This window comes from Adiantum capillus-veneris, chromosome 23, assembly GCF_014529385.1.
Source record: "Adiantum capillus-veneris isolate H3 chromosome 23, ASM1452938v2, whole genome shotgun sequence".
NCBI lineage: Eukaryota > Viridiplantae > Streptophyta > Polypodiopsida > Polypodiales > Pteridaceae > Adiantum > Adiantum capillus-veneris.
In genome coordinates this window covers 48,984,968-49,057,056 of record NC_140953.1, presented here as the reverse complement: position 1 = coordinate 49,057,056, position 72,089 = coordinate 48,984,968, and the positions used below count along the sequence as shown (strand labels likewise).

The window sequence follows — 72,089 nt, the reverse complement described above, 5'->3', positions numbered from 1 at the left end:
ACAAGCCAACATTCATTGCGTCTCTTGCAATACCGTGTACAACCAGTCATCAACCACAAGTCAAAGCAAAACACATTGTGTCTCGTCCATGACCATGGTATTAAAGCTTTAGCCAGTGAGTTCATCGAAACTAGCTTATATTGCCAAAACTATTACACCAAGCTTGTGTATTATGAACAATTCTCTATCTTCAAGAGGACAGGGCATGGCCATTATGAGAATTAGGGAGACTGTTGAATTCAAATATTTTGCTGAAGCGGGCTGCAGATAGTGCATGCACCCAAGATTTTTTTTTTGGAAAAAGCAGAGGCGCTCCTGCTCTCTTTCTCTCTCACTGCGCCACCTTGCAACTCGGACTGTTTTTCCTCTCTTTCTCTCTCACTGCTCCGCCATGCAGTCCCTTTTAACCGCCACTACCTCACAGAATTGCACTATTTTTTTCCCCTCTCTCTCTCTCTCTCTCTCTCATGCTATGGCGAACCGCCAGCAAACTCCCTCTCTTTCTCACTTTCCCCCTCTACTCTCACTTAACGAGCGACTCTAGCTCTGCGATTCCAGCTCTCTCTACAGTCCGAATCACCCTCTCACTCTCTCTTTCTTCCTACCCCCACCAACCCAATGATCTCCTTCTCCGACGGCCAGTTGCTCACCATGCAGGCCCTCGTCACTTACGTGCGGCAGTATATATATATATATATATATATATATATATATATATCTCTGTCAGTTACATGCATGGCGTCACCCACCCAGAAAATCAGTGGCACCCATAATTCTGAGGTGCAACCAATCCATCTCATGGTGTCCACCACCACTCTCTCACCTTGTGGAGCCCAAACCCCTCACTGGATATGCAGCCCTCGTTATCTCCCAGCTCTCGACCACTTGCACAAGCAATAGGCTTGGAATCGGTTGCTCTCCACTACACAACTCACCAACTGCCATGCAAGTATCTTAAGTAGTGTCGCTCGTGCTCATAGTTGCTACAGGTCAATGAGTTGTCTCCTCACTGCATCCCACGCTCTACAAGACTTGCATGACCACCCATTGGAAACAACCACAGAAAACAGGGTTGTAGCACGCGCCCTCCCACCCCTCGCATGGCGCGATGCACACCACCACATCATCCTCTCTGTTGCCCACACCATGCATTGGGCGACAATCAATATCCCTCTCTCTATCTCATTTGATGATCGCCCACATACCCTCACCACCCGCCAATCTCTCTCTCTACAGCTCCACCAAACAGAGTTTCTCCTCTCTCTCTCTCTCTCTCTCTCTCTCTCTCTCTCTCTCAGCTGTGATCTCCATGCTTGATGCCTTGCCCTTTGCAATAGAGAATCATAGAACCCATCTTCTACGATTGTGAGGCAAATGAGCCACAACTCTGTAGAGCACCACATTGGCAGCGTGGCAGTTCATGTCGCGCTCGTAGCACCTCCCCATGGCTTGTTTATTCCTTCCAGCCGTGGTGCTGCCATTGATATCCTGGATGATGAAGAGGACCTAGCTTTGCCCTCACCTTCTACGAGGGAGATAGTTTCAAAAGAAGCTGCCGGTCTTGCTAAGCTTCATAGGCGCTTCTCTCTTCGTGATATTGCCGAAATGTTTGAGAAAGGGCAGGCTGTAGCACAGGCAGCTGTAGAAAAGATCTGTGATGAAGTAATGATAAGAGAGGCTGCCCTGCTTGATCCGCAAGTTCTTCTTCAGAAAATCCATGAGGTTCTAGAGGCGTTGCTATGAAGATTTGCTGGGCCCAACAAAGATGATGTGGAAGAAGCTCTTACCTCAGTGGATGCATTGTCCTCGCAGTTGACCCAAAGAGATTCGGAGTTGGTTCAAGAAAAGCTTGAAGTCAGAAAGCTTGCAGCTATATTTAAACAATGAAGCATCTGCGCTCGGTGTAGGCAACTGTGGTGCTCAAATGAGGGCATATTCTCCCTCCCATAACTACATGCAGAATCGAATATTGAGGAAGGTCCTCAGTGACGGCTGTCAAGCCTCCTAGGGCAGCGACGATGATGACGATGATGATCTCAACCTGATGCATTTTTGTTCCCCTAGGCCTTTTGAAGCCGGATAATAAAACATTTCATTTCATTTCTCGCGCTCTCTCTCTCTCTTCATCCTCCCAATATGACTACTTACAACGATGGACATTGATGAAGCTCTTCCATGACTAATGCTTACCTTTTGCGACGCCGCCCAATGTCGGGCATCCATGGGACTTGACGACGATGACGCTGACTTTAGTTTATTTTTCTATACAGACATTGTATTAGATCCTTAAGGACTGTATTAGTTTGCTCTTATAGGTAATTTGTATAAGTTGCAGACTCTCATACTACATACCTAGTACAAGTTTAGAAGAGAAGCTTAAGTTTTTGGTCTTGCCAGACATTTTCTTGATGCATATTCTTTTACATATTTTGACGTCTGATTGGCAATGTCCGAAAGAGCAACTAAGGTTAAATCAATTTTGCATTGTTTTGTTTTTCCGTGGACCAATCTACTATTTATAGTATGGCCTTTACCTGATGTATGCTCGTGATATCATGACTAGACACAAGTATGATCGTGATATCATAATTAAACACTAGTCAGTGCCCTTTAACAATTATAAATAACAAATTTTACAATGTTAAGCACTTTAGAGACAACAACTTGCGATATCAAGGGGACTACTCCATTTATTCAAACAACAACAATCTACAATATATTGATTCCATCTCACTTTTCGATTAATCCAAGGCTCATCATTGTAAATGACTTTTGCTAATTACTGTTCTCTCCTACTTGTATCTCTCTCTCCACGCACAGACTAGTACATATTTCAGATGCAGTACATCATCTAGAGTCTAATGATTTATAGAGAGCAACCAGGTAAGTTCTTAGTGCTACACATATTTCTTAATACCATTCCACAGAGAACAACAACGTTACATAAATTCAACACATCTAGCTTACTTATCAGCTTGATAACCATTTATTTCTTGAAAGAAGGCATGGCTCTTTTAATTACCTGCATTCTCTAACATTGTGCCAATACTTGTATTAAACGAAATTGCTATTGCGATCATTTCACATTGAGATATACAGCTACTCACGTGAGTCGCGGTGCTTTCATTTAAATACCAATTTGACAGTACTTTGTTACTCAATCTTACTCCAATGTGGTGTGAGCCAGGTAGTATATTTTATTTTTATTTTTTTTATATTTTTATGCCCTGCCTAGTCCATTGGTCACATGCACACAGATCCGCCGATTTAGGCAGTGTGTAAATGCTCGTCTTGGTGTAGATTTGCCGATTTAGGCAACACCAATTATCTGTGCCGATCCGTCGACTTAGGCAACACATTAACAAATTGCAGATCTATTCACAATGGTAAATGAAGATCCACCGATATAGGCAGCATTAGTGCAGATTCACCGGTCTAGGCAGCACGTCTTCTTGGTGTAGATTCGCCGGTTGAGGCAACACCAATCACAAAATCATGCTACAGTGGCTGGCCACCATTGCAACTGGTATGATTTTGTTACCCGGGTACATAATGAAAGTGATTTGGATTTGGACTTATATTGTGGCATTGGAATTGGATTGGGATTTGGTATCCGATGATTATTTTATCATGGTAGTGTTTATGTGATGCGACTTGCCATTATGAGATTGATGATGAGTGTGACCAATGATATCCTGCTTCATCAGGGTATGACATATACTGATTATTCTAGTGGTATGGGACACTAGAATAGGTAGTATGTGGATGACGGCAGGCATAAGCAATGTTGTCTAATTTTATGGATTTTTTTTTACTATTTGATACAGATTTCTAATCGTTGTTTTTGACAAGTATTGTTTGCAGATTTTTATCTTCGCAACTGAGGACAATTGCTTTCCAACGGAGAGGTATGTTATAGAATTGATATTTTATTATCTATTGCAGATGACAAGTGGCAAAAGCATCAACAGATAATGGATTATGTAGAAGGATGTTACATGTTATGTATATTTGGTTATTCAAGTGCTCTTTATGAGCTTTGGCCAATTATGTCCGACCGGCCAGTTTGTACTCACAATTGACCATTTAAGAAATCTATAAAACAAATACGTGCAAGAGGGAAATGGTCACTCTTGGGCGGGGGGAGATTGCACCCAGTGTCTGTGTATTCTTCTCTCCTCTCCTCTCTTCTCTCTCGCCGTGCTGGCGTAGCACTCCACTCTAGGAGGTGCGTCTACAGGTGCTCTTTTGCTTTGTCTTGCTCTCAGTCTCTCTCTGCTCGCATATGTCGCGGTTTATGTGCTATGGGAATTGTCAGTTATGCAAAATTGTCAGTTTATGCTAGATATTGTTTTATCTTGGGTATTTTGCAGGGCAACCATGTTTTCGTCTATAGCAGTCGAACTCTGACACTGGCCAACATGCAGCAATCTTGCAACCCAATAGACGTGTTCGCAGACGCTTTGATTAAGCAGCATACGTGAGGCCACAAGATGTAGCTTCTGATAGCTCGAAGGATGATCATGCAGACCACATTTCCAACAAGGCAATGTTTGATCCCGAGATCGATGAAATGATCGAGACGATCATGGATTCAGAAAGGCTTATCTATGATGATATGAAAAGCGAAGCCGATACGCCATTGTATGATGGAGCACGTTTGTTTAGATTGAAGGCGCTCCTAGTTCTTCTCAACATGCGGGCAAAGTTTGGATGGAGTGACACTAGCATCACAACCCTTTTCAAGTGATCTATTACAATGTGTTTACTTTAATAAAAAACTCTAGATGTATAATGATCCGGTAGATTACTTGCACAAGCGTACCGCATTTTTTTCGCTGTATAGATAGCTCAAAGAGCACATACTATCAGCTGATAATGTGATGCCAGATTCCAGAGAGGAAGAAAGAAAGATCTTGCAAAACTTGGGAATGGATTACAATTGGATTCACGCTTGTCCTAACGACTGCATTCTTTTTAGAGGGGAAAACATAGACATGGACAAGTGTCTGAAATGTGATTCCGAGAGATATCGAGTAGATCTCCACCGAACAATCATTTCTTTGAATGTAAGTCCATGGCCACCCTAGATTCATGGCAAGAGGAGAATAAATCTTCGGATGGTGTGCTACGGATTCCTGCAGATTGCGCAGCCTGGAAACATATAGACGAAACATGGCCGGATTTTGCCAGGAAGCTCAAAATTTGCACCTAGGCATGGCTATAGATGGAGTAAATTCATTTGTTCAGAGATCAACATCTTACACTGTATGGCCCGTTGTCATCGCCAACTACAACATTCCCCCGTGGTTGACTACCAAGAAGGGGCACTTGTGGCTAAGCTTGATTGTGCCGGGGCGGTATAAAGTGAAGAATATGGATGTGTATCTTCGTCCACTATTGGAAGAGCTACAACAATTGTGGATTGGCATAGAAGTGGTGGATATGAGCCGACACACAGGTCGACGGAATGATTTGAGAAGAGGCATTCTAATGTGGACCATGCATGACTATCCCGGACTAACAGAATGCTCAGGTGATTTACACTCAAACTCAAACATTGTAAATCTTGGTTTTTCTCAAGCTTATCTATTGTCATGTGTATACATACATGGCTTCAAACAAGCGGATACAGAGCATGTGTCACATGTGGATCTAAACTTAATGCACGTCGGGCGCCCTCATGGAAGAAGCAAATCTACAAGGGTCATCAAGCGTATCTTCCAGAGAATCATGTGTTATGTGATGGCTTTTTGGGAGGAGAGACACCGAGGATGTTTGCACAAGCATGGTTAGAGAAGAAGAAGACGTGTGATGATGGTTTGCCCCCAGGGATGAAGAGACTCTCTCTATGGTACAAGTTACCATATTGGCCCAGACTCATGATCAATCACTTTCTCGATCCAATGCACATATTCAAGACTGTGGGTAATCTGTTGTGGGACCATCTGACCGGCAAAAAAATACTTTGGGAGCCAGGGTTGAGCTTAGAAATGTGGATTGTATGGAGAAATATTGGTCGCAGACAGCATCCGATGGATTGATAAAACTCCCTAAAATGCCATGGACTTTGACAGGAGCCCAAGAATGCAAAGTAAAAGAGACCATTCGATTTGTGTGGACCCCCACTCGCGTAATGCACTCGCTCTGAACGTGTTTCACTAAAGAAGGAAAGCTTACCGGTTTGAAGTCACACGACTAGCATAAAATCGTCAGGTATGTTTGAAGTGGAATATATCATAGTGGGAATTGTGTAACAAATTCGTGTGTGGACTTTAATATCATTGCTAGACGTGTTTTGCAGTTTATTTTACCAATGGCCATTGAGGGATGTTTGTCTCCTGACGTCCATAACACAATCTAAAAACTTGCGAAGTTGGTGCAATGGATCTCACTAAAGGAGATCAATGTAGACTCCATACCATTCGCCAAACTAAACATTGTGGAGGTTGTGTGCATGTTTGAGAAACACTTTCCTACTACCATGCTAACCATTCAGGTGCATCTTCTTGTTCACATAGTTGAAGAGGTGGAAATAGCTGGCACAATACATTCTAGATGGATGTTCTTTTTAGAACGTTTCATGATAATACTCAAGGGATATGTGCGTCAGAAGGCACATCCAGAGGGTAGCATGGGAGAAGGTTGGCTGGTATCAGAGTCCCTAGTTTACATTGGAGAGTGGCTAGACGGATTTGATAAAGCCCGGGACACGCTATGGCGAACCATAGATGATGAGCGCATATCTGGGATTTTCATGCGCAATCTCAGTGTTGAGAAGACAATGATGGAAGATCTAGAGGCTAAAATCAATCAATTTTGCATGCTCACAATCCAGTGATGCAAAAGTGGATTTCACAATACGAGGATGCAAAGCAAGAGCGACAAAGGACACGGATTGAGTGGAGACGAGGAAGACGACCACCGATGCATTATCCGACAGGTCTGGAGAGCCTACCAACATTCATGAGCTTAAGATGGTTTCACAACCAATTGAAAAGTGCACGCAGTGCGATGAAGAAGTGACCAAGGAGGAGTGGGAGTACTCTCAGGGTTGCACGGCCAAGATAAGGTTGCAATGTACCACTAGTGACTTTCTAGATGTTTGAACGGCCACTCATAATCTTTGTTGGTTGTAGTATAAGTTATACACAACAGGATGGTGTAAAGGTTGACATTTTAGGGTGGAACGGATCGACAAAAAGCGTTTTACTCAAGAATGTGGAATCATGAAAAATTTAAACAGTCTAGTCAACGACGGTCCTCTGATGCAGATCCTATGGTGGTGGAACTCACTTACTTTGGCATGCTACAAGAGATTTTGAGAATCGATTATATAGGATTTTTTGTCGACTTGTTCGACGTGCAACGGTTCAAGATAACATGGAGGGTCGCAATGCTACTATGCGCAGAGGAGATTCTAGTTTCCTTGAGGTGGATTCAACTAAAAGATGGACCGACCTAAGAGACACTTTCGTACTACCCAAGAATTGTCAACAAGTAAGTATGTAAATAGTTAACATCCAAGTTTAGAAGTTATGTATTTGGAAGCTCTCATGTAAGTTATGTGGCTCTGGCAGGTGATATTTCATCCTACACAGTCTGCATCAAACTGGTGGTACGTAATAGAGGTAGCCCCTCATAGTGCATGGACATATGAGGGCTACCATGTGCCAATCACAGTGGCATCAATGGAGGAGATTAGAGAAGATGCTCAGTCCGTTGAGGTGGTGCCAGACGAGCATCAAGCTGCTACTCTCTATGGGGTGCATGCAGAGGATCTACAAAATGAAATGGAGGACATCTGCCTAAACGGAGAGCTCTATATAGATATAGGGAGTTATGTTGAGCTATGCGAGGATGAGAGAGAGACCTCTTAAAGCCATAAACATTGTATTTGAACAATTTTGCTCCGTTTTATAATATATATTCTATTCACGTGGCTTTTTGTCCATTCCTGTCTATATGCTATACTTGCGAAATTTAAATTGTGTTTAATCGTCATTACATCCACTCCAAGTGTGTATGCTCCAGGTATGTTCTCACAAGCAGGGACACTCCTCAGTGTGTCGTGAAAGTCTGATATGCCGACAAGCACTGCGCTCTGAGTGCGATGGAGACTGAGGCTGCAATCGCAAAGGAGGCGATCCGTCTCTGCTCATAGATGCTGCTCGTCCCTCCACTAGATCTAGTTGATCGGAAGAAAGAGATGCTAAGAAGCACTACTACTGCTTCTTAGAGTCTCTTTCACCCAATCAACTAGATCTAGTGGAGGGGCGAGCAGTATCTATGAGCAAAGACGGATCACCTCCTTCGCGATTGTAGCCTCAGTCTCCATGGCACTCAGAGCGCAGTCCTTTTACAAGATACGTAGAATCCACACGGGAGACAAATTCACAAGAATCTCTCTACACAGGAATCCCTCCCCCTTTATGAGTCCCCTCTCTCTCTCTCTCTACTTGTCCATATTTTTTTCTCCATTCAATATTAAGATTAAATATTCGTGTGTTTAATGCAGGTATGAATGATGACGAGTTTCTTTCTTCTTTGTCACCCCAGCAGAGGAGGTGGTACGAGGATCATCATCGCTCTGTAGCACCATCACGTTGTTCTACTCCTTCAGCGTCTCCCTCTGTTTCAGAGCATTCAGCGTGCTCCAAAGCTTCGATGTTGACGAGACGATCTTCACACTCGTCTAGGCACCGACGCTCTAGCGGTGGCGGTGGCGGTTGTTGTGGGGATGCCGCTGCTGATGCCTCGACACCGCCTCGTGTTCGACAAGGCTCCTTACCTTCCCCTTCTTTGCCTGCCTCCACACCAGCGATGACATCGCCATCTACGCCAGGTTTTGCGCGACTATCGGCCATTCCTGGCTACACACCACTACCTACTCCTCCGAGAGTCACCCCAGTCGACACTCCTCGCTTTGGGGCCCAGACTCCAGTGGAGACACCTGACGTCCGTACTCCCATCGACATGCCGCTAGAGGCCCCTGTCTAGACACCTAGGTTCACGCGTCACAGGTGAGAGGGCTTGTCGTACTCCGTCGACATCAGTGGCAACATCATCTTGGGGGATGAAGGCAAGAAGGTGATCTCGCGCATGCACGGTCTTTGCTCTCAGGTGTTTAGACACTACATACTAAACACCTGGAATGAAGTGCCAAGTGAATTAAAAGACAGAGTCATCAGCATGTTGCATGACGAGTTTCCCGTGTCAAGTCGGGATGAGCGCTCAATGAAGACCTGATGAAGGTTCGAATGCGCAAATACTGCAAGCACAAGTGTTCTGAAGTACAAAAAGCAATAAAGCATGGGTGGAACAGACCAGATTGGCCGGCCAAAGAAGATTGGAAGAATGCGAAGCGAGCAGTGCATGAGAATCCTGACAAGTGGAAGCAACAAAAGGAGACAACCAAAGCGCGAGTAGAGGCAGGGAGCTCGCACCACTTGGGGAGCGGCGGGTGGACATCATTTGAGGCCAATTTTGTAAGTGTTTTTGCATTGCTCTTTAGGTTTGGTAGTTACGTCTATTTGTACTTTTAAATTCTAACATAATGGATTCTTTGTATATTTTGAACAGTGGTAGATGACAAGACGTGACCCCACATCATACGAGCGCGAGCATGCAGGCCGAAATGGCTTAAACGCCCTGATGGACATTCTGAGTTCTCGCGGCGGAATGGTTAGTATTATGGTTTACTCTTTTCCATTTGTTGTATTGTTTTGTAAATTATATGTTTATACTTACAGAAAGTCTTATTGTTTTTTTCTGCAGAATCCGACAAATACATCGCTTGGACACGATGAGACGTCTGATTAGAAGATGTCAGTCTAGCCGTAGCTAGATAACATTAGTTTCCTTTTGTCATAGCATGTATAATGAGATGACGTGTATACGTCTTTTTGTAACTATTGGAAAACCATGTATATTTTCTCAATAATGACAATGGTGTTGTAACTATTACATTTGCAAAGCTTAACAATCAAGTGATTTTTCCTATGATGTGTACAATTTTCATTGATTTACTTTCATCAATTTACTTTTGTCAGTTTTTGTTTCTTTATTCTGCAAACAATACGATGGATGATGGAGTTAATGGTTATATTGTCTTGTGGGTGACTACTTTGGGTCTATACCTTGCACTTTCTTTCAAAGGTGAATCTGGGCTTATCTTGGATTCATTTAGGTTTACTCTATTATTGAAACATTCAATATGGTTGATGGGAATGCCCTGCCACCCAAAATTTTTTACTCTCGGGCGTCGCTATAAGTGTCACTATATAAGGCTCTGCAACGTCGCTATGAGCGTCGCTATAGGAAGCCTGCAAACCGTCGCTATTTGCATCGCTATATAGTGATGCAAATAGCGACGCATATAGCAACGTTCCCGTAGCGACGCTATTAGCGACGGTCTTAGTGATGCCGAGGAGTATAAAAACCCAATGTATTTTCGTCGCTAAAAATGTCCCAAGTGCACACAACCTCTTGTAGTGGGTGCACACCTCGGGAGATTTGGTCTTAATAATGGGGTCTTTTTAGACTTGCCTACGGATTTACCATTATTGAGCCATAAGAAGTCTGAAAAGAGCTATCCCTTGGCAATTCTGCTATGTTAGACCCACCCTACTACTCTCTATAATTAACCAATTTGAGCCGTGGGTGTAGATACTTAAGTGCTTATTTTCAAAGGCTAAGACAAGTAGCAACTAAGGTATTGAATTGCCAAAGAATACACTAAGTAAACACATAAGTATAATTAGCATGGCCGACAATAAGTAGGATGAACATTGATAACTTTGGTTTTACACATGAAGGTTCTAATAATGTTGCCCCCATGTTTATCACTTATCTTGTTACTAGGTTGCATCAAGCTATGGGCAACCCTACTTCGCAAGCTGAAGTTACTCAACAGCTTCGTGCTTATGGGATTTCCCTTCCTCTCCAAGAGGAGAGAGATCTTAGGAGGCCTCTTGATGAGACCCCCAAAATAAGACTCTCTCCCATACGAGAGGAGGAATCAAAAGAGCAAGAAAGCAAAGAATCCCTAAGTTCCTCTGAAAATGTGGCTCCATGAAGACGGTGGTCTAGATGATCGCCAACTCCTCCCATGAGAAAACGGTCAACACACAGTCCTTCTCCTCGTCACTCCGAAAGGGAAGAGAGGAAACAAAGGAAGAAAAGGTCAAGAAAGAGGTCACCCTCTTCTCCTTCTTCTTCATCTTCCTCCTCTCCTGACAAAAGCTATGGCTATTCTCCTAGATAATACAAGAGGGGAGGACATTGAAAATCATACACTGCATGGCAAAGATCACAAAAGCTCAAGAAGTTCAAAGAGGGAGGAAAGAGTATCTCTTTTCTTACCTATGATGGCACCTTTGGTGCCACCGACAAAGTATTGGCCTTCATCCAACAATTTGATGCGGCCTTTGGAGACAAGGGCTTCACGGGGTCCTCCAAGCTACACCATGTAGCTATGCACTTCTAGAAATTGACTCGTCAATGGTGGGCTAGCCTTCATGGCAACGGTGAATCCCCAAAGACATGGAAAACTCTACAAGTTTCCATCATGAAGCAATTCCTTGCAAGCGATGCAAAGGACAAAGTAATTACCAAATGGTGCAGTTTGAAGCTTCTCTCACATGAGTCTATTTACAAATATGTGGACAAGTTTTGGTATTTACATCTCAAGGCTACTGTCTTCCAAAAGATATACTTCACCGAGAAAAAGCAACAATTCTGTGCGGGATTACCTGAAGAAATGGCCGAGTATGTCAATTCCCAACAGCCTGGTTCTATCACCGAAGTAATCCACCACACCATGGTTGCTTCCCGCATCAATTTCCAACAAGGGGCTAGGCAAAATGTCAAACCCATGGAAAACAAAGACAAAAATGATGCAAAGGGAAAAACCAATGTCCAAAATTCTTTCCAAGGCACTTCCTATAGCAGCAACAATAGGTCCAAGGAGAAGGGAGTTTACAAAGGTAAAAATAGACTCTCTCATGAAGATCTTGAAGATTTTTGCAAAGGACCATAAGTGTTTTGAGTGTGGGGAGCAAGGACATGGCTATCGTTCTTGCCCCCAAAAAAATACTTGCAATGAGACTCCTAGGGATTCCACCATCGAAGCTCCAAAAGAGGATGCTCATTGCAAAGGATCATCTCTCTCCTATGATTGGGGAAAGGTAAGGGAGCATGATGCCTTCATCTTGTTTGACCTTGGCTCTACTCACAACTTCATATCAACGGAGTTGGCCACCAAGTTGGGCATTCAAGCTTTTGAGATGGGAGATATTGAGATGGCTGACACAACTTTCAAGGGACAACAAGCCTGGGTTACTCCCTTGATTTTGGGAAGTTGAGGCTTCATGTCCAAAGCTATGTCGACAAAAAAGACTTTTTCATCTCTCCTCTCCAACATGAGGATGCTATCCTAGGGGTGCCATGGTTTGATCGCATGGCTGCCAACATCAAGTTTCTTGAGAGGAGAATCTACTTCACCTATAGGGGAAAGAACATGTACATAGATGCTAATGAGCTTTTGATAAGTCAATGAAAATCTCGATTTCTGCATACATGATTTTTGTCAAAGAATCGACTAATGACGCTAATGATTTATCAAATGAAAATGGTAGGAATCAAGAAGAGTTAGACTTGTCTACTTTTCTAAATGGATTCCAAGATGTTTTCATCGATGATATCCCTATGGACTTACCTCCAAAACTAGGGGATGGTGACCATCAAATTGAGCTCCTACCAGGAAGCTCACCGCCTAACAAGCCTTCTTATCAAGTTTCCCAAGCTCAACAAGAGGAGATCATGAGGCAAGTACAAGAATTGGTAGACAAAGGGATGGTGAGGCCTACCTCCTCTCCCTTTTGTTCTCCAGTCCTTTTAGTGCAAAAGAAAGATGGTACATATCGTATGTGTGTGGATTATCGAGCATAAACCATATCACTATCAAAAACAGGTTTCTTGTGCCTCGGATAGAAGATCTATTTGATAAGCTACAAGGCTCTACCTACGTCAGTAGGATTGACCTTAAAAGTGGCTATCATCAAATAAGGACAATGGATGAAGATATCCTAAAGATCACATTTCGTACAACGTTTGGTCTTTATGAATACCTAGTCATGCCTTTTGGCTTAACCAATGCACCTGCCACATTCAATCGTTTGATGGAGAAAATATTTAGACCCTACCGCAAGTTTACTGGAGTGTTCTTTGATGATATCATCATCTACTCCAAGTCCTTGGAGGAACACAACCAACATCTCCAAGTGACTTTTCAAGTATTGAGGGAGAACAAGCTTTTTCTCAACTAAAAGAAAAGTGAATTTTTCCTTCAAGAGATTCAATACTTAGGTCATATTATTTCTCAAGATGGTATCCATATGGATCTATTGAAGTTAGAGGTAATAAAAGCATGGCCTAATCCAAGGAATCTACATGAACTAAGAAGCTTTATTGGTATGTGTGCATACTATGAACGCTTCATAGCAAAATTTTCTCAAATAGCAGGACCATTACATGACTTAACAAAGAAGAACATTAAATATTCATGGACTGCTAAGGAGAAAAATGCTTTTGACAAGATCAAAGATAAACTTACCTCACAACCATTCCTCATCCTTCCGGATCGCTCAAAGCCATTTGAGGTTCAATGTGTTGCTTGTGGTGATTGCTTTGGAGCAGTCTTGCTTCAAGAAGTGCATGCCATAGCATATGAGAGCCGAAGGCTCAATACGAATGAACAGGTCTTGGGAATTTATGAGAAAGAGATTTTAGCTGTTCTACATGCCCTAGACACATGGAAGCACTATTTATTGGGGACTCCATTCATTTTACGAACAGACCACCAAAGTCTCAAGTACTTCATGACGCAAACCAAACTTTCCGACAAACAAATGAGGTGGGCAAATTTTCTTTCGCAATTTTATTTTCAAATTGCTCACATTGCTGGTAAGCACAATCAAGTGGCCGATGCACTTTCATGACGATCAAAAGTCAACGTGGTGTCTATTGCAACTCACAATGATCTATTTTCTATGATAGATGAGTATGCTACTGACCCTGACTTTAAAGATGTAATGTCAGCCCTTGCTTTGAGAAAGAAAGAGGAACCATTCACCTTGTAGGATGGTTATCTTCTCCATGGCAATAGGCTATGTGTTACCCACTCCCTTCGTGAGAAAGTCATGTATGAATCCCATGCTCCTCCCTATGCGGGTCATAAAGGAATTCAACCTACTCGTCGAGGAGTAGAGACATACTTCTATTGGCCTACCATGAAAGTGGACATACAAGAGTATGTTTCAAAATGTGTGGTATGCCAAAAGACGTATGATAGAGGGAGGAAACCTGGATTACTCCAGCCATTGCCAATCCCTAATTCACCACGGGATAGTATATCCATGGATTTTATCTATGGATTACCCAAGTCTATCCATGGGAATACAGGAATACGGATAATAGTCGATAGGTTTAGTAAGAAAGCACACTTTATTCCTGTCAAAAAGACTATTAAGGCACACCAAATGGCAACCATTTTCATATCTTAGATTTTCAAACACCATGGATTACCAACATCCATCATGTCAGATAGAGATCCTAGAATGACCAGTAATTTTTGGAAAGGTCTCTTTGAAATTCTAGGTACAAGATTGAATTTCTCTTCGGCCTATCACCCACAAACGAAAGGCCAAAGTGAGATAGCCAATCTTATGATACTCGATCTACTAAAGACTTATGTTACAGAAGTAGATCAATGATCACAATGGGAGAATTACTTACCTCTTGTAGAGTATGGGTACAATAATACTGTCCATACTACTATGAGAAAAGCACCTGTTGAGATCATAGAGGAAAGACCTAAAAGTCCCTTGCTACTTAAAGATCTTCCCTGCTGTGATGAGTATATCCGTGACCTACAAGAATCTTTTCAAAAGGTTAAGGAGGCTATATCCATCTCTCAACAAAGGCAAAAAGCTGATGGTGACAAGCAAAGAAGGGCCTTAACGTTCCCCAAGGCTCGATTGAGGCAAATGATGGGAAAAAATCCTACGAGCCATCAAAAGTATTATGCTAAATTAGCAAAAAGATACTATGGTCCTTTTCAAATCTTGAAGCCAATCAATGACATGGCTTATCAACTTAAGTTGCTCAGCCATTGGCTCATACACAATGCTTTTCATGTGAGCCTACTTAAGCCCTACAAAGGAGATCCACCAAGAGAACCAATTATTGAAGACCCTCCAGAAATCAAAGACAAAGAAGAGGTGCTACAACCCTAAGCTATCCTTCGGCATGAAGACAAGGTACTACGGCATGGTAAGATTATCCGATGATATCTTATTAAGTTAAAAACTATCCTTTTGAAGATGCTAGATGGGCACAAGGAACACAAAGATTGTATTGTATCAAGTCTCTCTTGATGGGAGAATCTATAATACAAATGCCTTTTGGAGGGGGGACCGGCTCCAAGTAAATCCGGTCTTCAACTATTGTCATGTTCTCTAATACTCTCTCTCTTGCAAAAGTATTGTTCATGTCAAGTTAATTAAGTACTATGTTTATGTTGCTACCATCAATTAAGTTCACCCTCTACGTTCTCAAAGTAATCTCACAAAAATGCTCACTCAAATTCTCTTAGTTCCGCTATTCTCAAAGTTCATAGGCCATTTCCATTACATGGAGTGAGGTTTTTTCTCTCTCTCTCTCTACCTCGCTTTCTCTCTCTATATGTGCATCTCTCTCTCTCTATCTATCTATCTAATATATATATATATATATATATATATATATATATATATATATATATATATATAGATATATATATATAGCCAAAGAGGACAAGAAGAAAGACGCTGGTTCCACTACAAATGCAACCATTGTTGAGTCTTCTTTGAAAGGAGACTGTGATGTTGATGTTGATGCAGAATGGGCTTTTAGTGCAAAGTGCACTTATGATCCTTCTGTCCATGATACATGTTTGTCAGTTGCTGCAGATGCTCATGTGTGGTACTTTGACAGTGGTTCTACAAAGCACATTACCTCTCATCATGACTTGTTTATCTCTCTCGAGGATGTCCCTCATGGGAATTCAGTCATGTGCCAACAATGCCACTTATCCGGTCAAGGGAGTTGGAAAGATTGTGCTTATTGCTGCAAATGGTAGTTCTTTCACACTTGTTGATGCATTGTATGTACCTGGGATCAAAAAGAATATTTTGTCTATATTTGCACTCGCTAGACTTGGTCTTGTAGTGAAATTTGTGGATGATAGATATACAGTAGATGATCTCAGTTTTGTTGATGAAATTATTACATTTGGCATTTTATGTCGTGGGTTGTATAAGCTCACCTTGTATGACAAGTGTGGGTAGAATTTTGCATATGTTGTTGTGGATTCAAAGGCTATTATGTTGGGGTAAGCCCAACTTGTGGTGACAAAGTGGTGTCTATCTATGAGGCTTGCATAAATTGGTTAGACCGGAGGTCCCTATCACCTTAAGGTTTTGGGGTCTGGATGGCTAGACCAATTTGTGGAACGTCACAGTTAAGCGCATATGCGCGGGAACAGTACTGGGATGGGTGACCTCCCGGGATGTTGTTGCCCTCATGACCTACAACTGGTATCAGAGCCATGGTTCAAAGTCCAACCTCTGAGTCCGTGGAACAGGACATGTTGATGTTGACTTCAACCTCTGAGCTAGCTCCCGGCCACGTTGAAGCTCTCAACCTCTGAGCCTAGAAAAAGGCGGAACACATTGGTACTCAAGGGGACGGGAAAGTCCCAAGTTTGGCTTAAAGGGGCGATTGTTGGGGTAAGCCCAACTTGTGGTGACAAAGTGGTGTCTATCTATGAGGCTTGCATAAATTGGTTAGACCGGAGGTCCCTATCACCTTAAGGTTTTGGGGTCTGGATGGCTAGACCAATTTGTGGAACGTCACAGTTAAGCGCATATGCGCGGGAACAGTACTGGGATGGGTGACCTCCCGGGAAGTTGTTGCCCTCATGACCTACATATTACAGATGCAAAACTTTGGCATGTACCTTTTGGGCATCTGAATTTTGCCAGTTTGTTGTGTTTGCAAAAATCTGATATGGTTGCTTCTTCGCTGCCTCTGAAGCATCTGTCAAATATGTTTGTGAAGGCTGTATTTTGGGTAAGATGCATCGTTCGAAGTTTCCAAAGGATGGTTCAGTTAGGGCCACATGCAGCTTGCAGTTTGTGTATAGTGATGTTTGTGGGCCCATGCAAACTCCTTCCTTGGGCAATTACCTTTACTTTGTGACTTTCATTGATGATTACTCTAGGCATGCATGGGTGTATCTGCTTAAGGCAAAGTCTGAAGTGTTTTTGTGCTTTAAGAAATTTTTGACTATGGATGAAAATGTCTTGAAATGTACTATGGGCACCCTCCATTCCGGTCGAGGGGGGGGGGGGGAGGGAGTATATGTCTCATGAATGTAATGCATTTCTGGCAAGTCGTGGGATAAAACACTGTTGTATAGTGGCGTATACACCTCAGAATAATGGTGTTGCTAAGAGGAAAAACAGGTCTCTTACGGAAATGGCACGATGTATGGTCAAATGTTAAGCTTTACCACATTCGTTTCTGCTTGAGGCCATCACGTGTGCCACTTATGTACTTAACAGGTGTCATACAAAAGCTTTGCAGTGTATGACTCCTTATGAAGCATGGCAAGATAGAAAGCCTTCTATTGAGCACATGCGTGTTTTTGACTGTTGGCATATACTTTGGTGTCACAAACACAACGCAAAAAATTGGATGGTAATGCTGTCAAATGTGTTTTTGTCGGTTATAGTGTTAAAAGCAAAGGCTACAGGTTGTATCATCCGCAAACAAAGCATATCTTGGTCTCACGGGATGTTGTGTTTGTGGAAGATTTTGTTCAGCCCTTGCTGTCATGTACTAGAGACAGTAATGTAAGCTCACATGACATTTTTGCCACTTTGTTGCCTCTTCTCAATGGTGGAAGTTCGAATGTAACTTCAAATCAAGAAAATGTTCAGCCTATGGGGGTTTCTAAAAATGTTACAGATCATCCTATTACTGATGCAGATCTACATGATGTACATGATGAGGAAAGGACTGAGAATGAACAGGCTAGAGGTATGTCAAAATGGCTGGTGCATACTTTGCGTGACAGTAAACTTGATGCACCTTTGTCTAGTCGTACTCGTTCAAGTTCTCACCATGCATCTTATGCATCAAATTGTTATGCTTTGACTGTGTCTAGCTTATCTGATGTTGAGAAGCCTCTGTCTTTTGATGAAGCCGAAAATTCAAAAAATTGGATGGCTACCATGAAATTATAATATGATGCACTTATAAAAAATGACACATGGACTTTATGTGATTTGCCTCCTGGCAAAGAGGCCATTGGTACGAAGTGGGTTTACAAGTTGAAATGCAAGCCGGAAGGTGATATTGATCACTATAAGGCTCTACTTGTTGCAAAAAGTTATGCACAACCAAAAGGCATAGATTATGAAGAGACTTTTGTTCCCACTTTTCGTATGACTACTCTGCAGTTTCTATGTGCATTGGCAACTCATTTTGATTGGCATGTACATCACTCAGACATTGTTACGACTTTCTTGAATGGTGACATATTTGAGGAAGTTTATGTAACGCAGCCTCGCGGTTTTGTCATTAAAGAGTAGGGAGATAAAGTATCCAAATGTAAGAAAGCCTTGTATAGGTTGAAGCAATCTCCTCGTGCTTGGTATGAGAAGGTTGACACTCATTTGGTTAAATGAGGATTTTTGTAATAGTCCAACAAAAAGCACATTGTATGTAAAGTGTGAGGGTGATGTACTTGTCATTGTGGTTCTCTATGTGGATGATGTGCTGATCACTGGACCAAATGAGAGACATATTGCTGAATTTAAAGCCGATTTGATTGTTACTTTCAAGATGAATGATTTGGGGTTGTTGCATCATTACTTGCGTATACAGTTTAAGCTGTGTGATGGTGCTATTGCATTATGTCAGAAAAGTTACATAGACTCCATTGCTATGTAAGTTTGGACTTGAGGATTGAAAACCTATTGCCACTCCCATGGAAACAGGTTTGAAATTGAGATACTGGTGATCCTGGCGATGTCACTCTTTACCAAACTACTATTGGATGCCTTATTTATGTATGCAACACGAGGTCGGATATTTAGTTTGCAGTCTCACAAAGTCATCAAATTTATGCATAGCCCAGGGTCTAAGCATTGGCAAGATATTAAGAGGAGTTTTCACTACTTGAGTGGCACTTTACATCTTTGCTTGTTTTATCCCAAGGGGGGATCATTGCCACTAGATTTACAGGCTTTTTTGGACTTAGATTGGGCTGGTTGTTTTGACACATGAGTGTCCATGAGTGGTTTTGTTTCATGCTTGGCAATTCATGTATTTCATGGTTGAGCAAGAAGCAACCTGTCGTGGCCACTTCCACTTGTGAGGCTGAGTGCATGGCAGTGTTCACAGCTACAATTGAGTTTATATGGCTCAGATGCCTTATGGCTGATTTAGGTGTTGGACAAGATACCGCCAACACTATCTACACTGACAGTCAGAGCGCTTTGGTAGTTGCAAGGAACCCAATTTTTCATGCTCGCACAAAGCACATTGAGGTTCATTACCACTATATCAGGGGGAGGCTCTAAGCAGGAGAGATAAGCTTGGCTTATGTGCCAACACAGGACAACCTTGCAGATTTTTTCACAAAGGCATTGTCTCATGAGAAGTTTGAAGCTTTCCGCAAAGCTTTTGGCTTACTCCCCTTTCTGTACTGATCATATCCTCAGTGCATGGCACTGATCATGTCCTCCGTGGCACTTCGCTATACTCTATGTGCTAGCTCTTGCTCATCGCATCACTCCCAGGGGGATTTGTTACCATATACATGTGGTAGTGATGTGTGTGAACACACTTAGGACCGTTGGGGCATATTTTATCTCACTAGGAGGGTTTTTCCCCCATGAATTGTATATACGCCCATCAATCTAGGGCTATCTTAGCTTTCCATTGCACACTAAGCAATAGACTCTCTATTGTGTGTATTGAGCTTTCTTCGTTTTCTCTAAGGTGTGTGTGTTTTCCTACAACCCTAATTCCAACAGGGAGTTCCCCAGGAAGCATGGTCGACAAGCCACCTTTGTACGCTCATTTAAGAGTGTTTGGTTGCGAAGCTTTTGTGCACATCTGTAAGGAAGACTGTTAACAAGTTGGAGCCAAAGTCCTGTAATTGTGTATTCCTCCGATATGGTGATGATGGTGAAATGGGGTATAGAGTATGGAATCTCAAACAGAGGAAAATTGTCGGCAGCCATGATGTAATCTTATGGGAGGATCGTGCGCACAAATAGTCAGAAGAGTTGTTTTTTGAGAAAATGTACCTTTTAGACACCAGTGTATGCCCAATGGTCAACAACAAAGTATTGATGATGTTCTTGGAAGTGCAGAAAATGGTTTAAAAATACTCAGTTGGAAATTACCCATCATAGTCCACAGTCGGAGTAGCACAAATCAGGTCAGTCTGAATTGGCAAGACAGCTAGTTGGTCATTTAAAATTTGGCCAATCTGAAGTGGTAGGACAACAAGCTATAGATTTGTAGACTGGATAGCAAGCTGGAAATATGGAGCCTTTGGTTTGGAGGTCAACCCGACCATCAAGGCTACCAGATAGATTTGTTCTTGGTGTTGATTATGTCATGTTGACAAATTTTGTTGAATCGTCTTGCTTCAAGGAAGCATTGGATAGTCTAGAAAATGATAAATGGAATACAGTCATGCTCTCAGATCAGAAATGGAATTTTTGGAGAAGAATGATACTTGGGATTTGGTGCATTTATCAAAAGAGCAGAAAATTTTGCCATGCAAATGGGTTTCCAAAAAGAAAATCACTTCTGGTTTCTCGGTAAAGTACAAGGCACAGTTGGTTGTCAAAGGGTGCAAGTAGGAAGAGGGAATTGATTTTGAGGAGATCTCTTCTCCCATAGTCAAGATGACTACTTTGCGGATCATTTCGGGCTTGGTTGGATGTGCAAAATGCATTTTCACATGGTGATTCGTATGAGGAAATCTATAGGTAGCAACCTAAAGGTTTTGTCGCAAAAGGGCAGGAAAAGATGGTATGTAAACTCAAAAGGAATTTTTATGGATGAAACATGCACCTTGGGAATGGTATCAAAAATTTGATACATTCATGAAATCTCAAGAGTTCAGTCGGAGTCAAATTCATCACTGCTTGTACACCAAGAGGGCAGCAGATGGCAGTCTGATTATCTTGGTTTTGTATGTGGATGATACATGCACCTTGGGAATGGTATTGGAAATTTGATACATTCATGAAATCTCAAGATTTCAGCCGGAGTCAAATTGATCACCGCTTGTACACCAAGAGGGCAGCAGACGATAGTCTGATTATCTTGGTTTTGTATGTGGATGATATGCTGATTATAGGCCGGAATTTTCATGCATTGGACATGTTGAGGCAAATCCCACACATCAGGTTTGATATAAAGGATCTTGGTGAGGCCAATCATATTCTTGGAATGCGTATTTTGAGGGAAAGTAGGTCTCCTTTATTTGTCACAATAGGAATATGTATCCAAGATTTTGGAGCGTTTCCATATGGAGGGGGGGAAGCAATTGGTGTAACATTGCCTCCATATGTGAAACTTAATGAAAAAGATAGCACTACATCTCATGATAAAAAGGCTGAAATGGCCAAGATTTTGTATGCTTTAGCTATTGGTAGTTTGATGTATGCTATGTTAGCTACACATCCCAATATTGCATTTGCGGTGGGAGTGGTTAGCAAGTACATGGAAATCCTGGCAAAAAGCATTGGGAAGTAGTGAATGGTATTATGAGGTATCTCAAGGGCACAAAGGATTTGTGCATCTGCTTTTGCAAGCAAAAGGCATCTGTGGCGAGCTTTATAGATGCAGACTATGCTGGTCATGCATCTACTTCAGGGTATGTTTTCATGTTCATAGAGGGATTAGTCTCTTGGATATCCAGGCTACAAAAGTGTGTTGCATTGTCTACAACAGAGGTAGAGTATGTTGCTGCAACTGAGCCTGCAAGGAGGCTTTATGGTTTTTACGATTGGTGGGAGATCTTGGCATTTCAGAGATTTCAATTATCCATTGTGACGGTCAAAGTTCTATCATGCTAGCTCAAAATCCTATCTTTCATGCAAAGATGAAGCACATACAAGTGAAGTATCACTTTATCCAAGGTTTCCTTGCCAACAAGAGCGTTGATCTTTCAAGGCACATATAGATGATAATCCTATAGACCTTCTCACGAAGGGTCTTCCAATTGAGAGGTTTGCTCATTACCCATAGATGATGGGGGCTAGATAGATATAGGTGTTATCAGCTTTGTACATAGCTGATTCTTTCCTCCACTTCAAGCACGTTGTCTTAAGGCCCTAGAGGTTGTTGGGATAAAGGGCCACATACTCATCTGCACCCTTATTGGGTGGTTGTATATTTAGACCCTTATCGGGTGGTTGTATAATTCTACTCTATACCTATAAGAAAAAACCTAAAGAGTTACAACTCTTTTGTACCCACAAACGCTATGTCAAAGCTATGCTCTCCATCTCTAACTATTGCTCATCTTTTGTGGGTGCATCTCCATCACTTTACTATTGTGTCTGATTTTGCAGTTCAATCAAACTATTGTGTCTAATTCTATAGTTTGAGTAGACTATTGAATTTGAATCTGTAGATTGAACAGACTACTGAGTTTGAATATGCAGTTCAACCTTCACTGCATCCTTACACTCTCGATACTAACAGTGGGAGATCTCCAAGCAAGGAGAGCACGGTTGTGCGCCTCACTCACACACACACACACACACACACACACACACACACACACACACACACACTTTTCTCCGACATTGACATTGATTGATTTTGAGCTACGACATTGACTTTATGACTTTAGCATAGAGCAAGGGAGGGAGAGAGAGTGTACTAGATCTCCTCCGACGTGCACTCGGCATCGGTTTTCCTCATCGACCATCGAGAGTTTGGCATCGACTTTGAGCATCGGCGACAAAAGTCGGCATCAAGTGTTTCTTCTCGGCTTCAACATAGCAAGAGTAAGCAAGAGTGGTTTGTCTCTCCTTTAGCATAACTTTGCCATCGACTACCCTCCCATGTCCATTTTGGAGCGGTTTTGCTCCGACACCCCCCCGACTTCCCGACTTTGACCTACCTAGAGATAGATCGAGCGAGAGCGGCATCATATCTACTCTATCCCCCATCGAGAGCGACTTGGTCCACAATGTCTCCGTGGCAATACCCCCCCATTGATAGCAAATTTGCCTTCAATGGTTCTCCATTTTTCTGCTTCAGCAACACACATTGGACGCATAGCGACTCCAACGGACCATTCCAAAGCGGATTTCCCTTGAACAAGATAATCTCTTGGACGATGTATATGATTACAGGTGGCAGATTGTACTACGTGTTTCGTTTTTGGTCGACAAGTTTACCGATCAACGAGGTAGTGTGTGCCAGATTTCAAGCGTTTTGCTCACAATTTGCACGTTCTTCTAGTGTTAATTATGCGGCAGGGGCATTATGCTCATGTATGACTATCTGGGTCACTCTAGAGAGTAGTTACAACATGATTATGTGTATTTTCATGCTATATATGCATATGAAGATACAACATGAGCTAGGTATAGCTTGCAGTTGGCAGATTCATAAGTTTACAGGCATTTTGGGCAGGTGTACTCATCCTCCATAGGGCCACTCATTCAAGAGTGAACTAGTTTTCCAGGATTTTGGAAGATTATGATACCATCTGTGGATCTGTCTACTGAGACATTGTGTGTCAATTCATGCTTTATGTAGTTTTGATGAGATTTTTGAGTTTTTACGTAGTTTTCAAGGAAAACTATGCTTGATTTTTCCTAGATTCTCGACATGTTTTGTGTGTATCTATAGTGTACAGTCTGATAATTTAGCGGCCGATATTTACTTCCACTTTGATAGTGATCGAGTTCAGACTCTCACTTTTACAAGTTATGTTAGTTGTGGATCTGTCTACTCAGACAATGTGTGTCAATTCATGCTTTATGTAGTTTTGATGAAATTTTTGAGTTTTTACATAGTTTTCAGGGAAAACTATGCTTGATTTTTCCTAGATTCGACATGTTTTGTGTGTATCTATAGTATACAGTCTGATAATTTAGCGGTCGATATTTACTTCCACTTTGATAGTGATCGAGTTCAGACTCTCACTTTGACAAGTTGTGTTAGTTGTGGATCTGTCTACTCAAACAATGTGTGTCAATTCATGCTTTATGTAGTTTTGATGAGATTTTTGAGTTTTTACGTAGTTTTCAGGGAAAACTATGCCTGATTTTTCCTAGATTCTCGACATGTTTTGTGTGTATCTATAGTATACACTTTGATGGTTTAGTGGTCGATATTTACTTCTACTTTTGATAGTGATCGAGTTCAGACTCTCACTTTGACAAGTTATGTTAGTTGTGGATCTGTCTACTCAGACACTGTGTGTCAATTCATCCTTTATGCAGTTTTGATGAGATTTTTGAGTTTTTACATAGTTTTCAGGGAAGACTATGCCTGATTTTTCCTAGATTCTCAACATGTTTTGTGTGTATCTATAGTATACAGTCTGATGGTTTAGTGGTCGATATTTACTTCCACTTTGATAGTGATCGAGTTCAAACTCTCACTTTGACAAGTTATGTTAGTTGCATATGCTTGTGTGGCTACAGATTACAGGTAGTCTAACAGGTTTTTTGTAGATCTTTGCAGACAATTTTCTTGTGTGATGTATTTTGAGCGTGGTTATGCACTTTATACTCGCCTGAGCTGTTTGTCCTAGATTTAGCTCACTTGGTTTAGTGACACGAATTATGCATGTAGCTTGTAGATTGTAGAGTTGGTTCTATGCTATGTGAGCATCGGTTTTGATGCGATTGATCATGGCTTTCATGATTGTGTAGTGGTTGAGTGATCTCCCACTTTGACATTCACTTATGATAGCAGACATGTGTGAAAATTCGGAGTCGACATTGATGACTCATGAGAGATGACACTCTTGTAGTTGCCGATATATCCAATGTTGGGCACAATTGTTTTAGATGTATGAGGCAGCAATGGAGATGTATACATGATGTAGATGAGGTTTTGACCTATCCTAGAGTAGTGGCTTCATATGCCCGTGACGGTGATGTCACATTTGCCTTTAGCATTCCTCCTCCTTACATGTCTTGTACTCTTCTCACTGTCTTTTATGCTCTGGCATTAAATCCTTTCAGCAGATCCATTATTTTCTGATTTTTGCTAGTTTACCAAGTTCATGTCTGGGTTGATGGCCGTTTTGCACCAGTTTGCATTGTCTCTTTGCCTTTTTCCTCAGATTGCTTTGTTGCCAGCTCTGGTCTTGTCTGTCTTCCCATTTCCAATTTTCTTCGAGGATGTTACGGTAATCTTGGGTGCCCTGTCCTTAGTCAACTTATCCCAAATCTTTCGTGTATTGGAGCCAGGTCTGTCCAATAGAGGAAGTTCCATAAATACCAGGCTTTAAACAGGTTCTTAGACTTGGCTTTAGCCGTCGGTTGCACCACGCTAGTATAAAGGAATTGACTAATATTGATATTGTTCTCTGGGTTCTGAATCTTGGTCCCAGCAGCATGGCGAACAGTTTTTTAGAGCGTCGTGTTGTTTTTCAGGCTAATGGTTTTTGCACTGAATCTATACACTAAAGTGCATTCCAGTGTAGCTACTACTGGAATTCCTTGAGCACCATCCTTGCGCTTCTTCCTGGCTTGATTGTCTTTTTTTTAAAAAAATTGACTTCATAACCGTGGCTGGTGTGGGTTTTGTTGAGTATGGGATTTTGAATAATGGGCCAACTCACATGTTGTGAGTTCTAGTGTTCTGCCATTCACTGCTGCTATGCCTTTGTCAGCTTGATATGTAGCTAACACTTGCCACGTGATTCCTGCATCAAACGATAGTGTTGTGGCCTCTACCACCACTTTTAGGTGCCACAGTTTTAGTAGATTATGCTCCCTCTCTTGAAATACATATTTGGAAATCTTGTTGTGCGCTACCACTCCTATGGCTTGTGCTGCAGAGGCTTTCAAGCTCTCGGCCTCCACTGTCCTAGTGTCTAATGTAGCTTGCATTTTCTATGAAGTTTTTTGTCTGCCCATACACGACTCAAACGAGTAGGTTTGTGTAGAAGATGACTTACTTTTAGTGGTAAAAGAGCCATATAGAAAGCACCGAGGGGTTTTGGGTAGTGTTGCTGCAATTGTGGAGGAAGCGGTGTATGGTGAAGAAGGTTTCTGCTCCGAGCTTGAGGAAATTTTTGCAATTTGTGATACGAGTGGAATAGGAGGATACAAGTAAAGTGAAGATGGGTGAATCCTTTGCATAGTTATGTGCACACGTGCCATGAATGCACCATGTCAGGACACCGGCAAGGCCGGACTAGACAAGGCAGGGCCGGGCTAGGCGGTGTGGAACGGGGAGTCCAACTAGGGCAAAGGGCTAGGGACATGCCTATATAAAGGGTGGTTGGGTGGTGGACTCTTAGGCTCTAGTCACCCCTCTCTTACATTGGTATCAGAGCATGGTCTATTTTGGGCAAGAGGGCGTGGAGCAACTGAGAGCTTTTTGCATGTGAAGGGCCGCCTGCTAAGGGGGAGCCGAAAACCCTTGACACGTGCAGAGCCGCTTGTGCCGAGGAGGCAGGAGACCTCAACCTCCACCATATCTAGCGTGGCTTGGATTGGCCGATGCGTGCTGCGATGGGGAGCATATCCCGTCACTGTAACGACGCCCAGGACGCAGCACATGAGCATATCTCTCTCCCCCTTGCCCTCGCGGCGCTACAGGTCACCATAGTTGTTTGTGGGCAGTGCCTTATTCACACTAAAAACACCCTAAGGCCTTTGGCCTTGGGAAATTACTCAATTAACTCAATCTAGGGTGTGTGCCCAGGTGGCCTTGGGCAATTCCTCAATTAATTCAAGCTAGGGTGCGTGCCCACCCGGGCATTGATGTACGTCCTAGTTCTAAGGATGTAGGCGATGTTGAGGATGTTACAGGTCTTGCTGCAAGGATTGCAGCTGTTAGAGTTGTTTTGCCTACGGCAGAACAAGCTCGTTGGGATGTTAAGGATGCGTAGACTCATGCATTGATTGCGTTGTCTGTGAAGCGCACCATTGTTCCTCACATCCGTTCAGCAAAATCTGCAAAACAGGCTTGGGATATTCTAGCAGGTCTTTATGCAAGCCGCAATGAGGCTAAAATTGCTTTGCTGCGTAAAGAGCTGGAGTCAAAGATTATGCATGAGGAAGATGATATGGACACTTTCCTTGCTAGTGTCAAGGATATCAATGAGCAGCTTATTTCTGCAGGTGAACTCATTTCTGACAGTTCCCTTGTGCAGACTGTTCTTGATGCCTTACCAGATTCCTACCAGACTTTTGCTAGTACTTGGAGACTGATGACCCAAGGAAATCCTGAAGTTGTCAAGTTTGATGCATTATGCACATTGCTGTTGCAAGAGTCACTTTCTAGAAAAAACAGGACTAGGCAGCGTGCAGTTGAACAGGCCTTTATTGCTTCTCAAAGAAAGGGTGGTAACAGTAATGCAGCCACTTCTTATGGTTCTGCTACGAGTGGCAAAAATTATGTTCCCAATGCTTCTGCTGGCAGTACTTCGTCTGGAAATTCTGGTGATAAGGGCAAAAACAAGATGTGTTGCCATTATTGTAAAGCCAATGATCACTTGATCAAGTCGTGTCCTAAGTTGAAGGCCAAAGAGGCTAAGAAGAAAGAGGGTGGTTCCACTGCAAATGCTGGTTCCACTACAAATGCAGCCATTGTTGAGTCTTCTGTGAAAGGAGAGTGTGTTGCTGATGTTGATGCAGAATGGGCTTTTAGCGCAGAGTGCACTTACAATCCTGCTGTCCATGATGCATGCTTGTCAGTTGCTGCAGATTCACATGTGTGGTATTTCGACAGTGGTGCTACAAAGCACATTACCTCACATCATGAATTGTTTACCTCTCTCGAGTCTGTCCCTCATGGGAATTCAGTCACTTGTGCCAACAATGCCTCTTATCCAGTTCAGGGAGTTGGAAAGATTGTGCTCACTGCTGCTAATGGCAGTTCCTTCACACTTGTTGATGCACTATATGTACCTGGGATCAAGAAGAATCTCTTGTCTGTATCCGCACTTGCTAGACTTGGACTTGTAGTCAAATTTGTGGATGACAGATGTACAGTTCATGATCTCAGTTTTGGTGATGAAATTGTTGCATCTGGCCTTTTGTGCCGTGGGTTGTATAAGCTCACTTTGTATGACAAGTGTGGACAAAATTTTGCAAATGCTGTTGCAGATTCAAGGGCTATTTCAGATGCAAAACTTTGGCATGCACGTTTTGGTCATCTAAATTTTGCCAGTTTGCTGCGTTTGCAGAAATCCGATATGGTTGCTTCTTTGCCGCCTCTTGAAGCACCTGTCAAACATGTTTGTGAAGGTTGTATTTTGGGTAAGATCCAGCATTCTAAGTTTCCAAAGGATGGTTCAGTTCGGGCCACATGCAGGTTGCAGCTTGTGCATAGTAATGTTTGTGGGCCCATGCAAACTCCGTCCTTGGGCAATTACCTGTACTTTGTGAATTTCATTGATGATTACTCCAGGCATGCATGGATATTTCCGCTTAAAGCGAAGTCCGAAGTTTTTATATGCTTCAAACAATTTCTGGCTATGGCTGAAAATGTGTCGAAATGTACTATGGGCACCCTCCGTTCCGATCGAGGGGGGGAGTATATGTCTCATGAATTTAATTCATTTCTGGCTAGTCGTGGGATAAAACACCAATTTACAGAGCCTTATACACCTCAGCAAAATGGTGTTGCTGAGAGGAAAAACAGGTCACTGACGGAAATGGCACGATGTATGGTGAAAAGTCAAGCTTTACCGCATTCTTTTTGGCTTGAGGCCATCATGTGTGCCACTTATGTACTTAACAGGTGTCCTACGAAAGCTTTGCAGTCTATTACTCCATATGAAGCATGGCATGATAGAAAGCCTTCTATTGAGCACATGCGTGTTTTTGGCTGTGTGGCATATGCTTTGGTGCCACAAGTGCAGCGCAGAAAATTGGATGATAAGGCTGCCAAATGTATTTTTGTTGTTTAGAGTGCTGAAAGCAAACGTTACAGGTTGTATCATCCGCAAACAAAACGTATTCTGGTTTCTCAGGATGTAGTGTTTGTGGAAGATTCTGTTCAGCCCTTGCTGTCATGTACTAGAGACAATAATGTAAGCTCACAGGACATTTATGACACTTTGTTGCCTCTTTTCAGTGGTGGGAATACGAATGTAAGTTCCAATGAGGCAAATGTACAGCCTATGGGGGTTTCTGAAAATGTTTTAGATCAGCCTATTACTGATGCAGATGTACATGATTTACTTGATGAGGAAAGGGCTGAAAATGAGCAGGCTAGAGGTATGCCAAAATGGCTGGTGCACACTTTGCGTGACAGTAAATTGGATGCACCTTTGTCTAGTCGTACTCATTCAAGCTCTTGCCATGCATCCTATGCATCAGATTGTTATGCTTTGGCTGTGTCTAGTTTACATGATGTTGAGGAGCCTCTATCTTTTGATGAAGCACATAATTCAGAAAATTGGATGGCTGCCATGCAATCAGAATATGATGCACTTATAGAAAATGACAAATGGACTTTATGTGATTTGCCTCCTGGCAAAAAGGCCATTGGTACAAAGTGGGTTTACAAGTTCAAACGCAAGCCGGATGGTGAGATTGATCGCCATAAGGCTCGACTTGTTGCAAAGGGTTATGCACAGCAAAAAGGCATAGATTATGAAGAGACTTTTGCTCCCACTTGTCGTATGACTACTGTGCGTTTTCTATGTGCATTGGCAGCTCATTTTGGTTGGGATGTACATCAATCAGACATTGTTACTGCTTTCTTGAATGGTGACATATTTGAGAAAGTTTATGTAACGCAGCCTCGCGGTTTTGTCATAAAAGGACAAGAGGACAAAGTGTGCAAATGTAACAAGGCTTTGTATGGGTTGAAGCAATCTCCTCGTGCTTGGTATGAGAAAGCTGACACTCATTTGGTCAAACAAGGCTTTCGTAACAGTCCAACTGAAAGCAAATTATATGTAAAGCGTGAGGGTGATGTACTTCTCATCGTGGTTCTTTATGTTGATGATTTGCTGATCACTGGACCAAATGAGAGACATATTGCTGAATTTAAGGCTGATTTGAATGCTACTTTCAAGATGAAATATTTGGGGCTGTTGCATCATTACTTGCGTATACAGTTTAAGCAGTGTGATGGTGGTATTGCCTTGTGTCAGAAAAGTTACATAGAGACATTGCTATGTAAGTTTGGACTTGAGGATTGCAAACCTATTGCCACTCCCATGGAAACAGGTTTGACGTTGAGTCTACATGATGCTGGCGATCCTGCTGATGTCACTCTTTACCAAACTGTTGTTGGCTGCCTCATTTATGTATGCAACACGAGGCCGGATATTCAGTTTGCAGTCTCACAGGTCAGCAGATTTATGCATAGCCCAGAGTCTAAGCATTGGCAGGCTGTCAAGAGGATTTTCTGCTACCTTAGTGGCACTTTACATCTTGGTTTGTTTTATCCCAAGGGGGGATCATTGCCGCCATACTTACATGCTTTTTCCGACTCAGATTGGGCTGGTTGTTTTGACACGCGAGTGTCCACAAGTGGTTTTTGTTTCATGCTTGGCAGTTCATGTATATCATGGTTGAGCAAGAAGCAACCTACTGTGGCCACTTCGAGTTGTGAGGCTGAGTACATGGCAGTCTTCACAGCTACGGTTGAGTGTGTATGGCTCAGACACCTTATGGCTGATTTGGGTGTTGGACAGGACACTGCCAACACTATCTACACTGACAGTCAGAGCGCATTGGCAGTTGCAAGGAACCCTGTTTTTCATGCTCGTGTTGGGGTAAGCCCAACTTGTGGTGACAAAGTGGTGTCTATCTATGAGGCTTGCATAAATTGGTTAGACCGGAGGTCCCTAACACCTTAAGGTTTTGGGGTCTGGATGGCTAGACCAATTTGTGGAACGTCACAGTTAAGCGCATATGCGCAGGAACAGTACTGGGATGGGTGACCTCCCGGGAAGTTGTTGCCCTCATGACCAACAAGTGGTATCAGAGCTTGGTAGTGAGAGCATTGAGAGCTTCATCATCATTGTTGAGTGTGTTGAAACTTGCTGCTGTTTCATTGCCGTTTTTCGGTTTCGCACACGCGCGCATTTCTAAAGAGCAGAAGGTTTTTCTGAGCTTGGCATTGGAAGGTTCAGCACTCCGCGAGTATTTTCAGCAGGTGTCCTGGGGTTTAACCCCCCTTTCGGAGCCATTCGTGCCATTATAAATCCCATCCGAGCTACAGACTAGGAGCTACGTTTTTCAGCTCTCTTTGGTAGTTTTCTACTGCCAGAGCTTCCATAGCCATTACAGGTGCCATTGTTGTAGTGTCTTCCACTTACGTGAGCCCACAGCTCATTTGAGAGTGTGTAGCCTCTTCTTGGAGTGGCCTCATACACACAGATAGAGTGGGAGTTTTGGCGACATTGTCTTCTTCGACTACAGGTACAGGTACAGGTGCAGGTACAGGTACGGGTACAGGTTATAGGTTACAGGGAGCTTTGGATACAGGTCTCTTCTGTGGTTACAAAACATGTATTTTGACTGTGGGACAACCATGCATATGGTTGTGGTTTGAGTGGGAGCTTCTACTCTTCTGGGCAGTCTGTTTAGGCGTGTTCTTGAGCTACAGGTTGACATCATCTATGTATGTTGATGGATGTGGATATGGCAGTTTGACAGACACTCTTTATGCATGATATTGTGGAGATTTGGTTCACTTATACATAGAGCGGGTTTGCTCTTGCTTGCAGTGTTGCGGTTTGAGTACGGACAGGTACTTGGTTGACAGTAGAGATTGGACTTCGTTGAGCTTGTGCATTGGTTATATGCTCACTTGGATCCATTTATGCTCACGGATTTGTGTAAGCTTGGTCAGCTTATGTCTCTATTGTGGTTATTCAGACATGGAGTATGTTTATGCCTCTATGACAGCTCATTGTTGATGCATTTTGTGGCACGGTTTGCCTAGGCCGGTTGAGTTACAGGTGTCACGGGTTTATGCATTTGTTTGTGGATTTCTACGTACGTTTTTTGACCATATTATGGGCTGATTTATACTCTATGCGTTTTCTCTTTGATTGAGCAGCAGGTGTTGTTAGATTTGCAACACTACTTTGTTGTGGCAATTTGTTGGTTGGTTGTAGGTTTCTCATTGTTGCATTCTTGTTGTAATGGGCACTAAAGAGGACACAATTTTCAATATTGAGAAATTGGATGGTGCTAATTTCTCATATTGGAAAGATCAGATTTGGGATGTCTTGGTGCAGAAGAAACAGATTCGACCTCTAAAGTTGCATGGAGTTAAGCCAGAGAACATGGAGAGGGATGATTGGGAGGAGTTGGATGAGATGTGCAGGTCTACCATTAGGCTTTCCCTTTCAAAGTCTGTTTATTACAATGTGAAAGATGCACAGGGTGGAGCTTATGAGCTATGGCAGCGGATTTGCGATATGTATGATAAGCATTCGGCTGCTTCTATGGTGTATTGGATTAAAAAGCTTATTGATTTGCGAATGGAGGAAGGTGCTTCCATGAATGCGCATTTGAATGAGTTCAATACAATTTTCAGCCAACTTGCTACGCAGGAAATTACGTTTGAGGAAAATGTAAAAGCTATGTTTTTACTTGTCACGTTGCCTGAGTCATGGGACACATTTAGGACAGCCATAAGTAACTCGGTTCCTGCGAATGAGTTGACAAGTACTAATGTGGAGTCTAGTCTTCTCACGGAAGAGATTAATCGAAAGAATAATGCAGGTAGTAAGTCTTCTAGTGCAATGGTTGTCAGAGGCAGGACTATGGACAAGTATAAGTCCAACAGGGGTAAATCTAGAAGCAAGTCCCGTGCAGGCACAAGTAAAAAGGATGTGGAATGTTTTCATTGTGGTAGAAAAGGCCATTTCAAAAAGGATTGCTACAAGTGGAAAAGGGAAAATGGAGATGGTAAGAAGAAAGACCATGATGCTAAGGACAAGCCTAAATCCAATGTCAAAATTGAGGAGTTAAATGCAACACAGGGAGAGTGTAGCTCTCAAGATGACCATGTATGTGCTCCGACTAGTGCTACTAGTGAAGAGCTTGGTGATGTGTTGCTTGCATCCTATTTTGATGACGCTTTTCTTCTCACTCATGAGCGTAGTATGCCTATGGATTGGGTCATTGATAGTGGTGCTTCTTTTCACGTTACGCCTCATAGGTCGTGGTTTCATGACTATGATGCTTCGAGCACAGGTACTGTCAGGATTGCCGATGGGCGTTCTATGCAGATTCATGGCATTGGGGATATTCATTTGGCTATGCCAAACTCTACTACGTTTGTCTTGCAGCGTGTGCATCATGTGCCGGCTCTTGCAAAAAGCTTGATTATTGTGGGTCAGTTGGATTCACTTGGTTTCAATGTATCTTTTGGTGATGGAGGTTGGAAGATCACTAAGGGCAGCCTTATTTTGGTTAAAGGTGCTAAGAGGAATACGTTGTATTCCCTTTGTGTAGCTAGTGTGGCTGATCACATTGTGGGGATCACTGAGCAACCTCCTGCTTCTTTATGGCATCAGCGTTTGGGGCATATGTCACTGAAAGGTTTGAAGTTGTTGGCACGTGCGGATTACATTCCCGTTTCAGATTTTGGTGGTTTTGAGTTTTGTGAGCATTGCCTTTATGGTCGACATGCTCGGTCTTCTCATAAGAAGAGTGTTCCACACAGATCTTTGGAAAAGCTAGCTTTGGTGCATAGTGATGTATGTGGGCCGATGCCCAATGCTTCTCTTGGAGGTGCTATGTACTTTGTTACGTTCATTGATGATGCTAGCAGGAAGGTATGGGCATACCCCATTCGTAAGAAGGATATGGTGTTTGATATATTTAAGCAATGGTTGGCTCTTGTTGAGAACCAATCAGGTTGTAAGTTGAAGTGCTTACGTACGGACAATGGGGGTGAATTTATGTCTCATGCTTTCACAACATTATGTGTTGAGAAGGGTATACGGCGCGAGCTTAGTGCTCCCTATACACCTCCTCAAAATGGTGTGGCAGAGCGCATGAATAGGACTATACAGGAAAAAGTCCGTAGTATGCTTTCTATGGCTGGTTTGTCAAATGGATTTTGGGCTGAAGCTGTTGCCACTTCTGTGCATTTGATAAATCGTTCACCTAGTGTTCCTTTGGGCTTCAAAGTGCCTGAAGAGGTATGGACAGGTTTGACACCTTCGTATGGTCACCTTCGTGTTTTTGGCTGTGAAGCTTATGTACATGTACCTAAGGCAAAACGCAGCAAATTGGATCCAAAAAGCAAGAGATGTATCTTCTTGGGTTATGGTAGCTCTGGTGAGATGGGTTATCGATTGTGGGATCCTATTGACAGGAAGATTGTGCGCAGTCATGATGTTGTTTTTCATGAGGACTCTATGTATAGAGCATCACCGCGAACGGTTGAGGTTCGGCGTGTGATATTTGAGGAGGATGGTCATCGGTATGATGGTCTCATGGCTGCTCGTGGGCAGCCCATTGACCCTCAAGTGGGAGATCAGCCCTTGTTGGGAGATCATGTAGATGTGGGACAGCCAGATCAGCCCTTGTTGGGAGATCATGTAGATGTGGGACAGCCAGATGCACCTCTTGCACAGTCTTTGAGGCGTTCAGAGCGGCGTGCAAGACAGCCTCAGCGTTTTGTGCCTTCTATGGATTATGTATTGTTGACTGATTGTGGGGAGCCATCATGTTATAATGAGGCCATGTCTAGTGTTGACAAGCTCAAGTGGGAGCAGGCTATGCAGTCAGAGATGGATTCGTTGATCCAAAATGAAACGTGGGAGCTTACTCCTTTGCCAAAGGGTAAGAAGGCACTACCATGCAAGTGGGTTTACAAGATAAAATTGTGTTCAATGGATGCAAAGCCTAGGTACAAAGCAAGGCTTGTGGCTAAAGGATTCAAGCAACAGAAGGGCATTGATTTTGACGAGATCTTCTCCCCAGTGGTGAAGATGTCTACTTTGCGTATGTTGTTTGCTTTGGTAGCTACAGAAGACATGGAATTGAAGCAAATGGATGTAAAGACAGCTTTCTTACATCCGGACTTGCACGAGGATTTGTACATGGAGCAACCAAGTGGGTTTGTTATTCATGGTTCAAAGAAGATGGTATGCCGGCTTCTTAAGACCTTGTATGGGCTGAAGCAATCATCTCGTGAATGGTATCGTAAGTTTGATGCATTCATGAGTTCATTGGGCTATGTACGCAGTTATGAGGACCCATGCCTCTATACTCGCAAGGCTGCAGATGGTAGTCTTATTGTTTTGGTTTTGTATGTGGATGACATGCTGATCGCAGGGAAGTGTATTTCTGATGTGGATGCCTTGAAACATAGGCTACATGAGACCTTTTCCATGAAGGATCTTGGGGATGCCAGTCATATTTTGGGTATGCGGATCACTCGTGATCGTTCTCGCAAGATGCTCTTTCTTAGTCAGAAAGAGTACATTGACAGGGTGCTTGAGCGTTTTCATATGGAAGGGGGGAAGGCCATTAGTACCCCGTTGCCTCCATATGTAAAACTCAGCCATGATGACTGCCCTCAGACAGATTTGGAGACTACAGAGATGTCTCAGATTCCCTATGCGTCAGCTGTTGGTTCCTTGATGTATGCCATGGTGGCTACGCGTCCAGATCTTGCTCATGCAGTTGGTGTGGTTAGCAGGTACATGTCTAACCCGGGCAAGCGTCATTGGGATGCAGTGAGAGGTATTCTCAGATACTTGAGAGGGACTTCAGAGTTGTCCCTATGTTATGGTGAGAAGGATATGTCTGTTTGTGGATATACAGATTCAGACTATGCAGGGTCAGTGGACTCGAGGAAGTCTACTAGCGGCTATGTGCTCACAGTTGCAGGTGGACCGGTTTCGTGGGCATCACGTTTACAGCCATGCGTTGCTTTGAGCACTACAGAGGCTGAATATATGGCTGCCACTGAGGCTGCCAAGGAGGCCGTATGGCTCTCACGACTAGTGGGAGATCTTGGTATGGCTGGTGATGCTCCGATTCTACATTGTGATAGCCAGAGTGCCATAGCGTTGGCACGGAATCCTGTCTTCCATGCGAAGACAAAGCACATTGAGGTGAGGTATCACTTCATACGAGAGGTGCTAGAGGACAAGCGCATAGAGCTTGTCAAGGTACACACTGACGATAACCCTGCTGATCTACTCACGAAGTCGTTAGCCTCACAGCGGTTTGCACACTGCAGATCGCTGATGGGTATGGCTTGACATCTTTTGCTGTACTTTGGCCACTTTAAAGGCACACTGCCTTTAAGTGGGAGATTGTTGGGTTAAAGGCCCGTGTGCCCGGCTGCCCGTTGTTCAGCCGCCCATGTACAGCCATTCATTTACTCATTCATAATAACTATACTCATAACTACACATTGTAGTGTGAGTACCGCCCCGCCACACACTGCGTGTATCTCCTTCTTCGTGCTGGCTCTCTGTGTGTGTGCTCTCCGATCCCAACAAGTGGTATCAGAGCCATGGTTCAAAGTCCAACCTCTGAGTCCGTGGAACAGGACATGTTGATGTTGACTTCAACCTCTGAGCTAGCTCCCGGCCACGTTGAAGCTCTCAACCTCTGAGCCTAGAAAAAGGCGGAACACGTTGGTACTCAAGGGGACGGGAAAGTCCCAAGTTTGGCTTAAGGGGGCGATTGTTGGGGTAAGCCCAACTTGTGGTGACAAAGTGGTGTCTATCTATGAGGCTTGCATAAATTGGTTAGACCGGAGGTCCCTAACACCTTAAGGTTTTGGGGTCTGGATGGCTAGACCAATTTGTGGAACGTCACAGCTAAGCGCATATGCGCAGGAACAATACTGGGATGGGTGACCTCCCGGGAAGTTGTTGCCCTCATGACCTACAGCTCGCACAAAGCACATTGAGGTGCATTACCACTATGTCAGGGAGAGGCTCTCAGCAGGAGAGATCAGCTTGGCTTATGTGCCAACACGGGACAACCTTGCAGATCTTTTCACAAAGGCATTGTCTCGTGAGAAGCTTGAAGCTTTCCGCAAAGCTTTGGGCTTACTCCCGTTTTTGGACTGATCCTGTCCTCAGGGCATGGCACTTCCCTTTACTCATGTGCCAGCTCTCGTTCACCGCATCACTCCAGGGGGGATTTGTTACCATATACATGTGGTAGTGATGTGTGTGAACACACTAGGACCGCAGGGGCATTTTTTCCCTCTTTAGGAGTTTTTTTCCCCCGTGCATTGTATATACGCCCATCACTCTAGGGCTATCTATCTTTCCATTGCACACTAAGTAAAACACTCTCTATTGTGTACCTTGAGCTTCCTTCGTCTTCTCCAAGCTGTGTGTGTTTCTCTGCAACCCTAATTCCAACCTGCAACACGAGGCCGGATATTCAATTTGCAATCTCACAGTTCAACAGATTTATGCATAGCCCAGGGTCTAAGCATTGGGTGGCTGTCAAGAGGATTTTCCGCTACCTTAGTGGCACTTTACATCTTGGTTTGTTTTATCCCAAGGGGGGATCATTGCCGCCAGACTTACATGCTTTTTCAGACTCAAACTGGGCTGGTTGTTTTGACACACGAGTGTCCACTTGTGGACACACGAGTGTCCACAAGTGGTTTTTGTTTCATGCTTGACAGTTCATGTATATCATGGTTGAGCAAGAAGCAACCTACTGTGGCCACTTCGAGTTGTGAGGCTGTGTACAGGGCAGTCTTCATAGCTACGGTTGAGTGTGTATGGCTCAGACGCTATGGGTGATTTGGATGTTGGACAGGACACTACCAACACTATCTGCCCTGACAGTTAGAGCGCATTGGCAGTTGCGAGGAACCCAGTTTTTCATGCTCGCACAAAGCACATTGAGGTGCATTACCACTATGTCAGGGAGAGGCTCTCAGCAGGAGAGATCAGCTTGGCTTATGTGCCAACATAGGACAACCTTGCAGATCTTTTCACAAAGGCATTGTCTCATGAGAAGCTCGAAGCTTTTCACAAAGCTTTGGGCTTACTCCCCTTTATGGACTGATTATGTCCTTAGGGCATTGCACTTCCCTTTATTCATGTGCCAGCTCTCGTTCACCACATCACTCCAAGGCGTATTTGTTACCATGTACATGTGGTAGTGATGTGTGTGAACACACTAGGACCGTTGGGGCATTTTTTCCCTCTTTAGGAGGTTTATTCCCCCGTGCATTGTATAGGCCCATCACTCTAGGGCTATCTATCTTTCCATTGCACACTAACACACTCTCTATTGTGTGCCTTGAGCTTCCTTCGTCTTCTCCAAGCTGTGTGTGTTTCTCTGCAACCCTAATTCCAACAGTGGAGCCTCATAAGAAGGTCCTGGATCCTTTCTTCCTGCGGCTCTTGTAACCCTCTTTGAAGTAGAAGGACTTCCATCTCCATTCTCACGTCTACGCTTCTCTTCCACAATTGCTTCATTGTTATAGCATTTTGCAAGATAAACATGCACTGATAAAGAGTCCACAGGGTCATCCCAACTTGTTGTATGGCATATGCAATCACTAGCTTCATGTAATACCTGTTTAGTTACCTTTCCTTTTTTGGTTGAGGCTATTGCATATGGCCACAAGCTATCAACCTCCTCAAAAGAATCTGGAGTAGACTTTAACGCTTTCTTTGGAATTAGCTCTATCTTTGTCCCATAGGTAGCAGCCTCTACTGTAGAAATAGCATTACTGGTCGCCATATCCTCCACTAAATTCCGCATACCCCCTTTTCCAAAGTTAGTTCCTAATGGCATACTAATCTCCCGTAGATGGATCTTTCCATCCTTAAAAAACATAAGATCTCTTTTCGAGGCATCACTGAAGCTATCACAATCCCTTCTACCATGGTCTGTGCCATCACACCATATGCATCTGTCCACAAATCCTTCTTTGCTTTGGGATTTATGTCATGTAGGTTGTCCTTTCTCTTCAAGCCTTGTTAGCTTTAATTTCATTTCTCGTATTCCCTTAACAAGCTCATCAAGCATTGAATTATCACCTTTTGGACTCACACTAAGAGGATTTGGAGGAATCTCAGACATGTTGGAGGTAGAAGTAACAACATTCAACACCATCTTATCTCTACGGCATTGCCTCTTAGCAAGCAATGAGACCGCGTCCTCAACCTCTTTCCACTCAGCCTTTAGACCTTGTTCTGTATTCTTGTCTTCAAGGAGTAGCTCTAGCTTTTCTTGGAGCTCAAAACCTGCAATTGAAGGAACAATTCAGTCTTTTCACTATCCAAAGTGGCTCGCTCTGTTCCTGACAGCTGAGCATAGCACCGCTCGAACTCTCTCAACAGTTCGGTGATGGAAAGTCCTTCTTTTGGCTTTGCAACCAATTCCAAGAAAGTTCTTTTTGTAACCCTTTCAGAGTTCTCCATGAAGTATTCCTCCTTTAGGGCTAATTTTAATTGCTCTCAACCTTCTCCATGCTCCTCCTTGATTCCCCTTACATGGTCTCTAATCTCGTGGACCACAACAAGCTCAAAACTACGAATCATGTCCACCTCTGGAACCCGTTGTAGCTCCATCTCCTTTACATAACCACGAAGAAACTTTGTGACATCTTTCCCTTCAAATTGGTCCATTTTGTTCACAATATCTTGAAGGGCTTTGGTTGCTGACACCTCCCTTCTTTTTGCAGCCTGTTGTTGTTACATAAACATGGCGAATGCTTGAAACATTTGCATTGTGCCTTGATCAAAATGCATGCCTTGTTGCTCTTGCTATCCATAGCTTTAGTTATTTGTAATTAAACCTTTTAAAACAAGTTTTTGAACCCCCCCCCCCCCCCAGCTGCTTCGCCAACCCTCGTTCTAAGGGTGACTAAAAATTTAAGAGTGTTTGTGATAGCAAAGTCACAAACCCTCTTTCCTATCATGCTTGGAAATTGCTTGTTTTCGTAGTTGAGATTATGTCGAGAGGATCACCAAATCACATTCAATTTCACTTAAAAAGACCATTTAAAAACACTGAAGTTCCAGCCATGAAACCTCAATGCTCATACAAGCACAAATCTCAATCAAAACCCAAACCTTTTTCATGGTATCATGTAGCCTCGCCCCCAATTACATAGTCGTAACATCAACCAGTTGAAAGGAATACTCGAGCTTCCACCTTCATGGCGATCATTTTCTGAATTTGCAGAGATTTAAGAGCTTCTAAAGAGAATCCCACACACCATTTTGATAAGTGGAAACCCTAATTCACTCCCTCACAAGCTCAGATACAAGATTACGAAGAGACGGGACTGCCCTACACATAGATTAATAGATTGAGCAAACATGGAAGCAATTGCATAGTAGAGCAAAATTGCAGGTTTTTTCCTGTAAAAAGCAGCCTCTCTCTCTTGCCTACGGTAATATGAGTTGATGTGTCAATTTTTGGGCCACTTTGCCACTTTGGACCAAAACTAGATCATTTTTAACCCAAAAAATATCATTTTTAATGCAAAAAATCTCAAACGGAGTCACAAAAATCCCTAAATTAGTGGGATCACTCGCATAAGCATAAAAAGAATAGATAATCATCATTTTTCATTAGTATACTATTTTGGTCACTTTCCATGCAATTCTACAACGGCGCCTGTTAGCTGCTATTTTTTGTAGTTTTTGCCCGCATCACTCTTTATAGGCGAGATGAATGTGCCACCATGAAACACTTGGACTATGTACATTGTCAAACGAAATTAAGCATCTTATCCACATCCAGGGCTACGACTCCCCGGATAAGTATGTACATGATAGCGACCGTAGAAGCCGCTTCAACATATATCACCATATATACATGATTGCTTTTATTTACATACATCGAGAAGCGTCAAGAGTGCAAATGTTTTTATTCCACACTATCTACGTGCCACGGCATGACAACAGGTTCACAATATTTTCAACATCGCATCTCTCTCTCTCTCTGTGAGAGAGAGAGAGAGAGAGAGAGAGAGAGAGAGAGAGAGCCCTTGTTGTGCCTGTACACTTTGCACGAATTCAACACCAACCTGCGTGTCTCTTGCAGCCACTGCATGTCCTGCTCTGCCAATACATTGAAGGTTGCGGGCTGTTGCTTTCTGTATGCACTAGTCCCATCACATGCCAACGCCACCAACACTGCAATTTTTGTTTGCTTGGTTGTTTGGGGGCGCTTTTATACCAATAATTGTAGTCAGTTTTTGGCAGAGGCACACCTTGTCTTTGATTTCTACGGTCTTCTCAAGAGCTACCTTGAGATATGATTCATGCTCATCTTGCCTAGCCCTATATGCAATTGAGGTTGTTTACTCTTATAATGTAGCAGGCTCATCTCCTTTTTGAGAGAGAGAGAGAGAGAGAGAGAGAGAGAGAATCCACATTCATTTTCCATCTACCTTCCCTTGCGCGAGTCTCACATATGGTGGCTGCCATGCCAGAACGGAGCGCCACCACGATTGCTGACTACACTTGGACCTATGACTTGACTCCGAAGAATCCAGTTGCGCAGAGAGAGAGAGAGAGAGAGAGAGAGAGAGCGCTCTTTCTCACCCACAACACAGTCGCGGGAGGGAGTAGAAGGAGCAAAGCAAGCTTCAGAGCGATGTGTTGAGAGAAGCCATCACAAGCTCGTGTCATAATCTAAGGAGAAGAAGAAAAAGTTTGTGGAGACAGTTGAGCTTCAGATTGGGTTGAAGAAGTATGACCCCCAAAAGGAGAAGTGTTTCAACGGGCCAGTTAAGCTCGTACACATCCCGCAACCAAGATGAAAGTGCGCATGCTAGGAGATGCCCCAGCATGTGGGAAGAGGCGGAGAAGATTCGCCTAGATTGCATGGATGTTGATGCGCTGAAGAAAATGAGTAAGAATAAGAAGCTTCTGAACAAGCTGGCAAAGAAGTACCTCTGAAGCTGTTATTAAGCAGATTCCTTGTCTCCTGGGTCGTCCCAATTTGAACAAGGGGAGAAAGTTCCCAACTCTCATCTCTCACCAACACTCATCGGAGGGGAAATTAAATGAGATGAAGGCCACTGTTAAATTTCACCTGCAGTAGGTGCGGTGTTGCTGTGGGAAACCTTGAAATGGAGGAAAAGTAGCTTTTTCAGAATGTGTAGCTGCGCATTGTAGAAGGCGGGAACAGTTCCAAGCAGGTAGATGGCGCGATTGGAAGCTTCTAGAAGCAATAACCCAGAGACAGTTACCATGATAACTGACACAACACACAGTCAGCCAGACTTCCAATCCGAGGACTATAAATAGGACCCACTACTCGTTTTGAAGAACTGACCAAACACCTGATACTTGAGAGCCTAGCAATCCAATCCCTAACCCCAAGCCCCATATTTTTATCTTGAGCCATTGGCTGATGTACTTTGTTCTCTTATTAAGTTGAACACCCATTCATTACTGATTCTTGTTGGGGCAAAGGCGCTACGACTTTCCTCGGGCTGGACGTTCGATGTCCGGTCGCCCGTCCACATGTGTACATGCCTTGAAGAGTGTGTATGCATGATGCATGCGTTCGCAGCACAGTGTGCACGGGAAAGTAAGCCCAGACATCACCCGATACCAGTCTGATTTTGTCGATCTTCTCGACGATTTTTCTCCTACTTCTCCCCAAAATCGGTTTCGACACTGATTTTAGCGTTTTTTCTTGGCGTCTCGGTGTTTTCTTCTATGGCTTTGAGTTTACACCTCGGCGCATCGGTTTCGACACCAATTAGGCAGCTAATTGGCTAGCGCGCTTTCGCACGGCAATGGAAGCTAACATCAAGCGTTTTCTCGACTTCGAGCACAGGTGGCACAGCATCGGCGCTTTCGCTCGGTGGTGGAAGACGTCTCCGACGGTCATCCCCGGCTTTTCGACTTCGACATTCTACAGTTTTCGGCTTCAATGGCACATACCGTCCATACGGCTCTAATTGCTCATTTCGGAGCAGGTTTTTGTCTCGAGCGCACTTCGCACTTGGCAGGCATTTCCGATCGACGGCTTTATCGACCGATGAGGTAGTGTGTGCCAATTTTCCAACACTTTTGCTCACAGATGGCATAGTCTTTCCAATGTGGATTATGTTGCACATGTAGTGATCATGTACGACTGTGTGGAGCATTACAGAGAGCTTGTTTGCACAATTTGGTGCAAGTTCATGCTATGTATGTATTATGCGGATATGATTTGAGCTTGGTTGTAGCTTCGCAGGGTTTACATGTGTTTTTGGACAAGTATACGTCCATAGAGCCACTCGATCAAGAGTGAGTTGTTTTTCTAGGTTTTTGGCAATACTATTTATGCCATTTGTGGATTTTTCTACTGAGACACTGAGTGTCCATTTCTTTATGCGATTTGGTGAGACTTTCTTGAGTTTTTGCTCAATTTCCAGGGAAAACTTTGCCTAATTTTTCTGAGGATTTCTCGCCATGGTTTATGCGTATCCGCAGTTTGCTCTGTGATGGTTTACTGGTTGAGCTAGACTCCCACTTTGATAGTGATCGAGTGTTCACTCTCACTTTTGACAGGTTTTGTCAATTTGGACACAATTTGGTGTTCTTGTACCCACTCTCGCAGAAGTGAGGATTTGTGTATGCTTGTGTGGCTACAATACAGGTAGTCACAGGTTTCACAGGTTTTTATAGATTTTTGCAGACAGTTTCTCTTGTGGGATGCGTTTTGAGCAAGTTTACTCTCTACTTGCGTATACGGTTATGTGCTTTACGCTCAATTGAGCAGTTTGTCCCACGTTGTTTTGCTTGCAGAGTTTGCAGATTGTGGAGTTGTTTTTAGGTATATGTGAGCATCAGTTTTGATGCGTTTAATCATGCTTTGATGATCATGTAGTGGTCGAGTTACCTCCCACTTTGTTGTCAGTTTGACATGGTATATATTTAAGATTGTACTTGAGGTTTTGCTCAGTTTACAGGGGAGACTCTGCCAAATTTCTCCCAGTTTTTCTCACCATAGTTTCTTTACCATTCACTTATGGTTGTAAATTTGTGTGAAAATTTAGAATCGATAGAAATGACTCTTTAGAGACGGCGGTCTCGTTCTTGCCGATACTTACGTTGTTGGCATTGTGGTCACACAAAGCACAGTAGACACCGTTGTTTCAGACGTATGGGACAAAAGCGGAGATCTATGCATGGTGCGCATGAGGTTTTGGCACATGCTAGAGCAGTGGCTTTATATGTCAATGACAGTGATGTCACATTTGCCTTTAGCATTCCTCCTGATTACATGTCTTTGAGCAGTGACACTTCTTCACGTTGGTTGCCAGATGAGGATGCAGTTTCTCATGTCACACCGCATTGTGGCTGGTTTAGCATTTCTCTAGTGGGAGGCTTGGTTGTCTACACTTGGCCGATGGTTCGGTGTTTGACATAGAGAGCGCAAGAGACGTTTGTTTGTCTTTGCCCAGTGGTGCATCATACACGCTACAACATGTGCGTTATGTTCCTCAGCTAAGACAGAGCTTGATCTCAGTGAAACAATTTGTTACCATATACATGTGGTAGTGATGTGCATGAACGCACTTAGGACCACCGGGGCATTTTTTCCCTCTTAAGGAGGTTTTTTTCCCCGTGCATTGTATATACGCCCATCATTCTAGGGCTATCCATCTTTCCATTACAAACTAAGTAAAACACTCTTTGTTGTGTGCCTTGAGCTTCCTTCGTCTTCTCCAAGTTGTGTGTGTTTTCCTGCAATCCTAATTCCAACAATTGGTATCAAAGCAGGTTGGGCCCTCCAGGGCTTAGCCGCCAGCAGCTCCAACACACGCCTGTTCACTTTCTCCAATTTCAGTGAGCTTTGGTGAGCGTCGATAAAAAAACTGGGTAAGCTCGTAGAGCTTAGTTTGCTCAGATTTCTGATTCGGACTCATTTTAGTCTCCATTTCCACTACAAGCAGTATTGCACATGCTATTTCGTCATTTTGTGCAAACTTTTTGTCAGTATCGTTTTCTGCATAACAGGTCCCTTACAACATACTATGGTTTGTGCTATATGGCACGTGTTGTTCTTGCTTCATTTCTCCTCTTTTTGGGAAGTTTTTACATTAGGTGCAGGCATTCATCATGGCTGACAACAACACAGATGTGTTCAAGATGTTTGCTATTGAGGACAGATTGGATGGGGACAATTATCCTATGTGGGTTACATGATGCAACATGTTCATGTGTCAAAGGGTGTCTAGAATATTGTGCAGGGTATTGATGTACGTCCGGTTCTGAGGATGTAGGCGATGTTGAGGATGTTGAAGGTCTTATTGCAAAGATTGCTGATATTAGAGTTGTTTTGCTTACAACAAAACAAGCTCGTTGGGATGTAAAAGATGCACAGGGTCATGTGTTGATTGCGTTGTCTATATAGCACACTATTACTTCTCACATTCGTTCATCAAAATCTGCAAAACTGACTTGGGATATTCTGGCTGGTCTTTATACAATTCGCAATGAGGCAAAAATTGCATTGCTACGTAAAGAGCTAGAGTCGAAGATTATGCATAAGGAAGATGATATGGACACTTTCCTTGCTGGTGTCAAGGATATCAATGAGCAATTGATTTCTGCAGGTGAAGTCGTTTCAGATAGTTCCCTTGTGCAGACTGTTCTTGATGCCTTGCCACATTCTTACCAGACTTTTGCTAGTACTTGGAGACTTATGACCCGAGGAAATCCTGAAGTTGTCAAGTTTGATGCATTGTGCACATTGCTGTTGCAAGAGTCGCTTTCCAAAAAAAACAAGACTAAACAGCGTGCAATTGAACAGGCTTTTATTGCTGCTTAAAGAAAGGGTGGTAACAGCAATGCGGCCACTTCTTATGGTTCTTCTGCGAGTGGAAATTCACCTGTTCCTAATGCTTCTGCTGGCAGCAATTCATCTGAAATTCTAGTGATAAGGGCAAAAAGAAGATGTGTTGCCATTATTGTAAAGCTAATGATCACTTGATCAAGTAGTGTCCTAAGTTGAAGGTCAAAGAGACAAAGAAGAAAGAGGGTGGTTCCACTGCAAATGCTGGTTCCACTACAAATGCAGCTATTGTTGAGACTTCTGTGAAAGGAGACTATGATGCTGATGTTGATAGAGAATGGGCTTTTAGTGTAGAGTGTACTTATAATCCTGATGTCCATGATGCATGAATGTCAATTGCTGCAGGTTCACATGTGTGGTATTTTGACAGTGATGCTACTGAGGTGGTCCGGGGCAAGCAGCAAGGAAGTGGCCTCTAAGCACCTCCTAGGCTCCCGTGTCGCTCTAAAATATATATATATATATATATATATATATGGATGGCCAAAAGACCAAACCAAACCCACACAAAACCAATACAAAGGGCACCACCTAACTATAATGAGTTAGGACATACATGAACATCACACTTGAGCTTACACACATCTTTGTACGATCATCCCCATCATATATCCTAACATACCAAATGAAGAGGATTACCTGCGACAATGCATGAAACAAACTCACAAAGGCACTAACACTTGAGCATAAATAGACACACGCACATACACAATCACAAGCCAATTGATGATTTTGTTACTCTAGTGAGGGATCTCCAATCCAACCACAACCTAGACCAACGAAGTACAACCAATGCTCAACACCATCATAAACAAAAAATCTCAAAGTAAAATACACAAGTGTTACCACAAGTAGACATTTCCAATTGTTGCGGCAAGCTTTAGAAGATTCCAAAATGAGCACCAATTTGTGAATTGTCAAGAGATTTAGGAGATAATGACAATATGTGTGCCCAAATCCAATTGTTATAGATAGATAAGTAGACCATATAAATGGAGAGCCTAGCTCTGGCGATTATCTCGACATAAGCACTTGACACAAGGGCTTCCTCACACACTTAAGTAGCTAAAGCTCTTCTTCCCTCAATTGATAAGCCCCCCCAAAGTGATGTAGAAGTGCTCTATTTATAGCATTTCCAAGTGGATTATCTCTACGCATAAGTATGCTTATTTGTGTGGCTAATTAGGTTTAGGGTTTTTTGAATTCTTTATATGGTGGACTACTTTTTCTTCTCTATTTACATTGAGTGAGAATAGGGAGAAGAGAAATAACTTATAGGGTTGAATGGAGGTGTTTCTATCTACATGGGGTCTCCATTTTTTAAAGGTGAAATTGGATGGGCAAATTGCATACAAGTTAGTAGTTAGTGAGTTAGTAGTTATAATAATTACAAGTGAGGCACAAACGTGCCAAATGGATAATTTACAAAGGGAATGCTCACATGAGCATAATAGGAAAAGTGATTTTATGGAATGGTTATATACAAGGATGAGTTTGAAAGGATAAGAAACCTTATTGCTCCCAACGCCTTGTCGTTTGCCGCTCCAATGCTTGATCTGTGGTGAGGTTTTGTCGGCTTGCGTAATTAGGGTGCTTGCGGGAGATTAAGTTGATGAAGAAGATGCACACAATCAGTTTTTTGCTGATTTTTTGGAAGAAGAGATCAATCATATGTCTTCATTGATAATTACTAAGTAGGTAGTTAGGGTAGATGAGTGTTTAAAGCTTTGATGGAAGGTAGTTAGGGTAGTTGTACTTAGAGGGGGGAGAGAGTGTTTGCAGGTTTGAATAGAATGGAGATGGAAATGAGAGTTTGTGTGGGTGAAGAGGAGAGTGAGGGTGAAGCATTTTGGACCAAGACAACAAAACTGGGGTCCACCAAAATGCCCATTAAAAATCTCTCATAGCTCCAAAAAATGCGAAATAATTTTTGCCAAAAACCTCAGCTTACGAGCTACAACTTTGTAGTTTTGTGCAAAGTCCAACTTGGAGTGGAATCATGCATGAAAATTCGCCCAAAACATGTGTCTTTTTCTTCCTCTCAAAGTCTTCCAAGTGGAGTCCTTGGTTGTTGAGCTTGCATATATTCCAATTGGTGAGGCATGAGGGCATCACATGGACCCTTAATAATGCTCCATTGAGTCCATGAAAAATTATTATTGAATTTGGTGATGATATGCATGATAACAAGTGTACAAGCTAAGGTGCATGATTATAGTAATAAAATATAAATAATATGTATAAAAGTAAAATAAAATAAGATAAGATAATATACAAAAGAGGTATGCTAAAATATATATTGTTATATTTTCTTACAATAGGTGGAGTGAAAAAATAATATTTACAATTTTACACAATGTGAAAGGAAAAAGTACATTGTAGTTAACTAGCGTGAAGAATTGGAATCTCATGGATAAGTAAAATAGAAATATATAAATGAATAAATACACTCTCTTGATATGTAAATAAATATAAAAATTACAAAAATCACTATATTGTAAAAAACACGACAGACACCTCGTGAATTAGTAGGTGGGTAGGGAAAAAATACTCACACCTAGTTACATAAAAGGGGATAGGAAAAAATATGTGTGAAAATAATTTTTTTGTTTTTATAAAATCGCACTCTTAATATTTATGCCCTTTAAAACAAAGGAAAAAAATATTTACATAAATACTAAGGGCATTTATAATTTTTTGGATCCAAACCTACTTAGGTAATTAGTAAGGGTGGAGTTTTATGGTTATGACACACTTTAGAGAAATATACACATTTATGAGCACACCATATCCACTATAGTGTAGTATCACACACATGAAGAAAAATAAGGTATGTACAATCTTTGAGTTAACATGTGGGTAAAGTTAAAAGGTTAGTAGTGATGGAGTGAGGCTAAAAATGTGAAATTTTTAATAGCGAAAAGCAGCTATCATTTAGCCCTCCCCCAAGATGATGGTACATTCATGTACCATCAAAAGGAATTCTTTCCAATGCAAGTGATGCCCGAGTGTTGATGAGATTTGATGTTTCCAAAGAATGTGTTTGTTGTCGCTCCCTACTAGTAACTTTTGCATGCCTTATGTGTATGAATGTCACAGCAAAACATGGATGATGATGTAGCCTCCTCGTTTTGTAAACCCTTTGGTAGACTGTGATTCAAGTAGGGCTTTAGTCGATAACCATTTACCTTTTTAGAGTGCTTCTTTCCATCCAAATCCATGAGCTCATAGTAGCTTGAATTAAAGGCATTCTTCATGATGTAGGGACCCTGCCACCTATTATTGAACTTCACATCAAAGCGATTATCAAGGCGATTGTCATACCTTAACACCAGGTCTCCTTCCTTGATTCCTTTGTCTTTGACCTTCTTGTTGAGCTTATCTTTTACTTGCGTGGCTCTTCTTTTGTAGCACTTGTAAGCTGCCTCCCGCTTCCATTCTAGCTCTGCTAAGGTGAGGAGATGATCCGCCCATGCTTCTTCTTCTCCTTGTGCCACCTTTCCATGAAGTCGTATTGTTGGAATGTTGAGCTCGATAGGCTGCAAAGCTTCTTGCCTATATACAAGGTGGAAGGGTGTGAAATCCGTAGCTTCCTTATACGTAGTTCGATACGCCCAAAATGCTCTATCCAAGAAGTCATCCCATAGCTTGGTCTTGTTCTTTACCATCTTTCAGATGATCCCTGCAATGATTCCATTAGCTTTCTCAACCAAACCATTTGATTGAGGATAGTAGGGGGTGCTATGCCGATGTAGAATGTGAAGCTCATCACAAACTTCTGTGAGCAAACCCTTCCTAAATCCTGGACCATTGTCAGAAACAATTTCCAAAGGTGTTCCAAATCTGCAACAAATGTGAGTATATACAAAATTGCTCACTGTCCTCTCATTTACTCTTGCCACACTTTGAGCTTCTACCCACCTAGTCATGTAGTCTATGGCCACCAAGATATACAATTTTCCATTTTTAGTCCTAGGTAATGGTCCCATAGCATCAATGCCCCATTTTTCAAATGGACCATTTGCAAGGACTAGTTGACGTGGACCATGCAGCAAGTGCTTGTTTCCATTAACTTGACAATTGTGGCAGCTTTTACACCAATGTTGAACATCAATGTACCAAACATACCCAGCAAGTAAAATCTTTTTTGCAGTGAGTTCTTGTGCAAAATGACCACCACAAGCTTCTTCATGCAAACCTTCCAAAATGGATGGAATCTCCTCCATGGTTGGTATTCTTCTACAAACTTGGTCTTTTCCTCTTTGTTAGAGGGCACCTTCCAAGAATAGATATGAGCTTGCCTTCTCCATGAGCCTCCGCTTTTGAGCCTTTGTGAAGCCTTGTGGAAACTCGCCCTCTAGGATTTAGCTCACAATGGGAGCCAATGACTCCATCCCTTGGTACCTTGGTTGCTTTATTGCTGCTACTGCCAGGATGACTTGCACTTCACTCTCATCGCATGCAACTGCCTTTTGGGCAAGCAAATCAGCAACTTCATTTTGCTTCCTAGGAATATAATACAATTGCACTTCTTCAAATTGATTGAAGAGTCTACGGATGGCTTGAAGCTTTTCCCTTAGCCTTTCATTTTTACAAGCCCAAATACCAAGAATTTGCTTGACAATAAGAAGTGCATCCCCCTTTACCATGAGACACCGTATCTTTTGAGAGACACACACCTGCAATCCATGGAGTAGTATGTCGTATTATGCTTCATTGTTGCTCGTGGAATCGGGCAACTTCACATGATTTTTCATAACAAATTCACCATTTGAATCATGCAAAACAAGCCCTCCCCCAGCTTTTCCTATGGCCTTCCTAAATGCTCCATCAAAAAACAAGGTGAATGCATTAGGTAAACTTTTAGGTGGTGGTAAAGGTAGGGTTTTCACTTCAGGCACTTTGATGTCTCTTTCATGCACTCTATAGGTGAGAATCCCTGCTAATTGTGCACGCACACTGTCCTCTACCTTGAAAGAGTATTGGAATTCTTGCAACTCCATGATCCATTTTGAAATCCTGGTACTTAGAGTCATTTGAGATGACACCCAAGAAAACAAGTTTTCAGCAGCAGTGAGTATGATAAAAGGTTTTGGCAAGAGATACGCACATTGTCCTCTACCTTGAAAGAGTATTGGAATTCTTGCAACTCCATGATCCATTTTGAAATCCTGGTACTTAGAGTCATTTGAGATGACACCCAAGGAAACAAGTTTTTAGCAGTGAGTATGATAAAAGGTTTTGGCAAGAGATATGATCTAAACTTTCTTACTGCAAAGATGAGAGAAAGCATCATAGACTCTGCTTCTGTGTAGTTCTTTTCAAGTGCATTCATGACCCTGCTAGAAAAGTAGACAGGCCACATCCTAGTGCTATGTGGATCTTGTTGTAACAAAACTGCACTTAATGTTTCCTTACCCACACTTGAGCTGGCAAAGAATGTGAATTCCCAACATGGAGACATAAGTGTTGGTAGTTCTGACAAGACCATTTTAATACAATAAAAGTACTCTTCAAGCTCATCAGACCATGAAAACTTTACTTACTGTGTCAACTTTTGAAGGGGGTGAAGTAACTCTGATGCCAAGTGAATGAAGCGTGACATGTACTTCACCTTCTGAACAAATGAGATTACCTCCTTAAGACTCTTTGCTGATGGTAGCTCAATGAGAGCTTTTTCCTTTGATGGATCCACCTCAATGCCTTTGGAAGAAACCTTGTGACCAAGCAAGATCACTTCATCTTCACCTATGTGACACTTGTTGGGGTTGAGTTGACCTCCCATATCGTATAGCTTCTTCAGGCCTTCTTCTACCTTCTGTGGATGTAATGATTTAGAGCTATAGATGCAAAAATCATCTATGAATACTCTAATAGACTTCCCAAAGGATTCTTGAAACACCATGTTCATGAAACGTTGAAAGGTTGCTGGAGCATTTGTCAAACCAAATGGCATGACTCTAAAAGCAAAACAACCCCAAGGAGTGATGAAGGTTGTTTTCAATTGATCCTCCAATGCAATACCTATTTGAAATTAACCAGAGTAGCCATCACATACCGTGTAATTTTCTTTACCTGCCACCTCATTAAGAATCTCGTCTTGAAATGGGAGGGGAAAGTGATCCCTTTTTGTTGCCTTGTTGAGTGGCTGATAATCAACACATACCCTCCACTTGCCATTCTTCTTTGGAGTGACCACAACTGGAGAGACCCATTCAGAATTCTCTAGAGGGTAGATGAATCCTGCTGCTAGAAGCTTTTGTACCTCTTTGAGTAGTGCTTGCTCTTTGATGACGCCTAGCCTTCTTAGGTTTTGTGCCTTTGGTTTGATCTCTGGCTTTAGCTCGATCTTGTGCTGAATAGCATCCACTCCTTGTACATCTGTGTAATCCTTAGCAAAAAGCCTTGGAAATTTTCTCAGTATTTGTTTAAAATTCTCTCTTTCCTCCCATGTAAGCGTCTTGGACAACATACCATTTAGCACTTCTTCATCAAGCACACTTTGGTTCTCTTGGAGGCTTACCTCTTCCAACCCTTGACAACTTGTTTTATTGTTTGGCCTTAATTGTACACCCATGACTTCAATGGGTGACTCCCCGTCCGTAGTGCTTCCGCTGCTTTCTTCTTCTGAGGTGTCATTGGTCCAATCATCATAGCTTTCACTTTGAGAAGATTCCTCATGGAGCTCTTCTTGACGTTGTTCCTTCATGTCAAAGACAACCTTTTTGTGATTGTCATTCTTGCACATCAGCTTTCCACTTTCCCAATCCTGCAAAGCTCGCATTCTCATCAGCCAAGGTCTACCCAAGATAAATGGGTAGCCATTTCCCTTTGTAGACATAACATAGAAATCAACAACCTTTTTAATGCCAAAAACTTCCACATAAACATTCTTACAAACTCCCAAACACCTAGCCTTGCTATTATTTGCCATTTTCACTTTGATTTCATGCGTCTCATGGATGTGAATGCCTAGTCTTTGCATAAGTTCTTCTGTCACAATGCAAATTTGTGCACCCCCATCCACTAGACCCTTCTTAACTAGTTTTCCCTTGATATAGCAATCTAAAAAAGGTGTAATATCCTCATCCATTTGTGCATGTGCAATTTTGATGACAGACACATTTTCTTTTGTCCTTCTCCTAGTGCTAACTGACTTTGTTAACTCCCTCCTAACTTGTGGGCACAATGCAAGAAATTGGGGCCATGATATGCTTGGACCCTTACCTCTCATGTCCTCCATAAGGTTGTAGGGAGCCATACCATGTCCAAGAGGGAAGTCTTGAAGGTTGATGCGACGTCGAGTCCTCTTGCCCTCCTTGGTTTCTTTTGTTTCGATTCCTTGTCCATGGTCACTTTGTGATGTTACACCTTCCTTTTCCTTACCTTTCTCACGCCCACGTTTGATGCCATTTGCTTCAATGTCATCCTCTTTGGATTGTGTGACTTCTACGACACCAACATTTGGGTCAGGCAAAGGTGGTACTCCCTCTACTCCTCGTGGTGGAGGTCGAGCAGCATTTGGTCGTTGCAAGAGCATTGGTTGCTGACTAGTGCCTTCACCTGCATTCAATACTGGATAATTCAAGTTAGGCCTCCCTGGCTCCCCCCGGGGCCAAGGACAATTATACATCCCATGCCTAGATTCACCGCAATTCCAACATTGCAAGACTCGCCTTGGTCGTGGCTCTCTCTCCTCGGGCTTCTTGGCTTGTCCCCTTGGACCTATGGCTTGTGCAAGGTGAATTGACATGTTGTTCAAAGATTCATTTAACCTCTCAATGACATCGACCGTTACCTCCGGAAGCTCCCTTGTCCTTGTTGTTGATGTTGGAAGGGAGGGTTCTCTTTGTGTATTTGAACTTTCTCCCTCCTCCAAACACATCATCTTCCTTACCTTTTGGGTTGCCCTACGCTCAGCATTTGCATAATTTGTTGGTTCTCCTGCCTCGACCTTGATCCTTAATGGGGGAATGATTCCTCCAATGAATCTCTCCTTCTTAAGAAATTCTGCACCATCTCTCGGGTTAGGCAAGCTACCAAAGAGTCCATAAACGAGTGAACTCTTGTTTATACTCATAGTAATCATTTAAACATTTTTTCTTTAGCAAAGTGATATCTCTCCATAATTTTTGGGTGTTAAGAGGCTGGCCAAATCTAGCTTGAAATGACTCAATTACCCTAGGAAATGCAACCCTTACCTCTTCACTAAGTCCTTGAAACCATGTATTAGCATCATGTCGAAGGACAACTTGAAACATCCCTAACCTTTCATCATCTGTGAAGATACGATTGATGTGTAAGGCCATTCGAAAATCTGCAAGAAACAGATCAGGATCCTCTCCAAGTTCCCCAAAGAAAAGAGGATATCCCGACATTTACCTGTTCACAGCCATGATTAGAGTGCACGAAAACTCTTAAAAAAGAACCCCTGACTTCTACCACAAAAGAACCAAAGTGAAGTGATCAAGGAGTGTGGGTGTTGCAGGATCGTCACATTCAAAGACCACAGGTCCTTCGTATCTGATAGAAAGCCGCTCCTCCTCGTAAAGCCAAGCATGAAGCACGTGCCTCCCTTGAGATTCAAAATCAAAAGGTAGCCTATTTATCACACCAAGGAACACTCTAAAGCTTTCAAATTCAAGACGGGATACTCTTATCTCTGGATAAGAGTCGTCAAATCTCCACTCCAAAAAGGGTCCTCCAAGTGGAGAGGACTACTTGATTGACTGCTCCTAGCACACAAGCTACTTGGATAAAAGAAAAGTCCTCAAATATTCCTTCTATGTCCAAACTAAAACAATCAAGGTGCAAAACTTCTCCTTGAATAGTGATATAATCCCTATTTCTAGGAAGCCTTTCAACTATGTTTTGGGTTGGTTCTGAACCTAATCTTTCCATAGATGTGAGGATTCATGCCTACAAATGAGATGCAAATAACCTAAATGTTCATAAAATTTTCCTCAATTAGAGTAATATGAAAACATGCACATCAAAAGATATATTATAATCAATGAGTGGTAAGATTACAGGTAGTGGAGATTGTAGAATTTCTCATAACGCCTCCGCTCCAAACAAGAAAGCTATACGTTATTGAAAATTAATTTTTCTACTTATGCAAACATTTATCCTAATATTTTGCGTGAAGTCAAATGGATGCACAATGGGTCCACTATTCATTCCTACAAATAACTATGTTATGCTTGGATGGATTCTTTGTAATTGCAAGTGTAAAGAGTTGATTTGTACAAACTACACTCAAGCCTTAAAAATATACCTATAGAGATGAGAGAGGTCCTCCGTGGGGGCGCCAAAATTGAGGCGGTCTGGGGCAAGCAGCAAGGAAGTGGCCTCTAAGCACCACCTAGGCTCCCGTGTCGATCAAATATATATATATATATATATGGATGGCCAAAAGACCAAACCAAACCCACACAAAACCAATACAAAGGGCATTACCTAACTAGAATGAGTTAGGACATATCAGAACATGAACATCACACTTGAGCTTACACACATCTTTGTACGATCATCCCCATCATACATCCTAACATACCAAATGAAGAGGCTTACCTGCGACAATGCATGAAACAAACTCACAAAGGCACTAACACTTGAGCATAAATAGACGCACGTACATACACAATCACAAGCCAATTGATGATTTTGTTACTCTAGTGAGGGATCTCCAATCCAACCATAACCTAGACCAACAAAGTACCACCAATGCTCAACACCATCATCAAAAAAAACTCTCAAAGTAAAATACGCAAGTGTTACGACAAGTAGACGTTTCCAATTGTTGCGGCAAGCTTTAGAAGATTCCAAAATGAGCACCAATTTGTGAATTGTCAAGAGATTTAGGAGATAATGAGAATATGTGTGCCCAAATCCAATTGTTATAGATAGATAAGTAGACCATACAAATGGAGAGCCTAGCTCTGGAGATTATCTCGACATAAGGACTTGACACAAGGGCTTCCTCACACACTTAAGTAGCTAAAGCTCTTCTTCTCTCAATTGATAAGCCCCCCCAAAGTGATTTAGAAGTGCTCTATTTATAGCATTGTGGATTATCTCTAGGCATAAGTATGCTTATTTGTGTGGCTAATTAGGTTTAGGGTTTTTTGAATTCTTTATATGGTGGACTACTTTTTCTTCTCTATTTACATTGAGTGAGAATAGGGAGAAGAGAAATAACTTATAGGGTTGAATGGAGGTGTTTCTATCTACATGGAGTCTCCATTTTTTTAAGGTGAAATTGGATGGGCAAATTGCATACAAGTTAGTAGTTAGTGATTTAGTAGTTATAATAATTACAAGTGAGGCATAAATGTGCCAAGTGGATAATTTACAAAGGGAATGCTCACATGAGCATAATAGGAAAAGTGATTTTATGGAATGGTTATATACAAGGATGAGTTTGAAAGGATACGAAACATGTTACTGCTCGCAACGCCTTGTCGTTTGCCGCTCCAATGCTTGATCCGTGGCGAGGTTTTGTCGGCTTGCGTAATTAGGGTGCTTGTGGGAGATTAAGTTGATGAAGAAGATGCACACAATCAGTTTTTTACTGATTTTTTAGATTTTTTGGAAGAAGAGATCAATCATATCTCTTCATTGATAATTACTAAGTAGGTAGTTAGGGTAGATGAGTGTTTAAAGCTTTCATGGAAGGTATGTAAGAGTGGAGGTGATAAGGATTAGTTGTACTTAGAGGGGGGAGATTTGCAGGTTTGAATAGAATGGAAATGAGAGTTTGTGTGGGTGAAGAGGAGAGTGAGGGTGAAGCATTTTGGACCAAGACAGCAAAACTGGGGTCCACCAAAATGCCCATAAAAAATCGCTCATAGCTCCAAAACATGCGAAATAATTTTGCCAGAAACCTCAGCTCACGACCTACAACTTTGTAGTTTTGTGCAAAGTCCAACTTGGAGTGGAATCATGCATGAAAATTCCCCCAAAACATGTGTCTTTTTCTCCCTCTCAAAGTCTTCCAAGTGGGGTCCTTGGTTGTTGATCTTGCATATATTCCAATTGGTGAGGCATGAGGGCATCACATGGACCCTTAATAATGCTCCATTGAGTCCATGAAAAATTATTATTGAATTTGGTGATGATATGCATGATAACAAGTGTACAAGCTAAGGTGCATGATTATAGTAATAAAATATAAATAATATATATAAAAGTAAAATAAAATAAGATAAGATAATATACAAAAGAGGTATGCTAAAATATATATTGTTATATTTTCTTACAATAGGTGGAGTGAAAAAATAATATTTACAATTTTACACAATGTGAAAGGAAAAAGTACACTGTAGTTAACTAGCGTGAAGAAAAAATTGGAATCTCATGGATAAGTAAAATAGAAATATATAAATGAATAAATACACTCTCTTGAGATGTAAATAAATATAAAATTATAAAAATCACTATATCGTAAAAAACACGACACACACCTAGTGAATTAGTAGGTGGGTAGGGAAAAAATACTCACACCTAGTTACATAAAAGGGGACGGGAAAAAATATGTGTGAAAATAATTTATTTTTTTTATAAAATCACACTCTTAATATTTATGCACTTTAAAATAAAGGAAAAATATTTACATAAATACTAAGGGCAATAATAATTTTTTGCATCCAACCCTACTTAGGTAATTAGTAAGAGTAGAGTTTCATGGTTAGGACACACTTTAGAGAAATATACACATTTATGAGCACACCATATCCACTATAGCGTGGTATCACACACATGAAGAAAAATAAGGTATGTACAATGTTTGAGTTAGCATGTGGGTAGAGTTAAAAGGTTAGTAGTGATGGAGTGAGGCTAAAAATGTGAAATTTTTAATAGTGAAAAGGAGCTATCACTACAAAGCACATTACCTCACATCTTGATTTGTTCACCTCTCTGGAGCCTATCCCTCATGGGAATTCAGTCACTTGTGCCAACAATGCCTCTCATCCGGTTCAGGGAGTTGAAAAGATTGTGCTTACTGCTACAAATGGCACTTATTTCACACTTGTTGATGCACTTTATGTACTTGGGATCGAGAAGAATCTTTTGTTTGTATGTGCACTTGCTAGACTTGGTCTTGTAGTCAAATTTGTGGATGACAGATGTACAATACATGATCTCAGTTTTGGTGATGAAATTGTTGCATCTAGCATTTTATGTCATGGACTATATAAGCTCACTTTGTATGACAAGTGTCGAAAAAATCTTGCAAACGCAGTTGTGGATTCAAAGGCTATTTCAGATGCAAAACTTTGGAATGCAAGATTTGGTCATCTGAATTTTGCCAGTTTGGTACGTTTGCAGAAATCTGACATGGTTGCTTCTTTGCCACCTCTTCCCACCTATCAAACATGTTTGTGAAGGCTATATTTTGGGTAAGCTACAACGTTCTAATTTTCCAAAGGATGGTTCAGTTAGGGCCACATGCAGGTTGCAACTTGTGCATAGTGATGTTTGTGGTCCCACGCAAACTCCGTCCTTGGGCAATTACTTTTACTTCGTGACTTTTATTGATGATTACTACAGGCATACATGGTTATATCCGCTTAAAGTGAAGTACAAAGTGTTCATGTGCTTCAAAAAATTTCTGGTTATGGTTGAAAATGTCTCAAAATGTACTATGGGCACCCTCCGTGACGCTTGAGGTGGGGGGGGGGGGGATATATGTCTCATGAATTTAATGCATTTTTGGCTAGTCATGGGATAAAACACCAATGTACAATGCCTTATATGCCTCAACAAAATGGTGTTGCTGTTTGAGAGGAAAAACAGGTCACTTACGGAAATGGCACGACGTATGGTCAAAAGTCAAGCTATAGCGTATTTGTTTTGGCTTGAGGCTATCATGTGTGTCACGTATGTACTTAACACGTGTCCTACAAAAGCTTTGTAGTCTATGACTCCATATGAAGCATGGCATGATAGAAAGCCTTCTATTGAGCACATGCGTGTTTTTGGTTGTTTGGCATATGCTTTGGTGCCACAAACACAACACAGAAAATTGGATGATAAGGCTGTAAAATGTATTTTTGTTAGTTATAGTGTTGAAAGAAAAGGTTACAGCTTGTATCATCCACAAACAAAGCGTATTCTAGTTTCACGTTGTGAGCGGGATGGAAAAACACAGAACGCCTCTATAACAACCCGACACACACTCTTGGGAAGATACACACGCACACACACTAGGGGGCACCACTCGGCTTACACAACACACCTGGACGAGACAGGAAACACACCTATGGAGTGAGAGGAGAGAAACTATCCACTTGCCCACTCAACACAGAGACACACACACACACACACCCAAAAAACTCAGCTCAAAAGAGGATAACTTCTGATGTTTAGATACAAATGAGCTTGGGCCAACACCAATGGGCAAATAGCTCACACAAAATGGGTAAAATATACCAGATACAATCACAAATTGAAGCAGAAGCTTCGCTCATAGGAGAAACTTACACAACAAAAACAGCAGAAAAAGAGTGAGGAATTTGGAAAAATGGACAACGCCATCGCGTCTGGAACGGCCCAAAACCCCAGTCTACAATGTCAAAGTGCTCAAATCCGACCTCGGATGAGCAGTTTACGGTCAAAACAAGCTCCAAAAACCCCAAAAACACAGTTGCGGTTGTTCCTCCTCTCTTCTCCACGTTTTTTCTGGTCTTCTCTCTATTTTTTCAGTTCTCACACTTAGCTTTATCACTTGGGCACCCTTGGCCTTTTAGATGACCTCAAACGGACCCCGAACAGGCCAAAAACTGACCTCGCAGTGCATAGTTGTCACCTTTTTGCATCATCCGTACACCTGGCACTCAGATTTTTTCCAATAATGCATCTCGCCACCACATGAAGCGGCCCCAAAAAAAGTTCCTCATGATGACCTTTCTACATAATTATCACAAGGAAACACCCACGTTGTGTCCGTACTCATTTACGTGCAAGTAAATGAGTACGTACTCATTTATGTGTCCGTACTCATTTACGTACAAGTATTGACCCCATTCGGCCTCCTGACGCCACTTGATGCCATGTGACGCACCTGCTTACCTCATGTCATTGACCTGCGGATAGCTTCCTTGAGAAGTTTTACGCGCTACCAACTCCTCCTTATTGTAGAAAAAACACACTGGTACTGGTAATAGTGAAAATCGATGCACTATGTACATGCTGTCCTACCTGTACACATGTGGGCCCCACATAACCACCTAGCTCTGGAAAATGGGAAATCCTTTATTCGATGCACCATGCATGTGTATGTACATATGCGCAATCGCTTGCTCCAGAAAACTCCTGACATAATTTGTCCATCCCCTAGCCTGCTAGATCATTCATGATCAGCAGCAGCAAAAAGCGATATGAGACTCGCAGCGTCACAAGTCTCCTCATCCTTCACCAACACTGTTTGATCCACAGACAGCACATCTTGCTCCACCATCATTAACCTGGCATGATACAATTTAAGACGCAATCCATTTACCCTTGACTTATGTAGAACCCCATCCACGTTAGCCAACTGATATGTACCATTCGGAAAACACTCCACTACCTTGAAAGGGCCTTCCCACTTAATTTGAAACTTCTTTTGGAAGGTGTTGTCCAGATTACTGTTGTAGCGCAAAACCAAGTCATGCTTCTTGATACCCTTACTTTTGACCTTTTCAGTTATCTTTGCCAAAGCCTTATCCTGCATCTGTCCATAATGCTCCAATGCGCTCATCCTATCCAACTGGACCTCTTGTAACTGCAAGAGCCTCTCTTTGAATGCATCACTAGGCGGCCCAAGCAACTTCTCTAACATCTTGACTACAGGCAACTCTACTTCCACAGGCCATAGTGCTTCCTTTCCATACACCAAATGAAATGGAGTAAACCCTGTACCTGTCCTCACCGATGTACAATAAGCCCATAGTGCTCTAGGCAATTCCAAATCCCAATTCTTTCCTTGGTGCTCTGTCACTTTTGAAAGAATTTGTACTAACTCACCATTGAATCTTTCATTCAAGCCATTACACTGCGGATAATAAGGAGTGGTATGTTGGTGCCTAATCTTCATCTTCGCGCATAAAAAATCTAGCAGTTTAGCTCTAAATGGCCCCTTATCTGAAAGTAGCTCCAATGGCACCCCAAACTTGCAACATATTTCCTCGTACACAAATTTTTCCACATCCTTTGCAGTGATCTATTTTACTGCGATAGCCTCTGCCCATCTAGAGAGATAGTCCACTGCAGTCAAAATATAGCTTTTGCCCCTGCTTGTGATAGGTAATGGACCTATTGCATCAATCCCCCACTTTTCAAACACATCAAAGGCCATAATGGTTTTTCGTAGCTCAGGCTTCAACACTCTCTTTCCAAATGCTTGACACCTATTGCAAGACCTACACCAATGGTGAACATCCTTGTGCAAACTAGGCCATACATACCCCTCTTGCAAGATCTTATGAAAGGTGATCTTTAGAGAAAAATGGCCGCCACATGCGCCTTCATGATTCTCTTCCAACACTCTGTAAAGCTCCTCCCTCCAAGGTACACGTCTCAACACGAGATCAGCCACTTTCATGTATAAGACATCACCAATCAATTTGTACCTGTATGCTCTACGCACAAAACCATACTTCTTAGACTTCTGAATCTCCTTTGGAATGATTCTTGTTAGCAAAAACTCCTCTTCTTGAGCCAAACTTTCCCGGCCATGATAAAGAGATAAAGTGGTCCTCAACACAAATAGCTCCCCAATCATGCTTTGAGCTGCTTCATGTGCCTCTCCATTTAGAGAACGTTCAATGTGTCTGATGCTCCATGCTTCAAACTTTTTTAACAGCCCTTTAATTCTGAAACACATTTCCTTCAATGAGTTGTTCTTGCTCTTCCACACACCCAGCACTTGCTTCACCACTAACAAGGCATCACCTTTTATGCTCAACCTTCGAACCCCATGCTTCAAACAAATGTGTAATCCGGCTTCCAGAGTAGCATATTCAGCCTCATTGTTACTATGAGCATCCAATTTGAAGCCTCTCTTGCATACTAGCTTCCCCTCTGGATCATAAAGTGTTATACCCCCTGAAGCTGCATCATGGCTCTTTCTGTATGAACCATCAAAGAACAACACATGTGCATTGCTGATCTGTGGCACTTCTTCAACTACCTTTCTCACCACCTCTTCCTTAACAATAAGGGGATTCTCCTTGTAGGTCAACAAATCAGCTATGGTAGCCCTTGTACTGTCTTCCACTAGAAAAGAGAACTCAAACTCTTGCAGCTCAATTACCCATTTCTTCACCACAGTTGTCATGTTAGTACCATTAATTAACTGTGGAAAAAAGGCATAACTCGTCAAGAAAACAAAAGGTCGTGGTAGCAAGTAATGACGAAATCGCCGACAAGCAAATATTACACTGGCCATCACTAGCTCTATTTCCGAGAACTTTCTCTCTACTACCAACTTCACTCGGCTTGCACAATAGACTGGCCTCATATAATGGCTGCCCTTCCCCTTTTGCAATAGCATGGATCCAATGGCATCATCCCATACTGATGGATTTACATAAAACACTTTCTCCCAATCAGGAGCCTGCATGGCTGACAACCCCCCTAACACCTCTTTCACCTCTTGAAACACTTCTTCACACTTGTCATCCCATTGCAATGGATCATGCTTTGCCACTTGCTGTAATGGATAAAGAAGCTGCGAAGACAATGGAATAAACCGTGCCATGTACTTCACTTTGTGTATAAAGGTTGCTAATTGCTTCGTACTCGTAGGTGATGGAAGAAGAATAATAGACTTAACCTTATCTGGATCAGCCTCAATGCCATTTTCTGACACCATGTGACCCAATAACTTCACCCTTGGCTGTGCTAGATGACATTTCTTTGGATTTAGTTGTCCTCCACATTCATCATATCGAGCTAATACTATCTTCAACTTCTCATGGTGTTCAGCCCTACTGCTATAGACACAAAAGTCATCCATAAAAGATTTAACACAACTACCAATGAATGGTTTCAATACCCAATTTTCTCTCTCTTGATAGAAAGATGGTCCATTTGTCAACCCAAATGGCAATACCGTGTAGCAATTGCAACCCCATGGCATAATAAAAGTTGTCTTTGTGCGGTCTTTAAGAGCAATCTTCAATTGAAAATAGCCTGAAAAACCATCACACACATTGTACCTCTCATAACCTGCCACTGAATCCAAGATCTAATCAATGAATGGAAGAGGATATGGGTTCTTCTTAGTGGCTGCGTTTAAGGGTTTAAAATCTACACAAATCCTCCACTTCCCATCCTTCTTTGGACTGACTACTATTGGACTCACCCATTCTGTGGTCTCCATTGGAACTATAAACCCCGCCTTCAAAGACTTGTCCACCTCTTCTCGCAAGGCTTCCATTTGCTCTTGACCCATCCTTCTTAGCCTTTTCCGCACTGGCTTAGCACCTTCTTTCAGCTCTATATGCATCTTTTCGCCCTTGAACCCTCTGATCTCTTCATATGAAGTAATGAACAAATCAGGAAAACTAGCCAGCATGTGCAAATATATCTCCTTTTCCATGGCTGAGAGGTCTCCACTGATCATTTGTGTCATCAATTCTTGCTTCTTTGACAACTCAACCTTGGTCTGCATCAGCCTTTCAATAACTTCATAAGGTCCTTCGTTTTCATCTTCAACTTCATTTGCAAATGCAACTAAACCAGACTCCTGGACTCCTTTGTCCATCAAAAGAAATGCAACATCAGCATCCTCATCACTGCTGGTGGTACTATCACTCATCCTCATCTTCATAAAGCTCCTCCAATCGTTTCCTTGTGTCCATATTATAAAGCTTCTTGGTACCTGTCTTTCCATAGAGGCTAATCGTACCATGTCGCCAATCTTGAACAGCTCCCACTGCACGTAACCATGGTCTGCCCAGTATAATAGGATATGCTCCAAACCCTGTTGTTGGCATCACATGAAAATCAACCACTGCCTTTGCATCATACGCCTCCACTTCTAAGCTCTTTACAACACCCAAACATTTTACTTTCTGATGGTTGGCCAATCTAATCCGAAACCCTGACACCCCAGTCACTGTAAGACCCATCTTCTCTACGCATGAGTGTGTTATCACACATATTTGGGCTCCGCCATCCACATAACCTTGTCCCAGATTTTTTCTTTTATGCCACACATCTACGATTGGACAAATGTGTTGGGGTATAAAGCCCAATGTGGTCGCCCAGGTAAGTGGGCGGGCCGCCAGGTATGTACACATATTCTTTTGTAAAAACCTAATAAGAACTCACTATGCTCTACACATTACAGTAGAGCGAGTTCACCATATCGTTGTGCTCTTCTTCTCGCACTCTCTCTCGCGTCGCACTTCCGCTCGTACTCCTTCAACTGGTATCAGAGCTCAGATCGAGGCTCGGGGCAGCACTGCAGGAGGCTAGAGTCACCAGCTCAGATTGGAGTGAAATTTGATAGGCAAAGACACGACCCCAAATCCTGTGGGAGAGCTAGAAGGGCTTGATATTCTCAGAATTTCATTCTGAGGTCATCTCGGCCACCGTTCGGCTTCAACAAAGGTCTGCGCAGGCCATTTTCGACTACGTGGTCTCAGCGGGTGCAGATCCGACTCTGCAAATTTGGGGTTTTCGGCCTACGACTGCAGGTGCTGAGGATATCGACACTCCCAGAGTGTTGATTTGTGGCTGTCTACACATCGAAGGATGGCTCACAGTTCTTGGAGGCGTGTCACATACGACACGGGCGCATCTACACACAGACTATAGGCGACATCCACTAGTTCATCAGGTAGGTTGTGTTTGCTGCTTGATATTCCAGATTTCATCCTGACATTGCAGGTACTTCCACATGGGATGTATTGTCAGAGATGATGTATGTTTGTTGAGGGTTTGCTGGCTGTGAGTCACGCAGCAAACAACCGCCGCAGCGGTTACAACATATAGTGGGAAATTTGTGGATGTATGACTTTGTGGGAAGTCTATGTACTGTCAGATTTACTGCAGCCTTTGTTGAGGGTCGAGTGAGGTTTTATTGAGCTGGGGGATTCTCGAATGTTGAGATCCTTTCGGTGATACAGGTCTTGGAGCGATCCCTCGAGAACCCTTAGATAGGCAGCTAGGATGTATTGACTGTGAGTTAGACAGTTGGGATTGCATCTTTGCTTTACTGCCGTTGAGGCATTGTCGCAGTCTATGCTTACAGGACAGTGATAGGACAGTGAGAGACAGTACGGGTGCAGGACAGGTTTACCCGTAGCTTACAGTGTCAGAGAGACAGTGTTTTTTGAGCTATTTTTGTTCTGTTTTTTGAGTACACCAGAGCCATTTTACAAAGGAGACTCTGCCAAAATTTATGCAGAATCTGAAGCTTTCTTGGTTCATTTGACAGGTTGATATTGGTTCAGAGGTCAGTTTACAGGGGAAACTCTGCCAAATTTTTCCCAGGAAAGTAAACCACTGTGAAGCGTAGCTATGGATGGATCACAGGACACTGCTCTTTACAATATCAAGAAGATGGATGGAACCAATTTCCCATTGTGGAAGAAGCAAATTTGGCACGTGTTGGTACAAAAGAAGCAGATAAAACCTATAAAGCTCAAGGGGATGAAACCAGAAGATATGGACGAAGATGAATGGAGCGAAATGGATGAATTGGCACTTTCTACCATTATGCTGACTTTGGCAGAAAGCGTTTACTTCAATGTAGCAGACGAGATGTCGGCTTATCAAGCATGGTTAAAGTTGAGTGATCTTTATGAGAAGCAGAGTGCAGCTTCACAGGTATACTGGCTTAAGAAGCTTGTTGACTTGAAGATGAAAGAAGGGACACCTATGTCCAATCATCTGAATGAATTCAACACAATCTATAGTCAGTTGTCAGCTCAAGGTGTCAAGTTTGATGAACCTGTTAGAGCTATGTTCCTGTTGATCACATTGCTGGAAAGTTGGGACACTTTTCGCACAGCTTTGCGTAATTCTGCACCTCCAAATGGTTTGAACATAGCAGGTGTAGAAGGAAGTCTTCTTACTGAAGAAACCAATAGAAAGACAATGGACAAAGGCAAAGGAACAGCCTTAGTTGTCAGGGGAAGGACCAAAGAAAAGTACAAAGGTGGAAAGAGGAATCAGTATCGTAGCAAGTCCCGCAGTGCTAAAGGCAAGAGTGACATAGAATGCTACCATTGTGGCAAGAAGGGTCACATGAAAAGAGACTGCAGAGAATGGAAAGCAGAAAAAGGCAAAGAGAAAGCTGAAGACCATGGTGAGAAGAACAAGTCCTCAGTGAAGATTCAAGAAATAAATGTGACAAACACTGTTGCAGAGGATGACAGTCTAGTGTCAAGAGACATCTACTTCTTGAAGAATACAATGGACTCAGCTCTTCTTACAGCATTTGATGGAAATGCATTGAGTGACTGGATTATAGACTCAGGGGCATCACTTCATGTGTCTCCAAACAAGGAGTGGTTTACTTCTTATGTGACCACTAAAGATCATGTTCGGCTAGGCAATGGGCAGACATGTGAGATCTTAGGTGTTGGAGATGTTCAATTGAAGTTTCAGAATGGCTCTTCTTTCACGCTGAAGAATGTGAGACATGTTCCCGCAATTACAAAGAGCTTCATCAACACAGGTTTACTTGATGATGCTGGCTACGTCACCACTTTTGGACAGAACATGTGGAAGATATCCAAGGGTTCTATGACAGTAGCACATGTGGAAGATATCCAAGGGTTCTATGACAGTCTCTAAAAATGTAATCAATGTAACCGAGCAGCCGAATGTTTCTTTGTGGCATAGCCGGTTAGGACATATGTCCAAGAAGGGAATGGAAATCTTGTCTCGTTCTGGTTATTTGCCTGGCTTTTCATTTAATGATTTTGAATTCTGTGAACATTGTATGTATGGTAAGCAAACACAGCAGCCACATAAGCATAGAAGCAGTAGAAGAGATACACAATTGGCACTTGTTCATAGTGATTTGTGTGGACCTATGCCTAACCTATCTCTAGGGGGAGCTTCTTACTTTATGACATTTATAGATGATTACTCGAGGAAAGTATGGGTTTACTTTCTCAAGCACAAGGATGAAGCGTTTAGTGTTTTCAAAACGTTTGTGACACTTGTGGAGAATCAGAGTGGCAAGAAGCTTAAATGCTTACGCACTGACAATGGTGGAGAGTATGTTTCAAAGGCCTTTCAGGACTTTTGTGAGTCAAAAGGTATAAAACGTGAACTTACTGCTCCTTACAATCCTCCTCAAAATGGTGTTGCTGAGAGGATGTATAGGACCATACAAGAGAAGGTCAGAAGTATGTTGTCTAATGCACAGCTGCCAAATGGGTTTTGGGCTGAAGCTGTATAAACAGTTGTTCATCTTGTAAATAGATCTCCTAGCAAGGTTTTGCAGAAGGATTCAGTGCCAGAGATGGTATGGTCAGGAAAAATGCCCTCATACAAGCATCTCAGAGTCTTTGGCTGTGAGGCATATACTCACGTTCCAATGGAATTTAGGAACAAACTTGAGCCAAAGAGTAGAAAGTGCATCTTTCTAGGCTATGGTAATTCTGGTGAGATGGGGTACAGACTTTGGGATCCCGAATCCAGAAAGGTTGTCCGCAGCAATGATGTTCACTTTAATGAATCCAAATATTATTCTAAACCAGAGAGGGTTGAGGAGATTAGAAGAGTTGTCTTCTAAGAAGATGGACCTACACGTGCAAGACAAAATGTCAGGGCTCAAGAGGAGCAAGGATAGGATAGAGTGGAACCACAGGTTGTGGCTGAGCCTGAGCCAACTATTGTGCGTAGATCTGGACGTGTCACGCGACCTCCTGATAGGTTTGTTCCATCTATGAACTATGTCATGTTGACTGATTGCAATGAGCCTTCATGTTACAAGGAAGAAGTGCAAATGAAGGACTCCGGGAATTGGCAATTGGCCATGCAGTCAGAGATGACAGCTCTGCATAAAAACCAGACATGGAAGCTAGTTAGATTACCACGTGGCAAAAAGGCTCTACCCTGTAAATGGGTTTACAGGCATAAGATCACCCCTCATGATAGTCAGCCAAAGTACAAAGCAAGGCCTGTTGCCAAGGGCTTTAAGCAAGAACAAGGCATTGACTTTGATGAAGTCTTCTCTCCGGTGGTCAAGATGACTACATTGAGATGCTTTCTTGCATTGGTTGCCGTATTAGATTTGGTGTTGCACCAAATGGATGTCAAGACAGCGTTCTTGCATGGTGATTTAGATGTGGAAATTTACATGCATCAGCCAGAAGGGTTTGTTGAGAAAGGCAAGTAAGATTGGGTATGCCAATTGTTAAAGAGTCTTTATGGCTTAAAACAATCACCGAGGGCATGGTACCATAAATTCCACAAGTTTATGCTTTCTCAAGGCTACAAACGTAGTGAGTTCGATCACTGTTTATATACAAAGAAGGCTAAGGATGGCAGTTGGCTGATACTTATTTTGTATGTGGATGACATGTTGATTGCTGGCAAGCACTTGGAAGAAATTTCAGCTTTGAAGTCAAAGATGGAAAAATCGTTTGACATGAAAGACATGGGTGAGGCAAGTCATATACTTGGTATGCGCATTGAGAGAGACAGATCAAAGAAGTTGATTTGGTTATCTCAAACATAGTATATTGACAAGGCTTTGCAACGTTTCAATATGGAGAAGGGAAAGGCATTGAGTGTTCCATTGCCACCATATGTGAAACTTAGCAAACAAGATTGTCCTGTGTCTGAGGAAGAACAGGCTGAAATGGATAAGATTCCATATGCGTCTGCAGTGGGTAGTTTGATGTATGCAATGATTGCTACTCGCCTAGACATTGCATTTGCAGTGGGAGTAGTAAGTCGATACATGTCAAACCCAGGCAAGAAACATTGGGAGGCAGTGAAAGGAATATTGAGATACATGAAAGCTACAAAGAGTATGCGTATATGCTATGGGAGTCAGGAGCTAAGTGTAAAGGGTTTTACAGACTCAGATTATGCAGGTGACTTAGACAACCGAAGGTCTACGTCAGGGTATGTCTTTACATTGGCTGGTGGAGCAGTATCATGGCGTTCTAGATTACAAGATTGTGTTACTCAGTCTACTACAGAGGCTGAATATGTTGCAGCATTAGAGGCATGCAAAGAATCAATTTGGCTTAATCGACTAGTAACAGATTTGGGAATCAAAGAAGAGATGCCTGTGTTATATTGTGATAGTCAAAGTGCTATACAATTGGCTCGCAATCCAGTTTATCACTCAAAGACAAAGCATGTGGATGTGAAGTATCATTTCATCAGGGAAATGCTCGAGGATAAGTAACTTCAGCTTGTCAAAGTTCACACCACAGAAAATCCTGCTGATCTACTTACAAAAGGACTTCCCTCAGAGAGCTTTGCGCATTTTCGCAAGCAGATAGGTGTAGGGTAGTACATCACTTCTCTACATCTCTTGTATATTAGCTTGTATAGTAGCTTCTCTCACACTTAAAGTACCACATTGGACTTTAAGTGGGAGGTTGTTGGGGTATAAAGCCCAATGTGGTCGCCCAGGTAAGTGGGCGGGCCGCCAGGTATGTACACATATTCTTTTGTAAAAACCTAATAAGAACTCACTATGATCTACACATTACAGTAGAGCGAGTTCACCATATCGTTGTGCTCTTCTTCTCGCACTCTCTCTCGTGTCGCACTTCTGCTCGTACTCCTTCAAAATGTCTGGTAGCTCATCCATTGCCAACACCTTCACTGAACCCCTCTCTGGCTCTTTCTCCATTGGGTTAACCATCCTCTTCCACTGTCGCTTTAGCTTAGGCACCATCTCTATAAGCTACCCAAAAGTAACATCTGCCTTCCTGCTTGTCAAATCCTCCTTCAAGTCATAGCTTAATTGCCCATCCCCTAGTGGAAAATCTGAAACATGAAACTTGCAACGAGCCCTCCTTTTTCTCTTGGCCTTGACATCTTCACCTTCATGACTCTTTCCCTTCTTCTTACTAGGACCCGGGGCACTTCTTCCTTTCTTTTCCTCTGTGGTCCTCTTCCCAATAGGCATCACTAATGTATCCTCTAGCTTTGATGCCTTCTCCAAGGTGACTACACTTAACACTTTTGTCTTTCCCTTTTCCTCTTCGGTTAATCCACTAGTTCCTTCGTCTCCCTTGATTTTGATGCCATAATCATTTGACCTAGTTAGCACATGTCTTGGCAATGGATACATGTCTCCCCCCATCCTTGGTGGCTTATCACATTGTGGGCTGATGTGGCCCAACTCTCCGCAATTATAACATGTGGGCGTCTGCCTCCAGAACCTACCATTGCTTTGTCCAGCACCATTCCTAGGTCTTTCTTCACCTCCTAGCTGATTTGCAAACCTCCCTCGACCTCGATTATTTCCCACTTGCCCTAGCATGTTTAGGCTGAGATTCTTCATTAAATCTACCACTTGCCTCATGTCTTGCCTTAGCCCATCATCTTGCACTACTGTAGTGACCACTTTTGGCATAACCTGAGGAGTAGCAGAAACCACTGGTTCATGATGAACCCTGGCATGCGACCTTGTAAAGAGTCCATAGGCTGAAAATCAGACCTCATGGGCAAAGACTCTACTCCTAGCTGACTCATTTTCCTCAGCTTCCACTCTTTGTTCCTTGCTACCTCCAGTGCATCTTCATATGTCCTAGGCTTCTTTAGCTCCACTCTCCAACGTATATTCTCCCAAAGACCAGCCAAGAACCTGTCCTTCTTCATCATGTCAGGCGGAGGTACTTGTGGTGCTAAGGCCTTGCACATCCTCTCCCATGCCAATGAGAACTTACGTATGTACGCATCTGCTGGCTCACCTTCCTTTTGCACTAAAGCCTGTACTTCTTGCCACACTTTGTCAGGATCTTCTATCTTCACAAACTCCAGTTCCAATCCATGCCTTAGATTGTCCCAACTCAATCTTATAGGTGGATCCGCTGCATGCAACTCCTCTTCAAATGCTTTGGACCAGACTCGTGCATCACTCTTCAAACAGATTTGGAGAAGACGTAACATTTGCGTTGGGTCATGAATATGGTTGCTAATGCAGGCAACCTCCATCTTTTCCAAAAAGTCTTCCACATCTTCATCACTTCTTCCATGAAACTCCGGATAAGAGAAAGCCATGGCTACCCAAATTACGATGCTTTGAGAACCCCTTCGAACACACGTGCAAGAACCCAAAACTTTTGACTGACTCAACTCCCAGAAACTTCAATGGAGCTCAACTTCAGATAAGGACAAACACATGCACATCAAATGAGTTTTCGTAGTTGATCATTGGAATTACAACATGTAAAGGACATTCCAATATCTCTCTTAATCTTCTTGGCCCGAACATAAAGACTATGCGCTGCTGGAAAAAAATCTTCCTGGACACATGAACATTTATCTGGATTCTCTGTGTTAAATGAAAAGGAGTGAACTGAGGTCCATTTTGATCATCCATTAAAGCCAACCATGAAGCTCCCAAGAAAGCACACCTGTCTTATCCTCTGATTTTGCCAAAATTTCAGCAGCATAACAGCATAAATGGCTTAAAAGACCAAAAAACCAGCCATCATAACTTGGAAAATTTTTGACAGAGTTTCCCCAGAAGTAGAGCAGTAGGAACACAAAATATAGACTGTATATGTATGCATAAACTGTCAACAATAGAACCCGAGCATCAAATAGGACTCACTAGTACATAGCCTATGGCGAGGTCACGAAAAGGATGCTCCAGCTACCTGTATCACCGAAAGTATCTCCACATTTGAGAATCCCCCAGCTCAATAAAACCTCACGCTATCGACCCTCACACGAAGGCTAATGCAAATCGCATATAGTCAAGTCTCAGAAATGACTATCTTCCAGACCAAGTCTCAGAAATGACTATCTTCCAGACCAAGTCTCAGAAATGGTTGGGACTGCCAAATAAAACCAAATATG

The 72,089-nt window shown here is 42.4% G+C and overlaps 1 pseudogene; it reads left to right on the top strand.

The window, feature by feature from the left end:
• Window positions 1-21,899: 21,899 nt before the first annotated feature.
• LOC147427756 (large ribosomal subunit protein uL1-like) lies at window positions 21,900-42,372 on the top strand (annotated as a pseudogene).
• Window positions 42,373-72,089: the final 29,717 nt, after the last annotated feature.